Source organism: Lytechinus variegatus, chromosome 8, assembly GCF_018143015.1.
Source record: "Lytechinus variegatus isolate NC3 chromosome 8, Lvar_3.0, whole genome shotgun sequence".
In the NCBI taxonomy this organism is placed as follows: Eukaryota; Metazoa; Echinodermata; class Echinoidea; order Temnopleuroida; family Toxopneustidae; genus Lytechinus; species Lytechinus variegatus.
The window spans coordinates 3133675-3200065 of NC_054747.1; the positions used below are offsets into that span (position 1 = coordinate 3133675).

The 66391-nt window shown below is 36.7% G+C and overlaps 1 protein-coding gene across 1 annotated transcript; it reads right to left on the bottom strand.

The window, feature by feature from the left end:
• Positions 1-625: 625 nt before the first annotated feature.
• Positions 626-28209, bottom strand: LOC121419825 (EF-hand calcium-binding domain-containing protein 4B-like). Its single transcript, XM_041614291.1, has 16 exons — positions 27316-28209; positions 25632-25779; positions 24387-24533; positions 21518-21608; positions 20350-20445; positions 19072-19143; positions 18394-18509; positions 13754-13825; positions 11904-11955; positions 11306-11394; positions 5847-6221; positions 5378-5483; positions 4977-5109; positions 2716-2912; positions 2140-2241; positions 626-1680 (listed from the first exon to the last, which is right to left on the bottom strand). Exons 1-16 carry the CDS (start codon positions 27572-27574, stop codon positions 1510-1512), a joined length of 2226 nt encoding a protein of 741 aa, XP_041470225.1. The 5' UTR covers positions 27575-28209; the 3' UTR covers positions 626-1509.
• Between the last annotated feature and the right edge of the window lie 38182 nt (positions 28210-66391).

Below are 66391 nucleotides of genomic sequence, written 5' to 3' on the forward strand. Positions count from 1 at the left end.
ATATATAATACTCATATGTGTGAACAAGTTATAAATAAGAATATCAAAATCATCATTATTATTTCTCATACATATATATATATATACATCATTCTAAAACCATCATTCTATGTTCGCTTCACAAAGGTATCATCATAGAAATCTGGGGCCAATTTCATAAATTTGCAATAACAGTTAAAAGCTACTGAAATCCATCAATCTTGTGCGTTCACTATTTTAACAATTCTTATATGAAACGGAACCCTCATTACACTTTGGAGAAGCAAGGATGATGGTGCTTCTTATTGGGGAGTGTGAACATCTAGTCATACGCATGTTCCTAATACATAAAAAAAAAATCTTCTCTGAATCGATAAGATTCTAAGACAGCTCAAGGCATTAATCTGTCTACCGTCTCCATTGTCTGTAATTTAATTCTAAAGCTTCAAGCAAGATGAGGAGCCAAGATCAACATCTTAAAGGACAAGTCCAACCCAGCAAATAATTGATTTGAAAAAAATTGGAGAAAAAAAACAACAAGCAAAACACTGAAAATTCCATTGAAACTGGATGAAAAATAAGAAACTTAGGATATTTTAAATTTCTTAAAACTTTATTATTTTACATGCGATTCTGATGAAAATTGCAGCGTTTTGCTTGTTTGATTTTTGTCTATTGATTCAAATCAACATTTTCCTGGGGAGAACTTGTCCTTTAAAGAAAGATCTAGGATGTCTTACCGGCATCTCTTGCTACTGTCTCAATAGTATGTGATGTTTTCAGAGTAAATTCTGAAAGCCTTGAACATGAGGGAGCCTGGTTATAGCGCTAACATCATAGAAGGATGATCATGCAATCCCACAGCGTTGCTTGAAACTGTCTTTATTGTCTGTGGCGTTTTAGTAAATTCTGAATCTTGGACCACAATGAAGCCTGATTTGGCCCTCACATCACAGACATCACCTCAAAGAAGGATGACCTCAAAGATGTCTTACTTGTCTGTGCTGTTTGCGTGAATTGTAAAGCTTCGACCAAGTTGGAGCCTGCTCTGACCCTTACACAACAGACATCCTCTCAAAGAAGGACAATCTTGAAGGTGTTTCACATTATCGCTTGTATCTGTCTCCATTGTCTGTGACGTTTGAGTGAATTTTGGAAGCCTTCACCACGAAGGACCCCAATTAAGTGCTACTGTATTCTCAAAGAAAGCATCCCAAAGAAAGATGATATCTAAGAAGTGTCACTGCTTCTCTTTCAACTGTCTTCATCATCTGTAATGCTTGAGGGGATTCTGAAAACTTTTGACCACTTGGAGTCTGATTGAGTACTAACATCATAGACATCACCTCAAAGAAAAATGATATATATGATGTCTCACAGCTTCACTTGCATGTACATCTGCCACCATTGTCTTTGACCATTAATGAATTCTGAAGCATATCGCTCATGGCAGGGACTGATTTGGCCCAACCACTGTGGAGCATGACTTAAAATTAACATCAGAAACATTATCTCAAAGTAAGATGATATCTAAGATGTATCACAGCATCTCTTGCTACTTTCTCCAGTATCAGAGAGGTTGAGGGAATTCTGAATCTCTTCGTCTTCTTTGAGCAAGAGGAGCTTTGACATAGCAGTGAAAGCCTCGACCACGTTGGAGCCCGATTTAGCACTGACCTCATAGAAATCACAGTTATATGACTGGGGAGAGAAGGATATGCAGGGGGAAAAAGAGAGATTAAGTTTTGAAATATGTCATAAACAAATTTACCCAAATATCTGTAAAAATATTATAAAGGAAGTGATTTCATGGGAAAGCCTGTAAAATCTAGGTCAGTTGTGATAATATAGATCTAGACCTGGTTTATATAAATTTTGTGAAATCATGAAATTAAAGCTGAATAGGACCCCACTGGAGATCACAAACACAGATAAGTACATGTGGGGCAGTATATTATTATTGTATGGAACTCCCCCTTGACATTTTGATGGAATACCAGGCTTGTTTAGCAGTGACACATTTTCTATCAGAATCATATATTTTCGATTCATAAATATGTATAAATATAGTCAAATATTTGAGTGGTTTCTGCTTGAACTTGTTTTAGATTGTTTACACAAGTGGAATATTATTAAGTACTCTGAAATATCTGCTCTTACTTCCGAGAGTTTATGACCCACTTCTTCTTTGATCTGTCTATCCTCATTACAGTCACTCTTGTTGCCTAGCAACATCTTGACAACATGATCATCTGTCGTCTCCTGCAGAAACAAGATAAATCAAGGTTAATTTCTTTCTTATACCAATCTCAGTAGGCCTATACACTCCTTGGATCTCATGAATGAAAATCATAAATTTCACAAATGACCAAGTATCAGTTTGAAAAAAAAAAAAATTTGCATTTAGGACTTGATTTTGGAGAGGTTTTGAGATACAACTCTTTGGTTTCTTTCAATATCTCAACTAAGAGCTGTCAATTAGCAGGATTTTTAAGGGAAAGGTGACACTTAATACATTTTCCCCCTAGAAATAGGATTTTTATAAACTTGTAAGAATGATGATTTGGTATGTTTTTCATTTTTTTTTATAGAAAAATAGGATTTTAGGCTTGAAAGTACGATAAAGAGAAATAAAGAATAGGATTTATTTTCATAATTGCAGCTCTATAAACCATTTTTTTGTCAAAGCCCCATTACTTATTTAACCAAAATCTCCAATCGAGAGTCCCAATTTACCTCGACACTGGTCATCCAGTTTCTGACGTTGATGAAGGACGTTTCCGATGTGACATCATAGATGACAACGATGCCGTCAGCCTTCCTGAAGTAATGCCTTGTGATGGATCGGAATCTCTCCTGACCGGCCGTATCCCATAGCTGCATTGCTACGATGTTACCACAGACGGTCAGAGATTTTACTTGGAAGTCGACACCTGTCATGGTGAAGGGGTGAGGCAGAGAGATATATAAATCACGGGAAAAAGACGACTTTGGCAATGATGATGCTGGTGGTGACAATGGCAGTAGTGCTGCTGCTGATGGTGATGATAATAATTGTCGTGATGATGATGATGTTGTTAAGGATGGGGATGAAAACGATGATGATGTTGATGATGATGGCGATGACGATGATAATGACAGTGATTGGATGTCATCCAATATCACTTTAGAAACATACTGCACTAATGCACAGATTCCTACAAGCATTTCCATTAGCCCAAATTAACGATGTTCCTAAGTTTGAAGAATATAAACAGAATATTTGGAATATATATTTGAATTTCAAGCAAGGTTTTTGTTTGCCCTCCCCACTCCCATGCTTCATAAGCATTCTCATTTATGGTTGCACTGAATGAGTCTGTGGAGGAATCTGTACTGAACATATGAATGATGCTAGTATATCCCCCTCCCTGGTGGTCTGAAATACAGAGACAAGGCAAAAACGATTTTGTGTCTCCCCCACTTATGAAAATAACCAGAAATATCGTGATTTGCGAGGGCACGCAACAGAATTGTATCGAAACTTCATTGTGAAATGACTGGGATGGAATAACACTTGTCATAAGAGCCTTGCACGTAAACTTTAACGTTGACCTGAAAATAACCTTTGACCTTACCATGTGACCTCCGACTGCAGCATAACATGCAGGTCCCCCAAGTCCATCTACCATCCAAGTTTGGTTGAAAAGTGACTTACGGTTGCAGAGTTAGATGTCATAAGAGAGTCTTGCATGTAAACTTTAACGTTGACCTGAAAATGACCTTTGACTTTACCATGTGACCTCCAACTGCAGCATAACATGCAGGTCCCCCAAGTCCATCTACCATCCAAGTTTGGTTGAAAGGCGACTTACGGTTGCGGAGTTAGGTGTCATAAGAGAGTCTTGCATGTAAACTTTAACGTTGACCTGAAAATTACCTTTGACCTTACCATGTAACCTCTGACTGCAGCATAAATGCAGGTCCCCCAAGTCTATCTACCATCCAAGTTTGGTTGAAAAGTGAATAATGGTTGCAGAGTTAGGTGTCGTAAGAGAGTCTTGCATGTAAACTTTAACGTTGACCTGAAAATGACCTTTGACCATATCATGTGACCTTCGACTGCAGCATAACATGCAGGTCCCCCAAGTCCATCTACCATCCAAGTTTGGTTGAAAAGCGACTTACAGTTGCGGAGTTAGGTGTCAAAACAGAGTCTTGCATGTAAACTTTAATTTTAACCTGCATGTAAACTCTAATGTCGACCTGAAAATGACCTTTGACATTACCATGTGACCTCCCACTGCAGCATAACATGCAAGTCCCCCAAGTCCATCTACCATCCAAGTTTGGTTGAAAAGCGAGTTACGGTTGTGGAGTTATGTGTCATTAGGTTTGTGACGGACGGACGACAGATGACGGACAACATTTGGATCCCTAAGTCTCGCCTTCACCTCTGGTGGGCGAGACAAAAATAGAAGAGGTCCCAATATCAAACCATGATAAACACCATAATCATAAGCCCACCTATGGTTGCACTGAATGATTCTGTGAAGGAATCTGTACAGAATCTATGATAGATACTGCTCTTTCCTACTCCTTAGTGATCTCAAATGTAAAGTAAGAATGGTCCTAAAATTTAACCCTGAGAAATACCCTTAAAAAGTTTTCAAAGACCATGTGCTCACCTATGGTTGCACTAAGTGAGTCTGTAAAGGAATTTGTACAGAATCTATGAATGATGCTTGTCTCTCCTAACTTCTTAGCGATCTCAAATATAAAGTAAGAAGGAATGGTCCCAAAATAGAACCCTGAGGAACACCCTTTAAAAGCTTTCAAGGAGCATAAACTCACCATGGTCGCACTGAATGAAACTGTAAAGGGATCTGTACAGAATCTATGAATGATACTGGTCTTTCCTACCCCTTAGAGATCTCAAAGGTAAAGTAAGTTGTAATGGTCCTAAATTTGAACCCTGAGGAACACCCTTAAAAAGCTTCCGAAGAGCATAAACTCACCTATGGTTGCACTGAATGAGTCTGTAAAGGAATCTGTACAGAATCTATGAATGATGCTGGTCTTCCCTACTCCCGAATCTCCAACAAACACCACCTTGAAGAGTCTCTCCGGGGTTCGGTTAGCTGCAACAAGCTGTAGCTTACAATAAAAAATAAATTTGATAATAGTCATACTTTATCTGTTTTCTTTTAGTGTGTCTCTCTACCTATACATCTCCTTTGAGTTTTGTTCCCCATAAACCAACTGGCTAGTAAGGGTATAGCACACATTTCTATAGACCCAAACATACATGCTGGCTCACACTCCACCACTACATCTATATCAGATAAATTTCTTCTTCCAAAATTTGATGATTGGTAGAGAATTGATGGTTAAATTGCAGGAGTATCCAGGGACCTACCTTCTTTGCCTCTGCTGAGGCCTGATCAATGGGTGTATGGGCCCCTACAGGATCTGCCCTCTGTCCCTCGGGACTCATGCTAGGGGTAGAGCCGTTCTCTACAACACTGAAAGAAAACATATGACACATTACAGGAATGTTATTGTAGGGGTGTTGTAGCTAAAAGTCTGACTCTGAACCACAAGTTCCGGGATCAAATCCCACAATTACTATAGTATAAAACAAATAATGCACACAACTATTTTCTGTCTTTAACATAATACATTGTATTACACATACACTTGTTACCTTTGAGGGACTCCAGCACTTAGAAATCTTACAGAGTTGCATACACAGATAGTGTAATTTTCATTATTATCTGTACAATAACACGTTGGGCTTCAAGGAACTATTACACAAGAAGCCTTTATTACGACCAATTTGAATACAAAATATTGAAGACAAAGTAAACGATTGATACAGTACTTACGGTGCAGTCTTAGTTTCCCCAACTACTTGTCTATTATTAAAAGCCTTTCTCTTGTCACTCGCCGATGTCTTATCAACAGCTCTTGTCCTGACATCGCTGCTTTCAACGAGTTCATCCTCCTCCACCTCATCGTAGACAACCCTCTCCGGGTGCGACGTCAGACTCGTTGACAGTAACCCACTACTCTGCAGGAAGTCATCATCCACTTCGCACTCCCCATCGTCCATGAAGCTCTGGCTGAGCTGTAAGTGGTGGGCTAAGTCTCTTGAGAATGTCCTACCGTGAATACTTGATCGCTGTATGCTGTGACGGCTACTCCTACGACTAGATCTACCTCCGTCTAACGATGAACTACCTACATGCTCTCCGTCCCCCCTATCGTTGGGTAAGAACATGGGAAAAGAGAGTGACGAAACAGAATAAAAATTCAGCCATACATGATGATATAACATCTGTACTTGTCTCCCCCCGACAATATATAAGCACCCTTCATTTCCTTCTATATGTATGTACATATTCCCCAACTTCATATAACAAATCGTTTCTTCATATTTCTTTCTTTTCTTCCTAAAGATCAGGAAAGAATACTGCAGATGCTGAGAGCTTTTTATTTTTTTTTCTTCAATAGGACCATAGATGTTACTTTGCTAACTAAAACCACAACAACCATTCGTTTGTTAGTAAACCATAAAATTCCCAAAGCATTAAGTACTTTAAATTCAAATAACACAGCTAAGTGGTGAATTCTTATTTGCTGCGGTTTGCTGCGGTGGACTGCAAATCTAGTTACTCTATCAAATTTTGTGCGTATCTTTTCTTCAGATGAATATTCATTTCAAAATCTGTCATATGACTATAGAATCTACTTATCATCTACAAAACTATGCACTATCATAGAACTCTATAAAAGCTGTATCTATACAAGTTCATTGCACTAGCCGACTTTCAATTTAAAAACAAGCCTAATAAATCAAGCTACAGGGCTAAAATTACATACAACTCTGGGGAGTGTTTCATCAACATTTTCATCCGACAAGTAGTCAGATCTGACATCTTTCTCTGATGTTGATTGGCTGAAAGGTACTGTTACTATGGTAACTGTCGGATAAAATGGGACTTGTCGGATAAAACGTCCGACAAGTCCTTCCATGAAACGCTCCCCAGGACTAAACTATACAAATGGAAATAAAAAGACAAGAATCCCTTTACCAACTACTAATACTATTTGACTACGAGCACTACTACGTCTTCTATTAAAGTGGTTCTTAACCTACATGTGTATGTTGAGAGGGGAGGGGGGAGAGGGTATAAATGGATATACGGTAAATAGATGAAAGGTGTGTTCATGAGTGCACTGATGCTATATTCTGGAGAATTATATGTTTCTATGGTAAAAAGTACATTTTATTTAGCATTTGTAGAGAAAATGTTCCAACTGTGTTAGGTAACAGACATAAATTTATTTAAAAAAAATGCAATGTGTATAAAAATCTGTATATCAAATGTACTGTATAAACTGGACAAAATCTGCTGTAAATTTTCAATTGTGATCAGTCAAAATTATCTGTAGTCTGTTACATCACTGATCAATAACCAACAATGCATGATCTATGAAGGTTTAAATGGTGCTACAGTTAACACGGATAAGGCTTATTATACAATTCCCAAGAATGTTCTGTAATCTGACTGGTCAAAATTGGATCGCATGATATTCAGCAATATACAAATAATGCACGTAAGCGTGTGCATGCAGGGCCAAATAATGAACAAATGCGCGAGAACAGCCAATGGATATACCGCACCGAGGTCCGCAGGCCCGACTGCGGTATATCCATTTGAGAAGTCGAGCATAGAGTTCATTATTTAGGTCCTCTATGTGCACAAGAATCTGTGCATTGTTTGTTTTATACAACCTCCCCACCCCCAAGGTTACCGAGTTGCCCCAAATGCTATATTTGATCTAAATTCTAGATAATTCCAGACTTTGCACTATCCTGCACTCTGACGTCAGATCGCACGAGAATATTTACAGCAGTTTTTGTCAAGTTTGGGGTATTTACAGAGATCCTTCCCTAGTGATATAGTCCAGACTTTTCGCATTTACTACGGGGAAACTCTCAAAAGTTGGTGGACCAAAACAGCATTGGAATCTCTTGACTCTGGACAACGACATATTTGCAAAATTGCTCGTCCGGTGCAAATCTTCGAATGATCTGCTGTCCCAGTCCACCAACTTTCAACAAACGCCTCTCAGCTCTCCATTGTGATTTCAATTGCACTTTCAAAGAAATTGATACGTTGTAGTGTTACCCTGTCGTAAATGCGACAAGTCACTATAATTGGTTTGGGGGTGGCAGGTCGCGTGTGAGAGTGAGATGAGGTCAAAGGTTAAGAACCACTGCTGTACTACATGATAGTCACCTGAAATGTTTGATGGGCCGATGCAGGAAGGAGCATGGGTGGAGGGAAGGGAGGAATTATGATCCGATGGTGGATCCCTGGGATAGTAAGAAAGAAGATAGAGAGATAGAAGAGAAGGAAGGGAGCAAGAGAAAAGGAAATGGAGGAGAGGGAGAGATGATATACAGCAAGTGCAGTGATTGCACATGAGGAGGGTGCACAAGAGAAATGAAAGAAAGAAAGAAAGAGTGGGAGTAAGAACAAGAAAGAGATAGAGTGAAGAAAGATAGATGAACAAGAGAGATAAAGCAAGAGGGAAGGAAGAAACAAAATGGAAAAAAGGAAGGAACAAAGAATAAAGAGAGGAAAGAGGGATAGAATGATAGATAGATGAGCAGAAAGCCAGATTAAAAAAGATGAAGAAAAATCAAAGAACCAGGAAGAGAAAGAATAAGAAAAAGATTTTGTAGATGACAGACAAAAGAAACAAACATAAAGAGACAGGGTTTAAACCATCAAAATCCCACTACGACAGGTATTACATGCAACACTTCTGCTCAGAGAAAACAATTATAACCTACAATAGAAAAAAGGATATAATAGACTAATGAAGCACAAAGAAATTACTGCAATTATATATAAATAAGCCAATAATACCACAAAGTTTTGCTCTAAATGGTTGAAGGACATTGTAATCACTATTTCTACCAATGACAAAAAAGGGTCATAATTTTGTTATAATATATATGAAATTGGAATAGAAAGAACCAAGCCTAAGAAGAAATCGAAGGGATTTTTTTTTAGTATGTTATCTGATCCCAAAACAATCCATACACACTACAGACTTTTTTTTAGACTTTCAAGTCCCATGAAAACCCAAGCACAAAAGAAAGTCTATTCGTTTCTTCAGTCATTTCACACTATTCAAACTTCGCATGATGGCAAAGATTGTGCCCAAAAGAGGACAGAGTTAGTAGTTCCCTTGACAGAGCATGTAATATAAATTTTCAAGGAATAAGTGTTTCAAGTGTGAAATGCTCAAAATTCAGATTTGCTCTTTGAATTTCAAATGACTCAGCAGGTCTGATTTTCAGTATTGAATTCATATTTTTTCCAATATCATAGTTTGAGTATTGGATGCCTACAGCGTAGGGATAAAATCACACAAACATATGTGAAATGATCACAACACAATATAGATACATTATAAAGGGTTTGTGCAAGGAAACAAATATATGGAGAAATGAACTGGGGCCCGTTTCATAAAGGACTTGCAACTGTTGTAACTTTGCCATTATGGCAACTATCATGGTAACCTTGATTATGATTGGCTGCTGAGCCCTGTTACCATGGTAGTTGCCATAATGGCAAAGTTACAACAGTTGCAAATCCTTTATGAAACGGGCCCCAGAATGGATTCACACTTTAACATATATCATATGAGTATCACGAGGTCATATTTAGAGTGATTCCATACGTGTCGTACGGGACATTTTGACAACAATTTCTAGTCTCCTAGCTGATCGCTTGAGCAATAGAAAATTATGTTCTGTCAATAATGAAGTTATATTAGGCAATCATCTGAAAAACTGACTACCAACAAAAAATGTTGGATTATGGGTGAATTAAAGGTGGAAATGTTGTGCGTTGTACGTGACTCAGAAATGTCCTGTACGACACACAACATTTTTACCTTTAATTCACTCATGGACAACATATTTTTGTCGGTTGTCATTTTTTTCATATGGATTTCCAGTAGTACTTTATTGTAACCACAAAACTGAAGTTCTTCGTTTGTTTGGACACTAGGTTTAAAAATGTTACGAAAATGGCTGATTTTTCTAGCATGGAATCGCCATTTATTATCAAACTCTTGTCTTTCTGCATATTTTGAACCAAGGTTTCCCCAACTTAACTGTAAAATCACCATCCACGATCTAGGATGAACCTTTATTTTGAATATAGGCTAATATGCCCTTTGGCACATTGTCATAAACAGGTGGGTGTTTCATAAATCTGTTCATAAAGTGAAGAACGACTTTACGCATGACTGGAACATGTTCTTAGGTCATAACTCAATTACATAGGGATATCACCAAGCGCAAGAAGGGATCACCAGTCATGCGTAAAGTCATTCGTATGTTACGAGCAGCTTAATGAAACACCCACCCGATGCAATCAATATTAATTAATTGTAAGCTTTTGTAACGGGATTTGCCAAAGACTATAGTTATGACTAATTTTAAATTTGAATGTATGTTGCATGGGTCTACAACACTTGGAGATTTTTTTGTTTTAAATTTTCTACTATATCTACAACTGAAATACAACAAGATTCTGGTGCATATAATTTCCTGCTAAACTTTGCCATCTACCAAGGTCTTAAAAATAATTCTTTATTCTGAGCTTTTGAGCATCATTACCACAGTAGTTAATGTACCATTGGATGGCAAAGTAACAGTATACAAATAGTGAATAGGCATGAGTGCGATGGTGCGAGATTTTGCATGAGGTGAAAGAAAGATGCTCTATTCAACAAGGCGTTAGCCAAGTTGAATAGAGGGTTTCTTTCTTTCACCGAATGCGAAATCTCGCACCATTGCACGGATAAGAATATTTGCTATTTGTGTTGTACAATGCCTCGGAATCTAGCGAAAATATGAAAAAACAAGAGTTTTTCCCTCCAGTAATCTATGAAAAGGGAGCAAAAATATTGAAAGAGAAAATCAAAATCCCACAAGCGCACAAGACCTTGGACAGCATTGCGCATTTAGCCAGCGCAGCGGGCTGTACGCGCATTGTCAGCTGATTTAATCAATGAAATCGCATTGTGACGTCACCTCCTAAAGCCATGCAATGGTACATTTTGGATGGTACGTCTTGTGTGCAACAGTACGAATATGTAACATTCAGCCTCCCATTTGATCGCGTACAACAAGCTAAGAAGGCGTTGTACAATAAATTTTATTCACCAGGCCCAAGTAATATTTATCTCAGTGATCTATGATGATGACAGACATATGAGTGCAATGTTGCTGGTAGTATTTACTAACACTTACCCGATGACGCCTTCTTCAAAATAATTTGACATGACGGAGCCTTGCTTGACAAGGGTTTTCTTCTTTTCGTCTTCCGAGGGATCTGATAACTGATCAAATGAACGAATGAAAATTGAAAGAAGGAAAGATGAATGGAGGGATGAGAAAGAATGAATGAAAGAAGGAAGAAACAAAGGATAGAAAGATGAGAGGAAGGAAGGGGAGAAAAAATATGAAGAGAAGAAGAAATGAGGGAAAGAAGGAAAGAAAGGAAGACAGGAATGTGAGAGAAATGAAAAAGAGAAGGGGATAAACATAAAGAAAAGGAGAATGAAGAATGATATGAAGGAAAGGAGGGAGGAAGGAAGTACAGAAGAAGGTAAGAAAGAAGGAATATAGGAAGATTTGGACACAGGATGTACAGAGAAACACATTAAGGAAAATACAAAAGAAGATAGGAAGGGCATTTTCATTGTCGGTCAGCTGGCTAGATTACGTACATTACATCATGAATGCAAAACAATAATTATTCAATTAAAGCTGTATATCAATCAAATTAAAAGTATTCCCTAAAAGAGGGTGATATTCAAAATAATACTAGTCAAAATGAGGAACTTACTGATCTGCTCATCCTCATATCTCTGTCATCCTGAAGCTGTTGATTCATAGCCCTGGGTAGAGAGAAGAAAAAAGAAATAAAGGCCGATGAGGATATTATCACAAAGGGAACTGCAATTATACATCCAATATATTGCCAAATTGCCCATGAGTAACTCCCAACTGGGGCCGGTCTTACAAAGAGTTACGATCAATCCGATCAATTGCAACTATGGAAAGCCAGCAAATTCAACATAAAAAAAACGCATGCTTGTTCAAAAAAAGTCTAGATATGATTGCATATCCATGAATTAATTTCTTGACAATTGGGTGTGTTCTCCTTTGTTTACAAAGGACACTTTGCAAACTTCCTGTAGAAAAAATTATGACACTGATGGATTTCCATAAAGTTACAATTGATTGGATCAATTGTAACTCCTTGTAAGACGGGCCTGATCTATTGCTATTAGAGTTTTATGTTATATACCCCTCATTCACGTTTAATGCTATCAAATAAATCATTATTCACAAGTTCAATGTCATTAGCACGGTAGAGAGAAGAAAAAAAAATAAAGCCAGAAATCAATTAAAAAAAATTAACCATTACTTCCAGTTGCGTAACTAATCTAATCTAAAATCTATAATGAATTTGAACAAAATATAATTAAATGATCAAAATGTTCATATGCATGACTATAAAAAAAACAATATAAGAGATAATTCTGGGAGAAAATGTGTAACTGCTGAGAAATCAACAAGCATAGCATTCCTGGAGATCCCAATTTCAAAGTAATTTACTGGAGGGAAATTTTTTTCAATCTGCATTTTTTCACCCCAGAATCAGTCAATTTTCACGAGGTCTCCCTTACAATCAGGGAAATTTGGCAGCCCTGCATTCTAACTTGATGCCGTTTTTTCAGCAATAATTATACACTGTCCCACATGCTTATCTCTGTTAGCAATCTTCAGTGTGATCATTTTCAGCTTAGATGTCAATATTTCACAGAGTTAGGTTTATGTAAGAAAATCATATGTAGATCTACCATAATATAGTAAAATTTTACCTTGATTTTTCTCATGAAATTCTCTTGCGACATCTACATTCCTTTAGCTTTATTAAAGCATGTCTTAAACCTTTTAAAAGTAATGACATTTATCAAATTTAATACAATATATGACTTAAAGCTTGTGTATAGTTTTGGTAAATCCACCAAAATGCACCTATCACTATTCCAATTCATTGCTAGCTAATATGAATGGATATGCCCTATAACAGTTATGATGTGGAGGATATGAAATGAAAATGTGTTTTACAGGATAAATTTTGCGATTTTACATGGAAATTTAACTTGATCGGGTCACCCGATCAAATTAAAATATCTGTGTGTTTTTGTCTTTCAATTAAATCCTATTCCAGATCATGGAATGGGCTGAAACTTTCAAGATATGTTCTTTGTCTGTAACTTTTGGATATCTAATCACTAAATTTATAAGATAAGTGCTTGAATGCCCATTTTGTTAATTTAAAACAAGCATCGCCGAGAGAGGGCGCTATATATCCAAGATTTTAATATTTGAAATTTTCTCAGAGAAGTGCAGTTGGAAAAATATCTAACGGTCTCTACGCTTCAGTAAGACTGTCATATTAGATGGTATTCGATTATCAATCACATTATTGACCCTTTACCAAAGCTATACACAGGCTTTAATTTCAATTTTCAATTATTAATTTATTTTATATTCATTCATTAACTTAAAAAAAATGGGGAAAATGTATTATGTACTACACATATATGTTGGGTTCTAATTTCTATCCATTGTATATCAGTTTCTGCTCCTGTGGTAGTAATATTAGTTTCTACATGTACTTACTTTAATTTTTCCAACTGTACGAACAAGCTTTCTCTTTCTTGCATGATTCCTTGTGCAATCTTCACATTACTCCTGTTATAACATGAAAACAAAGAAAGACACAGATAGACAGATAGATAGATAGACAGACAAACAGACAGATAGATAGATAGAGAGAGAGAGAGAGAGAGGGAGAGAAAGAATATTATAAAACAATCGCATCCCATCCGTCGGTCTTGCCTGGATTGTGTTGTGCAATATAGCAGCAGTGCTGACTTTGTAATAAACAAAGATGGAATAATTTTACACAAACAAACCAAATCGTTTGATAATAAAATACCAAGTTTATTGACCTGCAATGACCTTTGACATTCCTCTAGTGACCTTAAACTGTATTCATCTAATTGCCAATACTTGATAATGGTTATACATGTATGTAAGTTTTATGTGATAAGAACTTTCTTGAAAATTCAAAATCATAACCATGGTTTATATTTCAATGATGATACCCCAAGGTCAAAGATCATGACCTTAGATGAACTTTGACCTTGGTCATGTGACCTGAAACTCGCACAAGATGGTCAGAGATACTTGATGCCCCTTATCATGAAATAGATCAATGTAATTTTGAAGGTAGGATGATATGTCAAAAAATTTCTTATTTAAAGTTAAGAGCAACTTTTAAGAATGACTGGTTAACCTTTTTATGCGCTAAATAATCACCAATAAACTTTTAACGGTGAATATCATTTATCACAAGATCACCAGTCGATCTTAAAGTCACTCTGAACTCATAAACAGCTTTACTGTTTGCATTACGAAACACGCAGTCCGCACTCTCAGGGGAGTTGAGTGATCACAAAAATAACAGCTGAAAAAGCTAATGAGTGCTGATGAAAAAGATGAAATTGAAAGAGCTCCCATACTTTTGTACAAATCAAAGCTAAAATAAGTTGAAATTAAGCTGCAAAGCTGAATATCAACGCCCCGCCCCTCAAAAAAAATAAGCTGAACTCCCACACCCCTGCCGTGTGCTTGACCTACATGTACATATCTGCAAAGTTCATTTCTAATCTGCATCATTAACTACACCATAGGTGTGACAGCGTCCTTGAATAGTTGCTCACATATGCAGGCTGAACCGAGCTCAGTAATCAATATAAATCATGCATCATCATCCCAGGAGCATTTCACGAAACACATAGGATTTGATTTTCATTGACAATTGTTATAAGCTACTGAAATCCTTGAATATGATTGGCTGAGAACAAATTAGGCAGTGGAAATCGCTGACAAGATGATTCATGAAACTTTCCCATGGATGATATCACTATGCAATACATGATAATGTGTGGGTTACAGCAGTGAAATTTTCTAGAAGAATAAGTTCTTTGTGTTAATAAATGTATATATCTATTTGTATGTAATAGAGACAAAGAGGTAATGCATTGCAGTTCTAGCAAAGTTTATTTCTAGGTATTCCCAAAATTTTCAATGCAAACCTTACGACTTCATCAGGGATACAAATATATACATGTATATATATATATCGGGAATGCGAAACAAATTCACGAGTAATGCAGTTTTTGCAATGCCAACAATTAAGTTCTTTTATTCACACTCCAAATTTTCGGTAAACCTCTACTCGTGAATTTGTTTCGCATTCCTGATGTCTTAATATTGCCAATACGTGGAAAACCAAGATGCTCATACAAGGACTCAATGCAGCTAATCTCCACGCCTATCGTGTTTGTGAGCGATTGTATACCAAACTTGCACACGTGAGATCGGACATATTCTTTCTTTCGGCAGCGAAGAAACATGATGTGGTCCCCAAAGGATTCCGAATAAAAAATCCGATGAAATCTACTTTCAACTCTGACAAAGCTCGCCTTTTATGCCTGAGAACTTCAGAACGCCTCCGCAATATGTGCCTAAGAGAAGCATACCACCAACAGAGGAACATTACTGGTGCCCTTCGACAGAGAAAACAAGAGCTTGTCAATACAATTTAATCGGACGAAGCCGTTGAACAACAAGCTGTTTTCCAACATCTCGAAAGACAATTCACTGCTACGTCGAACCACTGCATGCAACTACAAAAAACGCAAGCTAAGTGGCCTATTGAAAGATTCCACCCATCGCCTGGTAGATGATACACCGTCGTGTAGTAACATTACGAGTACTACCACGAAAAGAAACGTAGTCAACCTATCCAGCAATCACCTATCCCCGTCAGAGGAAAAGACCCTCAACTTCGGCCTGTCTTTCTGCCCTCCACAACGGCTCGATAAGTTACGTCTTTGCCAGGACACCGTGGCATTCAACAGACGTGTGAAGCTCCGGGAATACTTTGCTGACAAAGATGAACCTGGTGATGCCCCTCCTCCTCAGGCTGCTAAGACCAAGCCACCGTCGCTGACGAGACCAAAATGGGCCCCGCCAGCGGGAAGGAACTTACACATTGACAACTTCACCTCAGCGGTCGAGGGAAACCTTGACAACTTTCTCAGGGACGTCAAATAGAATCCACCTAGTCATGCAGAGAAGGTACAGAAGAAAGCCATCAAATCACTGAGGGACAACACCAACATCGTCATCAAGCCGGCAGACAAAGGTGGGGCGGTGGTGATCCAGGACGCCGATGATTACATCTCCGAGGCCCAACGGCAGATCACTGACGAGGCATTCTATTCTCCGTTGATAGAAGACCCCACAGAGGATTACCAACAACAAGCCCTACAATGTGTGGAAAACCTCAAAACTGTTAGTGACTTAAGTAGTACGCTGGTGCCCAATAACCCTAGGGTGAGTAAATTTTATCTGCTACCCAAAATTCACAAATTACCTCAGTTGGTTAAGAGCATCTGTGGAAGCGACGAGTCTGATGTATAAAAATATATATACACACATGTATATCTATATATAATAATAATAATAATAGCTGTATTTATAAAGCGCTTTTTGCCAGAGGATACAAAGCACTGCTATTATTACCCCGGCTTAAGCTCGAGCTACCATCACCGGCGGTCAGTTCATGCAAGGAATTACTCCTGCCGGGTACCCATTCACCTCACCTGGGTCGAGTGCAGCACAGTGTGGATAAATTTCTTGCTGAAGGAAAATACGCCATGGCTACGATTCGAACACATGACCCTCTGTTTCAAAGGCGAGAGTCAGAACCAGTAGACCACGACGCACCCACAATATACATGGTGTACCATGAAATTGTTTACACTGATTCATTCTTCACCATGGAAACCTTCAGCAAATTCCTGATAGGCAAAAACTGATGAGGTCATGATCACAAAAGGAACTTTATAATCCAATATATCGCCAATATTGCCCATGAGGTAACTCTGAGCTGGTCTATTGCTAAGCTTTATGTTATATACCGCTCATTCACTATAATGCTATCAAATTCACTATTATTCATAAGTTCAATGTCATTAGCTACAATACCTGCACTATTAATCTGCAACGATACGCATGAAAGCATTTATTACTTAAATCCAATGATGAGAACAAGGACGATATATATTAATTTGCTTTTGCATATTCAGTGTGATTTTCTCAATAAAGTGTAAGGTATTTTTTGCTATTGCACATTGAGTGTGATTTTCTTATGAGTGTCATATTGTAGCACTATACTAAAATGAGTGTAATTCATTTAAATTTCAATATTAATATGTTTAGAGGGTTTTTTGTTATAAGGGATTCAATATTTTTTTTCATTATTTCAATATTCTAATATGAATGCATTCTATCAATACCACATGATTAATTTCAGACAATCCATTCTGTTATTATGACTATATTAACTTCTCCTTAGATTTTTGTATAGTAATATTTCAACTCTGGAAAATCATTTCAATTGTAATTAAATTATTCGTAACATCTGAAATTTTAATTTCTAATGATGATCTATTTTTCTATTTTTAATTTATTTTGTATTGCTGTTTTCAAGCTTTTAATTTGGTCTTTGCCCACCTTTAATATCATGAGCTTTTATAAACATTTTTGTCATTTTAATGTCATTTTATCAATTCTATTTGCTGTATTGTGTAATGATATACATGTACATCATTTTTACTTTGTAAATATGATATAATGAGTCTTCAGACTTTTGTCATGTAACCAGTCACAATAAAACCAGAATTAAAATCAGAATTGAAATAGAGAGTGTGATTTCACTCAAAGTAGTGAAATATTATTTGTCACTGCACACCAAGGCTGGTTAATTAAAGGTATTGTTTAACTTTGTGAGCAGCTGATTTAAAAAATTCTCAAACCATGATGAAACATGTGTACAAGTGCATGTATTAGAACTAATAAACCATGAAAACAACCATTATTGAGAATGAAAAGCTAAAACTACAAGGCAAACCCAAATTTTGTAAATAGGCATCTTATAGACACCTAAATAGTACACATGAGTGTATGGGATGAAATTAAGATGGTGTTTCCGGTCACTTTATATTTCAATTTTTGAAGCACTAAATAATTATTTTCGAACGCAATTTTTTCTGGGCTTCATTTTTGTAACATATCACAGACACAGGTGACAAGTGTGACCTTCTAGCTAATATCTTTTAAAAGTCAAACCAATGTTAACCAATCACTTTAATATTAAAGTTACTATGGTCTGCTTTGTTACTTACTTGACCCTTTCTCTCTTGTCTTTCAGGTGTTTCTCTGTCATTTCTTTGAGGTAGGTCTTAGATTCAACGAGCTCAGTTTGAGACGAATCAAGCTTCTGAGATAAATGCTCATTTTGCTGAAAAAACATGAAAAACAAAGGTTTGTACATGATGTGTGACTAATTTGTAAAAAAAAAATTCAACAAAGTTACAAATAATAATCACATTACAATCATGTGAGTTTCTAATTTTCAACAATTTTCCACATATATATGAAGATCATCTTTAATGTATATACTTTGTGATATCATGGATATGGAAATAAATGAAATGAAATGTATACTTGACAGAGCAAATTTGGTAATATCATCATAGAACAGAGAGAATATGAAAAAAATTTAAAAAGATATATATATTTATGATTGAAAAAATTTAGCAGAATGTAAGACACTAAAAAAAGCAAAAAAAAAATTAGCAAAACCAAAAGCAAAACAACAAACTGCATAGACCTACATGTACCTTAACATGAATCTATTTTGTCTAACAAGATATTCTTAATGGCTGGAATCAGAACTGATAATGTACAATTATGGATAACAAAGAAAACAGCTTTGCTGATTCGATTGTTTCTTCTATCATGTGTACATGTAAATATGTTTAAAAAATAAATAAACAAATAAACAAAGAATAAATACTTACCGCTTGAAGAGATTCATTTTCTTCTTTGATCTCTGTCTCAGTCAGACTCAGTTCATAAAGCTTCTGCTCCAACTATATTCAACAAAGAAATACAAATTATGTAACTGAAATCAGTAAATTACACACAAGAGTGAATATGCTTCAAAATATTGGCTTTACCATTTTGAGGACTGAATTACTTCAGTGTTTGGCTAAATCGGCAAATGTAACCCCCATCCTCAAATTGGCAAGAATCTCACCTTGGATATCAATAAAGTATACAGCAGAGTATAAACCCTATCAAATAGGACAATCAGTTCGATTTTCAATTGCCTGTGATTAAGTTGTCTATTAAAGGCATATCAAAGTTCTATGCCACACTGTTATAACTGCACAGGTTCAAATTCCACTATTGACTGCTAATATCAATAATACTTATTTCATGATTTTACATGTCATTGATAACAAACAAGCGTTTTTATTCCATTGAAATTAGACAAGAAAATAATTATTTTGACAATAAAAAAAAGGAACTTGACAAAATATCCATTTGGTCTAGTAGATTTAATGGGGAAGTTCACCCTGTTGTTAAACTAGCAGAAAAAAAAATATTGCCGAAGGTTTGAGAAAAAAATCATCAAAGAATTAAAAAGTTACTAGAATTTTAATTATTTGATTTAAGAAGTCATATGCGAGCAGCATTCCTACATAGCGAATGGTAAAAAATAAATGAATTTTAATTTTCTCAGAAAATTAGAAAAGGTTTTTACTGTACCTTTCGTATATCAATAGACAAATCATTTTACACCCAATCATGAATAGAAAACAAAATTAAGTCATCAGGAACCATACAAAATTTGAAATTCACGCATTTTATATTACATAACATAATGGGGCATCTGCTCGTTTATGACATCACAAATACAAAACTTTGAATTCTAATAAGTTTCTTAATCTTTAACAGATTTTCCTCAAACCTTCAGCAATAATTTTAATTATTTTTTCTGCTATTTTTACAACAAACTTTTCTTCAGGGTGAACTTCCCCTGTAATGGCTGCTGAGCATATCATCAAATCTGGTGGGTGTTTCGTAAGTTAAGAGCAACTGGTGATCCTTTCTTGTGGTAAATGGTATACACCAAAATGTTCATTGGCAATGGATATAGCGCGTTAGAAAGGTTCACCCGTCACTCTTAACCTACAACACCTTTTTGAAACACCCCTGGCCTAGTTTTTGAACCAATCACCAGTTCAGATTATTTTTGAATGGATATAGTAATTGAGGACTGTATAATTTACCTCAGCTTGTTTGTTGAGTAATGCGTTCAGTTGATCATCTTTGTTTTTCATATCATGTTCCAGCTGCTCTCGAATCCTCTTTTCCTTCTCCTTTTCCTATTAGATGGATGGATAGATGGGTAGATAGAGAGATGGATGAACAGAGATAGGATTGGTGGATTAATACATGTACATGTAGATGAAGGGATGGATGAATAAAAAGATGGAAGGAGAGACAAATGAACAGATAGAGGAAAGAGTTCCATACGCACCCCCACCTCAAATAACAAAAGATTGTTGAGACTTCCGCAGAGATGCCAAGTTCAAAGACCAGATATGCGTGAGGCTTTCTGTAAATCTGAGTGAGATCACAGACATTGTGTACAATGTATATGGGGATAGGCTGTGATAGTTGCGTGAGAAAGAGATTTGAGGGGATGAACAAGAGTCCAAAATGCTTGGTAGCTCTGCTTCCGGTTCATTCACTTTCACTTCAGATTTTTCTATCATTTTTTTTACTGTTGCTTTATGTAGTCGAACTCACCTCATTTTATCTTCAGTCAAGACCTTTCCCGCTATGCTAGCGAGAAGTGCTGATACCGGAAGGGGTATGTTAACGATTATCAGCCAATATTTCAACTAGTCTTGACTCACAGACCCTTTACTGACTAAATAAACAGAGGTCTATGGACAATTACACGCACTAGATCCTGCTTGAAATTTGATGGAATAAAGCCATATTTTGGTACGTATTTACACTCCCCCATCATATATGTTCTATATTAGGGCTAGATATATTATTCTAAACCTTCTCCTTGTTTTTATTTTCAATTTTAGTGGGGGTGCATATGGAACTCTTACCAAGATAGATTGCTGGATCAATTAATATACACATACAGACACATAAATTGATTGATGGATGAATAAACAAAAAAATAGATAGCACGGGCACTCTGATCAGGGGCTCAAGGATTCAAGGAATTCCTTCCTACTGGATACCCATTACAACACCTGGATGGGGAGTTGCAAATGTAGATAAATACCTTGCCAAAGGACGCGGGTGCTGTGGTGGGATTTGAACCCTGGACCTTGTGATTCCATGTCAGGAAATTTATCCACTGAGCCCAAATACCTCTTCAATACAGATCTTTCAATGTGGCGTGTATTATAAATAGATTTTAAAAAATACCTCTGAAATGATCTTTTCCTTTTCCATTCTAATCTGTCTCTCCATCTCCTCATATAGATGCTTGATGTCCTGCTGATGTATGGTGTCTCGGCTGTCAAAATAAAAAGGAAAAACAAGGTGAATTTGACTTCCAGAGCACTTGTGGTGGCCATGTATACATGTACCTGGGGCCTTCCAAAGAAGAACTGAAATACTTCGACTAGTGTATGCAACAAGGCAGGATTGTCACTATGTCGGTGCATGAATTAGTTAGGTCCCTCAGAGAGACCTTAAGCCGTCGGTCCTCTGGTTGCTTGCTTACAAGCATTTATGCTTTATTAGCAATCAGGTAAAACATCACTACCATTTTACCAATTATCTTTTGTAGGGCATATACAGTATGAAGCCTCCAAGTTCTAGACTATACCCCAACATTCAAACTTAATTGATCTAATATCATAGAATACCACTGAGGATGCTTACATGTACATTGGAGAAACAAGCATAACTCTAACAAAGAAGTAATGAACACTTGACATGCAAATGAAAATTGCCCTCTTCAGACTACATGTATATGATACAAAATAAGCACTTTGGTGTAAAGTAAAGTGTAACAGTCAAGCCTTCAAGGGAACAAAAGAGAGCACTCAGATTAAAGCAACCCATCCAATTCACTACTTGAATGTGTCCTCAACATTATAGGGTTATTTCCCTTATTGTTGACTCTGAAAGCAATTTTGGTCACAGAGAGGGTTTCCTTTTTTCAAAGTCTATGAAAGAGGATTAATTCAATACTGAACAAGGAGTACGGAAATCCAATGCTATCTAAACTACTCGTACGGTCCAATGGTCTAGATGTATCCTAAAATGGTCTTTTGTGTACAACTTGTCGTTCTCTTGGAATTAGTTGGGTATCAATTTTCTTTGTCATCATGGATCATAATAATAATAACATATCATTATTGTCATCATCATCATCATCATCATCATTACCATCATCATTACCATTACCACCACAACCATCGTCATCACCATCATCATCATCATCATTTACATCATCATCATCACCATCATCATCATCATCACCATCATTACCTTTACCACCACAACCATCGTCATCACCACCATCATCATCATCATCACCATCATCATCATCATCACCATCATTATCATCCACACCATCATCATCATCCTCATCATCATCCTCATTATCATCACCATCATCGTCATCATCATCGTCGTCGTTGTCATCATCATCATCACCACCACCACCATCATAATCACCCTCAACATTATAGGGTTATTTCCCTTATTGATGACTCTGAAAGCAATTTTGGTCAGAGAGGATTTCCTTTTTTCAAAGTCTATAAAAGAGGATTAATTCAATACTGAGCAAAGAGTATGGAAACCCAATGCCATCTAAACTACATGTACTTGTACGGTCCAATGGTCTAGATGTGTCCTAAAATGGTCTTTTGTGTACAACTTTTCGTTCTCTTGGAATTAGTTGGGTATTAATTTTCTTTCTCATCATGGATCATAATAATAATAACATACATGTACCATTAGTGTCATCATCACCATACTCATCATCATTACCATTACCACCACAACCATCGTCATCACCATCATCATCATCATCATCATTATCCTCATCATTATCATCATCATCATCATCATCATCATCATCATCATCATCATCATCATCCACACCACCATCCACCCCAATCGGCTGACAAAAAAAAAAACAGGGAAAAGGAGAAAAAGAGGGAGAAAGGAAGAGAAGCGTAGTGGGAAAGAAGACATAATTGTATATTATAATGTTATATTATATCATAATTATGTTATGTTATATTACATAAGAAACACTTTTTTTTCATAACTTTTATGAAAAATAATTTGCATAGGGCCTATGTCTTCATTGTTCCTGGTGCTCGCATTGTCTGTTTATCGAGATATATATTTCGTTTTATACTAAAACCCCGGCTAAAACCTCCCGTTTTCAAGTCAATATACACCAAACTGCCAAATATATTTCCTCGCACTTCGAGTTATTATTGTTTTATGTACAATAGTATGCTTCTTTTTCATGACTACTTAAAGTGATTGTCCCATTTTAAGGTCTTATATAAAACATTTCCTGTCCGTGCTGACGCTTGCTGTAGTGGATTGGTGAAATATGTCTGCTCTCCTAGAATCAGTCCTAAAATGTCCCTTTTTTGATCTCAATATCAAAAATTTCATTTGGTTAGTGAACTTTGTATGGTCTCCGTGAATTCCTACAAACAGCAAGCCTTAACATGCCCCTCTTCAGGTCTGAATTTCCTGAATTTTCAGCTCGCGCTTTGCGCTCGCAAGATTTGACTAGTGTGATGGGTATGTTAATCATGATTACAAGTGCTTTATGTGCATGTTTAGATGTAATTCTAACAAAATCAGCAAGCGCTTATTGACACTCGCATTAGATGACTATGGTGAGATGTGTATACTCTAAATGGATTCCTTAAATATAGTCCTTAAAATCTTCCTGTTTGGAGGGTCAATATTTACAAAAATTTCAGCTCGCGCTTCGTGCTCGCAATATTTAGCGAGACAGGTATGTATCATGATTACAAAAGATTGATCATAATGTCCCTTTTTAGGTCTGAATATCAAAAATTTTAAGCTCGCGCTTCGTGCTCATATTATTTGACCAGTGAGATAATATCCGTTTTATGGCACTGTCCTTAAAATGTCTCTATTAGGTCAGTATACCTGGCAACTGGGCGCGCTTCGCGCGCTCACTTAGGTGACTCAATATTTTTGCTGGTGCCCCCCCCCCCAATGCCGTGACCCACGGTACGCCACTGATCATCATCATCATCACCACCATCATCTTCATCATCCATACCTTTTTAATGCATTCTCCAGCTCTCCAGTATTGAGTTGTGCAGTCCTCATATCCATGCACACATGTTGTATGAAGTCCTCAAAGTTTGTCAGAAGACTTGGTTCATCCTGATGAAGTTTCTTCCAAAGATCCTTGACCGCCTCATGTCTGGAAGAAAATAAAAGCATTCCCAAAGGCAGATATGTTGGGGGACAAACAATGAATATTCAGTGCATCAAACCATCATAAATCATTGTTTATATAGTCTCGAGTCTAATGCACTGGCCTCCCATTGTTACTGTCACATTATTTGAGACCATTTAAAGCAATTATATGTAACTAATAAAAATGTCCAGCTAATGGACTGCAATTAGATTTTATGAAAAAAAATGTGATACACAGACTGCAGAGATTATCTAAGGGAGGGAGGGGGGATGGGAGCTGACTATCCCCCCCATCACAATTAGACGGTAATTTCTATGTTTACTAGGATTCGGTAATTGAAACACTCTGAATTCTGGTGATCAGGGCTTGGCGTTTGCATCCCTGCTCTCAGAAATGATCTGTCCTCGAATTTACTGAATTAGGTCAAGCACTCAATTGCTATTTTTGCTAATTACAGAGAACCGTCCCTGGTGACCAATTCTTTGATTCTTGGTGGCGAGTCACTATCAAGTAGTTAAAGGAAAATGAAACCTTTGGAATAAGACAGCTTTTGCGAAAACAGAAAAAAATAAAGAAACAGATCAACGAAAGTGTGATAAAAATTGAAGAAATAATAAGAAATTTGCAAGCATTTGAAGTTTAGGTCATTATTGCAATGTAGATCCTCCCATTGGCAATGCGACACATATGATGTCACTTGTGAACAACTTTGCCATTACTTTTATATTTCACTTAAATTGCCCTCTTTATCACATCTATCAGTAGATCATGTATTATTTCTATATGAGGGCATGTCATACAGATTTTCAAATACAAAATGGAAAATAGTTTGTATCACCATAAGAGTAAAAAGAGAATTTTGGGTGTATTTTTTAGTCCATCAGAGAGTTGTTCACATGTGACATCACACATCTTTGTTGCATTGCCAATTGGAGGATTTCCATAGCATTAGTGATCACAATATTCAAATGCTCATATTTTTCTCACTATTTGTCTGATTTTTCTCAAACTTTCATTGATCTTATTCTTTGATTTTTCTGTTTCCACACAAGCCCACTTGTTCCAAAGGTTTTATTCCCCTTTTAACGGGTTAACACTTACTCAGCAATGACCCCCGAAGCACCAATACTTTCCATCGCGTGTTTGAAATCTCTCTCAAGCTCATCATGATCACGATCCTCAGTGTATAACACTCCATCATCCCTCTCATTATGATCAGCTGGGGCCGGGTTTAGACCAAGAAATCCACCTAGAAGACGAAGATGAAGGATGATATCATTAATAGGGAGCTATTCATCATTCAATATGGTTCTCATCATTGTCAGTAATTTAGTGGGTATGTGCCACGGAGGGGATCCCCATTTTTACACTCAAATTTCCGTTCCAAGGCATAGTATTTTTGTCTCATTGAGAAAAAGAACAAACCAACCGACCATCGCATCTGCGCTAGCGTACCCGGCGCCCGTGCCGCCAGGCTAGCTGCATGTACATGTACATGTACATATGCCTGTTCAATAGGTATGAATACGCAATCACACGCAGGCGACCCATTCCAAGGACCCCCGTTTTCACAAACATTTGTCGTTCCGAAGCCGTTCAAAAGACCCTCCGTTTTACAATAAGCCTGCTCCAAGGCCCCCGTTTTTGTCTCGCCCGCAGCACATACCCACTACTTTTTTTATTGAGTGCCCCCCCCTATCTAACAATTTCATTAACATACTCATGTATTTCATCATTATCACCATAGTACAATTTCTTCATCATGATTCAAACAAAATACCAGAGCTTTAATGATCATTGATATAACATGTATTCACTTACCAATATCATCGCTTTTATTATCTTCATCATCATCGCTAGTACCATCAGGATCATCATCTTCAACATCATTGTCACGATCATCAACATCGTCCTCACCACCTATTATCATCTATACATGTATCTTAATCATCACCATCACAATCACCACAGGGTGCTACATAACCATTTGGGCAAGTACATTTTTAAAAAGTTGGAATATACTTGCCCAAAAATCTATTTCACTTGCCCAAAAAAATTCTTGAAAAAAAAAGTTTAACCTCTTCAAAAGAAACTTGAAATTTTATATAAAACCGTTGATCTTTTTCTCTCTTTTGACATGAACTGATCTACCTTGTTATTGAATTTCTTTTTCCAAAGCGATTTTATCTTGCCTGCCATGACCAAAATTAGGGTCAACATCAAATCGACCCTAATTTTGGTAATTCTACTGTGAGAATTTTGCTTTATACTGTGTGAATTTTGCTTGCCCAATTCTGGCAAGTGGTTTTGGTTTTTACTTGGGCGCGTCGTGATCTAGTGGTTCTGACTGTCGCCTTTCAAGCAGAGGGTCGTGGGTTCGAATCCTAGCCATGGCGTGTTTTCCTTCAGCAAGAAATTTATCCACACTGTACTGCACTCGACCCAGGTGAGGTAAATAAGTACCCGGCAGGATCAATTCCTTGAATGCACCAAGCGCCTTTAGCAGCTGAAGCTACATGTACAGCTGGGGTATTTATAGTGCGCCACTGAATAGGCAACTAGATACATCGGCGCCTCATATTATTATTACTTCAAAACACTTGCCTGACTCTAATTTTTACTTGCCCCGGTCAATCGGGCAAGTGCTTATGTAGCACCCTGTCACCATGACACCATCTATTATCATCTCTACCTTCATCATCACATTCACCATTGTCTTCATCACCACCACCATCTTAATCATCATCGTCATTACCACCATCATCATCTTCATCCTACCACTCACCAAATCCTTCCGTAAACTCCTCCAGTGTCAAGTATCCATTCTTATCGTCATCCAGCGAATCAAAGACCTCCTCTAGCTGGTCCGGCAGAAGAGGGAGCTCATCAACGAGACGCTGCATATCACGTTTACTCACGAATCCCTTCTCCTCCACATCGCACACCATGAAGAGCTCCCTCGCTTTCTGTTCTACAATGGTTTTGATGTCATCGTGAGAGGGGAACGACTCCCCGCTAGCCAGGTCTTCATCGTAGTCTCCCATCTTTCTGGAATACAGAGTCTGTTTGTTCAAATATTTGTTTCAGTGTCATGCATACAGCACACGTACAGCAACATGTGTCAGCCGACTTTTCGATGGAGTTTTTGAAGCTCAACGTAATCCCATCACAGATGTACATGTATGATTCTTTTAGTGTTGAATTCCTTTTTACAAATCATGCATTTTCAAACTGTTAAATGATAAAATCGCGATGTAAATTGTAGCAAACTTATGTCGAAGGATATAGATGTTTCCGTAAATATTATCACATTTAATTCATAATTACATTATTTGATATGGAAGATGATGATTTCTATTATTGTATTGCACAAATTTGTTATTCTAATATATTCTCTGTATGGTTCATATAACTTTTCTTTCCTGAAAAAGGCACTTGTATCCACAATAGATTGATGGAAGATTGATTGTACACATATGCATCCAAATGTTGGCAAGAGGAATAACTTTATTTCTTGAAGAACTGGATATGGAATGGCGTTTCCCGTTCTTGAAAAACAGTCTGATATGAAAGACTAGTGTCACTATATCCGCTGGCAGTACACATCGGTTGGGTTCACGGAATAGGTCCACAGATGTTAATCAAAGATGGCATAAAATATATATCAATCAAACATGTTCATCTCCATCGTCACTTTAAACCGGGCAAGATCGCAAAATGATGATGTATTAAAACAAAGTAGAATGTCACAACCGATGTCAGGGACTCGCTTTTTTCAGAGAAGGGGAATCCCAAATGCAGTGGTCCAACTGCTTACCTGCTATTAGACTGTACCTGTAAGGGGAGTCCTGGTGGCACTTTCATACGATGATACAGTTTGCATTCCACTTCTAAGGCACTAGTCATAATTATGAATAATACATCAATTTCTGACTATTGAAAGCTGTATGATGGAAGGATCACAATAACCGCTGATAATCTGTTGCTTTCTCCAAAAATTCCAAAAGTGATAAATCTTTGAGAAATGATATTGACAAAAAACAGTTTGAAGACCATCACTGACTTGGACTTAAAATTGAATTCCGAATATTCAATAAACAGTATTTACTGGAGTGTAAGTGGAATGTATCGGAATCCGAACTTGATGCTAAGCTTTCAAGCTGCAGTCCTCTTCAAAACATGTCAAAGAGTTGTACGTGTACTAAAAATCCACCTGATACACTTGGGTAAATCCTCTTTTACACTAGCATGTGCTTCCCATCAATGACAAGACTGTTCTGCCGGATCTCTCTACACGTCATTGTTCAAGCAATGTTTGCACACATGTAAATGATCAATTCCAGCACTAAATGCACTCCAATTTCCTACAGATTTTGAAACCAAATTCAAGCTCAGAATTTTTGCTGGTACTTCACACATTATGGGATGAGCTGAACTGTAGAAGAGTGAGCAGTTTCGAGTTTTCGCATGAGATACTTGATAAACCTACGTTGCACTCTGAATGACTGGTGATGGTGAAGTCCCAAGGTTACATTCTATACCCTATTTCATTCAGAGATTTCATTCCAATGCGTTCATGTACATGTACTTTTAATGAGAACAATACCACAAGGTCCTCACAGAACAGAGTATTGATTGGTGTGATTCATATGTTGGTAAAACTCACAGATGCTAAGGTTAGAGAGAGAGAGAGAGAGTGGGAGAGATACGAGAGGGGAAATCCAGAAGGGGACTGAAGATTGGAATACGCAGCAAAAAAGGAAAAGCAAGAGAAAAATAGAGAAAGGGTGAAAAAAATACCATGTAGAGAGACAAGGATGTAGATGGTGGGAGAGAAAGAGGGAGAGGAGAATAAAACCTTCTTCAATCGTGTTGCTCCTAACAAAAATAGAAACAATCTGTTCCCATCTTCCTTGAACTTCCCAACAAATGCAGGTACATGTACAAGATTAGTTCCGTCCGTCTCATTTACATGGCATGATCACATCAATTACACACTGTGCATTGTTCACATATTAGAGCTATCCAATTGACAAAATGAATCAAGGGATCCATACCAAGTGTCCATCATACATGAAGCAATGCAGAGCAGAGGTTGAATTTACTGGTAGATAATAATGGCTATTTCCTGCTCTGGTGAAGGTCGGCGATTTCTCCCAAGTCATTTATTAACTCAATGATGTATTGTATAAACATGAAGTTCCTATTAATGGCATGCAAGCACCATGTCTTTTTGATTATCTCCAATGATGACTGCAATCTCCTGGTTGAATGAATCGTGCTGGAACCAACAGGTTATGCTACACAATTTTCATGCTGGAGTTTTGATATCCAGTCAATAGTTTTTAATATAAACTTGAAGTAAACACCCACCAGGTTGTGTTCTGGACAGCTACTACATGTATACATGTAGGTTTCTTTAATGGTAGGTTATCACTGCGAGATCCAGTCAATAATTATTAATATAAACCTGAACCGAACATCCAACAGGTTGTGTTCTCCATATATGTATGAAGGTTGAGAGATCCAGTCAATAATTATTAATATAAACCTGAACCGAACATCCGACAGGTTGTGTTCTCCATATATGTATGAAGGTTGTGAGATCCAGTCAATGGCATTAATATGAACCCGAATCATACACCCAACAGCTTGTGTCCTCTACACACCTGTTATGGTAGAACTATGAGATCCAGTCAATAGTTTTAATATTTCCCATCCATAGGTGTTATACTGTCAATGGTCTGTGTGCAATGAAAACCAGATTTACACTTTACCAAGTCTGGAGAGCATTCCATGCAGTGTACACACAAAATAATCAATCAGTTAGGCGTGTCTCTGTTTGGATTCTGAGTTTTTCCCAGTCCCATTTTCAAAGGTCAGAGGTCACTGGGTTTCCCTGCCTGATCTATTCTCCTTCAGTGTTGCCTTCAAAGATGCAAGGATATAGTTGATAAGACACACTTAGCGATGCCTTGAAGCCTTCATGTACTGTACATGCCTGCTATTCACCTGATGAAATGAAGAAAAAGAAAGATGAATAAAATTTAACACTAATATAATACACAAATACACATGAACATAGTTACCCCATTATCATGTGAGGGGTTATGGCGTAATGTTTTGAACAGGACCTTGAGAACTAAGGCCGTGTTTATGCTTCCACTTTTCAGGCCAGAATCAGCGTTTCCAAACGTGGTTAGTCCAAAATACGGTTGCGTCCATGCTTACTTTCATTTAAACGCTGTATCAAAATGCCGATCGTAAACTCACAAAAAGATGCGTTTGTAAACGTCGTTTGACCAGAATCAGGCTTTCTGGGGAAGTATAAACAGAACCACGATCGTAAACGTGTTTAAATGACGTCATTTGGTACATGCTTCCAGTGAGATGAAAATCCGCGGACTGGACTAATGAAGGATGACACGAAGCTCTGACTGCCCTGCACATAAACATGTGTAAACCAATTCACTTTACTTCTATTAATCCTTCCCAACTGACAGTGTTCAGCTCTTTGGAAAATTTCTTTCACTGTATGTGCAATAATCGGATATTTCTCCTCCCAAGATATTTAGTTGTGACTAGCAACTGTTCCCCTGATAGATGCATGTAAAATAAAGACAGAGTGAACTCCTAATATTGACAATAGTATGCCACATTCAAACTACATGCAAATCTTTCACACATGACAAGCAGCCTAATCTGGTATCCAAGGTTAAAAAGATTTGATCGCTATCATCCCTGGCAGATACTTTTCGGTTATTAAAGGCAACATTAATCATTTGTCTGCTCAACTGAAAAAAGTGAGGTATGGGGAAATGCTGATTTACATTCAAATTGAAATCTTCATGCATGATTGATTTGTCATGCAGGGTTAAATCAATTGTGAGAGTGTTATGGCTAAACAGAATGATATAATAAAAAACAAACAAACATAATAAATATGCATAATTTCAGGTACAGTAGTTCTGAAAGGTACAATGTTGTGGGGATGAAATGTTGTTTATTGGTAACCAAGCCTTGTTAATTACAATATCTGAATTTTTTTTTTTGCTTGGCAAATTTTTCCTCAGGAAAATGTGCCCCCCCCCCCCTGTTTGAAAAATCCTGGATCCGCCCCTGCCTAAAACTACAATTAAACTGGTGATAATGGTGTTGAGGTTGTTGATGATATTGTGGATGAAAACTTTTATAATGATAATGGTGACTATATAACAACTGTGAGAAACATGATACAATATAACAAGTCATGGAGATATTATGAATAAAAAAAAATGAAAATAATAATGTAATAATAGCACCAACATTAATCATATTGATACAAATTTTCATATTAAAATAATAAATCCCAATTCTCATCACATACTGGCTCTACTACTCCGAGAAGGAATACAAATAGCAAACTGTGGAACCATGCGTCAACAAATGGATCATTATCACCATGGTAACATATGCACCCATAGTATTAACAGTGAAACATGTAGAGACAGTGATTTTCTGTTTAAAAAATCTGCCTTTTCCATTTCTGAAAATCCGTAATTCCGTTTCAACATGATCTAAAAGTGGAAATTCCATTCTGTCACTGAAAATATACACAGCAAAGACCTGAATTCCGTTTTGCAAAGGTGAATTCCATGTTTTTTTTGTTTACATGTACATGATAAGAACCAATCATGATTTCTGTTTTATTTACCAATTAAAACTGAAAATCACTGTCCCTAAACATGTACATGTGTAAACGTATGCTTGGTTTTAAATAAATTCACTAATTAAAATTCATTCAAAATGAAGATATCATAAATTTAAGCAAAATATTAAACAAAATTTTCAAACTAACATTGACAAAGCGTTGGAGTTTATTTGAAAGATTAAAATGTAATTCAGAGCTGCAAAATTTCAGTTTCACAACGACAAAAAAGAATTCACTAAAAAAAATCATGGAAATCCCCGAGTCTTACTCAGTTCAAAATTATGCAACCCTGTGGATGCAATACCAAAGAGATGCTGCAGGGTTTAAAGCTTGTGTATAGTTTTGGTAAATCCACCAAAATGCACCTATCACTATTCCAATTCATTGCTAGCTAATATGAATGGATATGCCCTATAACAGTTATGATGTGGAGGATATGAAATGAAAATGTGTTTTACAGGATAAATTTTGCGATTTTACATGGAAATCTAACTTGATCGGGTCACCCGATCAAATTGAAATATCTGTTTGCTTTTGTCTTTCAATTAAATCCTATTCCAAATCATGGAATGGGCTGAAACTTTCAAGATATGTTCTTTGTCTGTAACTTTTGGATATCTAATCACTAAATTTATAAGATAAGTGCTTGAATGCCCATTTTTTAACTTTAAACAAGCATCGCCGAGAGAGGGCGCTATATATCCAAGATTTGAATATTTGAAATTTTCTCAGAGAAGTGCAGTTGGAAAAATATCTAACGGTCTCTACGCTTCAGTTATATTAGATGTTATTCGATTATCAATCACATTATTGACCCTTTACCAAAGCTATACACAGGCTTTAAAACATATTAAAACATGATCAGTCATTACATTTCTAGGGAGTCTCACTTGTAATCAAGAAACTGTGCAGCTTTGCAGATTTCATTACATTCAGAATTTATATAATGCAGTTAATATTCACCCCAAAATTATGAAATAATCATTAAAATACACTTACCTTTCATCCTACTATTTCTGATCATGTTGAGAATGTGTTGAAAGAGATGGATATAAAGGTCTTGCTTCGTTAGCAGAATCTGGACAGCCTTTATCATTCCTGTATCATGACACCCTGTAATATCAACAGCTGTGCTGAGGGAAAAACAGACGGTGTTTTATTACGTTTGATCAAGCGGAAAACTATTAAGGGGAGCGTTTTATAAATGTTTGCATTTGAAATAAGGGTAATTTATTCTAGCGTGTAACAACTATGCGATAGGACGAAGTACATGTTTCACACTGTAAATGTTTGATTATTAAAGATAAATTCCAGTTTTGGTAGCGATCTCAAAATGACTTTTTACAGAATCTAATGTAATGACCACCCAAGTGTCTGTTTGTATGAATAAAAAATATGTGCCAAAGGATTCTGGAAGAAATTGTGTAATTGCTGAGAAATCAGCAAAATAAGCGCGGATTCAGTCACTTTCGTCGGGTCTTTATTCCAGCAATAATAATACACTGTCCCACGTGTGCCTATTTGTGTTGGTTATGTTCAGTGTGAACATTTTTCAGCGTAGATTTCAAGATTTCACAAAGTTCAGTTTATGTAACTGTACCAGATCTAGATCCTTGATGATGTACTGACAATTAAGCTTGGTTTTACAGACATTCTCATGAAATCAGTGTTTACTGCAACTACTGGCATTTCTCTTTAATAGTGTGCATTGAAAATGATCCATATTTACAGGGTTCATGTATGCAAATCTTATCAAAATTTCAATTTACTAGTTTAAATTTGTATCAGTTGTCCTGGTTTTTTTTCTTAACTCTTGCAAAATAGATAAACATGTCATAATCACTTAAATTAAGGAATTTATCCTGCCGGTACCCATTCACCTCACCTGGGTTGAGTGCAGCACAATGTGGATAAATTTCTTGCTGAAGGAAATTATGTCATGGCTGGGATTCGAACCCAGGACCCTCTGTTTCAAAGTCAGAAGACTTATCCACTGGGCCACAACGCTCCACAACTATCAAATTTTTATTGATCGATTCACAACAATTATACATTATCAAATTTAAAGGTCAAACTTGTCCATCCCAGAAAATATTGATTGAAATTTTGAATCAATAGAGAGAAATAGAAAACAAGTGTCACACTGAAAATCACTTAAATTTGAATGAATTATCAATTTTTTTCATCAATTCTAAAAAAATGACAATATTAATTATTTGTTTATTTCCATTAGGCAGAATTCTAAGAACTAAATCAACATTTCTATGTAATTCCAACCTGAATCCATGGTCAGTTGCATTACAATTTTCCATGTCTTTTCAAATTCTTGTTGCTGTCAGTTTTATAAGGGTGAGACTTTCTGTCAATTTTATACTCTCAATTTATCTTGACAAACAAGGCTGTATGCAGAGATTACACGCTGTACTAGTATATTATGCACACCATGATGTCAAAAAATAGGTCAGTCGCATCTATACACAAAATGCAAATGGAAAAAAAGGGTTACACTTCGTAATTCCAAAGGTTCTTTAATCCCAAGTTTCGTAATTCCGAAACACGTAAATTTCCTGTACTTTGATGTTCGTTATTCCGAAGGTTCGATAATCCGAAAACGAAATAAGGTTTGATGTTCCGAAGGTTCGTTAGTCCGAAAACGAAATAAGGTTCGTTAATCCGAAAACGAAATAAGGTTTGTTGTTCCGAAGGTTCATTAGTCCGAAAATGAAATAAGGTTCGTTAATTGTTCGTTTTCGGACTAACGAACCATCGGAATTACGAACCTCACTTTGTTTTCGGATTAACGAACCTTCGGAATTACGAACCTCACTTTGTTTTCGGACTAATGAACCTTCGGAATTGCGAAACTCATTTCGTTTTCGGACCTTCGGAATAACGAAGCTTCGGAAATACGAATGTATGCGGAAAAAATGTGGCTGATTACTTTTTTATAGTTCTTTTAAACAGCTTTACCAATTTAATACCTGCAAAGCATTGCTACATGGCATAAATGTACTATCTAGAAGTATCAAATAAGACATTTGAATTTGGGAAGCACCTTTGAGATTCTTTTGTGGATACAAAATCTCTGGTAAGTCGCATTACGATCAGTTGTAATAATACACTTTGTACGGCACCAGAAATATAACATTTTTTAACCCTTCCTGCAACTTACATGTATACTGTTTTAAGCTTTTATTTTCGTGGGGGTTTTACTTTCGCTGATTTCGCGAATTGCTGATTGGCCGCAAATTTAACAACACGCGAAAATATTGACACATTTATTAGTCAGTGCCAATATCCCAATCAGCAAAGCTTTGCTATTGGAAACATCCTGTAAAGTGGAAACTAGCACATCAATGATGTGGAGCTCATCCGGCATCTCGCAACAAAATTTAACAATTTTTTTGTGTGTGTGTGCAAAGTAACCCCCTATCAAGTTTTTTCGCGAGTTTCATTTACACATTTTCCCCCTTAATAAGAATATGACCCCTAAACAAGTTTTGTCTACTTGCTAACAATAACACTATCTACTTTTTCGAAATATTTGTATTAGCTTGTGAAATAGAAGTCTCTTTTATTGCACTGTTTGTCTGGTTTTCCTTCCCCTTTCCTTCTGAGGCCTTTATCAATTTCAAGCTCTAAGCTTAAGATGGAGGTCTACATATTTCAAAATGTATTATGTCGATGTACATGTATGTGTATATATATACATTTTTCTGTTATTTGTTTTAATAATTTATAAAAAATAAATCTATTAGGTATAAATATATTTCAAGTATATTGTTAGAATGTATGCATGCATAATCATTCATTATGTCATTTACTTTAATATGTTATGCATAGAAAAATGATTACACTTGTATATACTTTTGTTATTGGAATGTGGAAATAAATTAATCAAATCAAATAGACAATCAATAGACAAAACTGTATTCATACATATTGCATGCCCCCCCCCCCCCGATGCAAATAGGATTAAAATACCACAAATGAATAAAATGTTAACCCTGAAATAAGTGTCATCCATAATTCATCAGGTAATAATTTAAAAGCCCTGGGGATACCCTAAACACGTTTGGCTCGTCTTAACACAAAGCTTTGGAATAAAAATATACCCTAAATTCGTTTGACCATTGACCAGTCTTTCAAAACCAACCCTTTAAAAAAAAAAAATCGGTGGAAAATGAGCATTTTCCACCGAAGGCTCTCATCTGAATTATCCTGAACCAAAATGTATCAACCTGATGAAAAATCAGTATCTGGCAGATGAGCACAATGAACAAGGCAAAAGCAATTTTGTGTCTCGCCCACTTATGAAAATAACCAGAAATATCGTGATTTGCGAGGGCACGCAAGAGAATTATATCAAAATTTCATTGTGAAATGACTGGGATGGAATAATACTTGTCATAAGAACCTTGCACGCAAACTTTAATGTTGACCTGAAAATGACCTTTGACCTTACCGTGTGACCTCCAAATGCAGCATAACATGCAGGTCGCCTTAGTATATCTACCATCCAAGATTTGTTTAAAAGTAACTTACTTTTGCGGAGTTAGATGTCGTAATAGAGTCTTGCATGTAATTGTAAACGTTAACTCAAAATGACCTTTGAATTAACCATGTGACCTCCGACTGCAGCATAACATGCAGGTCCCCCAAGTCCATCTACCATCCAAGTTTGGTTGAAAAGTGACTTACTGTTGCGGAGTTAGGTGTCATAAGAGAGTCTGGAATGTAAACTTTAACGTTGACCTGAAAATGACCTTTGACCTTTTACCATGTGACCTCCGACTGCAGCATATGAGCAGGTCCCCTACATGTAGGTCCATCTACCATCCAAGCTTGGTTGAAAAACGACTTACAGTTGTGGAGTTATGTGTCATTACAGGTTTGTGACGGACGGACGACATTTGGATCCCTAAATCTCGCCTTCACCTCTGGTGGGCGAGACAAAACTTTAGGCACATTCAACTCAGGGCCCTGCACGATTCGTTGATAGGGGTTCTGATGCAGATTTGTCAAACAAAAAAAGTTTCTGTACAAAATATTTTTTGCTACATTCTTCATTTTTCACACCTTCCAGAATTTCAGGGGGTGCGTCACCTATGTGGAAAATAGGAGTGGTATCCATATCCGCCTCTATGCCACTGACCGATTCTTTCTGCTGCTACATGTCCCGTGGCTGAGTGGTGTAAGGCGCCCGACTACACCATAAAGTCCGGGGTTCGATTCCCGGCACGGCCCTCGACCAACGAAGGCATGTTTATATACATTAATGCTCTTTATTTTGCATCATAAATGAAAATGCTTTATGCATTATATTGACACCAACGTGTGCGCCCGTGTAGTAAAAAAATAAGGGTGCCCCCAAGTCCCCCTGTGATCAGTGATGCATATACTAGAGCTAGCTAGAAAGAGTGGTCAGCGGAGAGAGCAGACTGGAGACAAAAAAGTCGGGCCGGGAATTGTGCTGCTCTGATTGGTCAAATATTTCACCAAGCCCAGCCAATAGCACATGTACAAGAAGCTCTCGCAATTTGCGAATCTCATGCATGGTGTCGCAAGAAAGAATTTTGCACACAAAACACAGATCTCAAGCCCGTATTGTAGAACAGTTTTCTACGATTGATTCCATTGAATGTAATGTACAATCAATCCTGAACATCGAGTGAACGATTGATCATTCACAGTTTGTGCTACTGGACCCGAATGCCGCGTCCCCGACTGGTTTGTGAAAAGTGGCAATTGACTCAGACTGGCGCGTATAATCTACAGAGATTTAAGAGCATCATCAAGTGCAATTATACTTTTGCCGCAGACACTACTTCTACTACTACACTCTTGCTGGGAAACATCCTGTCCACACAACAATTGGTTAAAAACTTATCCAACTCTGGGTAGTTTTCAACTAATCCTGTGTAGTTTTCACAAAACACACATTGGTCAAAAACTACCCAGAATTGTAAAAAAAAAAAGTTTGAACCAATTAAAAGTATACAACCACTAACCATGGACCTGGCCACAAAGGATTATAAATTGTTACCATGTTTACTGGGGTGCTGTGACAATGTTCAGCATCCCTAGTAACAGTAGAATAATCCTCCGTGGACAGGTCCTTGCTGCTGGCTCCTAACCTACCTATCAAATATTAGGCATGCACTGCATCAGTGTACGCATCTAGTGAGCTTCCTTCTATAATACTTTTTAGCAATCCTGCAAAAAAGGTGTTTACACCCTTTGCATTCGTTGGACTGTTGGAGTAGGACAAATACAAAAATAACCTTGTTTGAAATTGGCAGTAAGATTTTATGTTTAGTTATCATGCCTAAAGAAAAATTTATATTCTTTCCTTACCATAATTACATCGCTCTTAAGAATGTAAAAAATTGACATCTTAAATAACAATTTGCCCTTGAATAGGCCAAACCGTGTGCTATAAAAAGGAATGCTGTTATCTTCTATTGTTTTATTATTTACGAGCCTCTTGTTTATTGCTCTATTACACTCCCTGAAATAATTTCATTTATTTGAAGAAGTAAAAAACTTCATTCAGGACATGCGTGCCAAAGATGGGAGTTGTGTTAAAGGAATAGCTTTACGCATAATTTTACCGCTTTACGCATCATTTTACCATCAATAAATAATTGCAGTCCTCTCTCTGACTATTCTGACCTTTGCTTGATGTTGAGGTTACAATAAAAATAAGGAACAATGAAGTATACACAAGTATGCCATTACTGTAGTTCTACCCATAATCCCCAGCATGCCCAGAGCATTGAGATTTTGACTTTATTCAGAAATCGCCTTGGTGTGAATGTCAAAAGAAATTTATTTAATTCAGCTTTCATCATGGTAGGAGCTGGACTTTTTTGGCTTTTGTCTTGCATACTAGGTAAGGAATTGATCAAATTCTTTCTTCATTTCTCAAAATGCTTGCCACTTAAAGGGATGGTCCGGGGTGAAAGTATGAATAACTTAATAAATAGAGTAGAATTCACTGAGCAAAATGCCGAAAATTTCATCAAAATCGGATAACAAATAACAAAGTTATTGAATTTTAAAGTTTAGCAATATTTTGTGAAAACAGTCGTCATGGATATTCATTAGGTGGACTGATGATGTCACATCTCAACTTGTTCTTTTGTATTTTATTATATGAAATTAGGTTTATTCATATTTTTTCCTCCAAAAACTAGAAAAATTGGATTGACAACTTATGTAGTGCATTAGATATTTATTGCTGCAACTTATTTCATTATAAGGGAGACATATTATTCACACAAATATGAAATAATGAAAAAAATATGATTATATGTACATGTAATAACATAAGAAAACCAAAAGTGGAGATGTGACATCAAACATCATCAGCCCACCTAATGAATATTCATGACGACTGTTTTCACAAAATATTGCTAAACTTTAAACTTCAATTACTTTATCATTTGTTATCCGATTTTGATATTTTCGGCATTTTGCTCAGTGAATTCTACTCTATGTATTAAGATATAAATATTTTCAGCCCGGACCATCCCTTTAATGTGTTTTCACTCTGTCTCATATGGTAGAAACCAAATAAATTACGCTGATTATGACTTTAAAAAGACAAAATCTTACCTAATACATTCAAGTTAACAATGCCCATAATGTAATGATATTTCACCAATATGTATCAGCATAAGCAGACCAAATTCTTTTTTTGGGTCGTTTTTCTTGTTATTACTGTATTCTCAAATGAAATGAAGGCATATCAAATAGTTTGTAAACTCGTAGAAAACAATGCAATTTTCTACCTTCAAATGCAACACTATATAGTGCGTCTTTTCTCCCTGTTGCAACATTAAAAGAGGTACTTCAGGCTAAAAGTTGTGTAGCCTAAGGAGCATAATCACTAAAACTGTGAAAAATTTCATCGCCTTGACAAAGGATAAAAATGTTGTAAAATTCATAAAACTTTTCGCTCTGTAGGTGATACAGTCACATGAGCGAGCTAAAGATCCCAACGCAATTCTTCTGCAAATATTTTTTATCCACAAATGTAAACGCTGGATGAGTATTGATTTATAATGCAAGAAAATCATTGATGAAACTTGTTTTGCTATACAAGGGAGGCATTTTTATATCAATGTATGCAAGAAAAAATTGTTATTTTCATTAAATAAATATTAATGAGGGCATGTAATGATGTCTTTTAAAGAAATTAATCAAATTGCAAGTTGAAACTTACTATACTATTGAAGATATTATTTTTGGACTGGAGCATTCTATAATAAAGGGCAGGTTAACCCCAACATAGTTGCTTCGCAGGTGAACAAAAAAGAGAAATTAAATAAACACAACGCTTGAAAAAGAAATAATCGAAATCATCGACTCTGGATATAAACTAAGAAAATTATGACATTTGTAAGTTTCTTCCGCTTACTTTTTCACAAGAAAATCATATTCACAATACTTGGAAATGAAAATGAGAAAGGCGATGATATCTCATTCAAATATATTTTTTATTTCATCTTGTTGTTTAAATCAGGGCCCTGGGAACCGTTTTATTATTTATTTTTTACTACGGTTGCTGATGTAATTTTTTTTTTCACTTCAAAATGGGTGCAATTTTGGGGTTCTGATAAATTTGCGCCCCTCCCCCCAAAAAAAATTAAGTATAGAAAAAAAATAAAAAAGGTTACACTACAAAAAACAATGTTATTTGGGGTATATTTATCAATTTTCTTCAAACCTTCCAGAATGCCTGGGGGTGCTGCCTATCGAAAAAAAAATCACGCAGCACCCACGCTTCCCAGGGCCATGGTTTGAATTAAGATATTTTGATTTTAACAGATATGAAAATGCGGAGAATTTTAATATATTGCAATATTGGATATTTAGCGAGTAATCAAGATTTTTTTCACATTATAGTGGACAGAAAATAAAAAAATTTCCTCTTACAAAATCGAAAATAAATAGTGAGGGACTTCATTTTTTACCTGTCTATTCATGTCTGTCTTGTCGTTAGGGTTAACGTGCCCTTTAAGGGTGCGATTTAGATTTACTTTCCACTCTGTGATAATTGTATCCTATTGAAGGTGAAAATTTGCACTATTTAGTGGATTTCACATCCTATGTACCATGTAAGGAACAAAGGCAACTTACCAGAGCCCCCTTAGTTACACTTTTAGCAATCTACCCAAGTAAAAAACACCTACATGTATATATAGATACATGTAATTATGATCCTTACGATTTTTTTGAAAGGCATTCAAGGACTGTCGACTTCTCCCCGGATAATATGTGGGAATGAGAGAGGAGATGAATGGCATCCAAGGCTGACGTATAAATTAGAAGAGCTCTTTAAGTCCCAAATATCAAACACATCTATTGCTGTGCCCTACATATCGTCTGCATCGATAATGGCAGCCTGTACACCAGGTAAGAGGGCTTCAAGGCCGGTTTCGTGACTACATTTTGCCGGCCACGGTTTCAGCCTTAATCCCATTATATATTGTTCTACAGAATAAATTGAAGATAAGTGGACTCCTGACTTTTTGAACCCCCACTACCCCTTCGTACCCAACCTTAAAGAGAAATGCCAGTAGTTGCAGTAAACACTGATTTCATGAGAAAGTCTGTAAAACCAGGCTTAATTGTCAGTATATCATTGAGGATCTAGATCTGGTACAGTCACATATACTGAACTTTGTGAAATCTTGAAATCCACGCTGAAAAATATTCACACTGAAGATCACCAACACAGATCTATCTATAAGCGCACGTGGGACAGTGTTTTATTACTGCGTTGAATGTCGTGCCCGACGCTTGACCAGAATCCTGTGCTTATTTGCTAATTTCTAAGCAATTACACAATTTCTTCCAGAATCCTTTGGCACTTAATGTTTTATTTATACAGACACTTTGGTGGTCATTTCACTGGATTCTGTACGAACTCATTTTGATATTGTTACCAAAACTGGCATTTACCTTTAATGCACTCTTCTTCACACATGAGAAGTAAATGAGTATGCAGGGTGGGGAAGAATTAATGAATCATGCTCGAGCGTCTGATCAAGGAAGTTGTTCTAAAGATGGAAAAATATAGAATGCATCGCTTAAAAAATTGCATGAAGCGCTCTAAATCTGCATACAAAATAATATTATCTTTATAATAGCAATATTTTTCTAATGGTTATGAAGAAATTCACGTATCAAGATCCTTATCTCATGTATGTAAAAATTCCGGAGTATTTTTTATCCTCGAAACAAAGAATTATCCGAACAACTCTTGGTTTTAGCGCATACATTTGTAATTCCGAAGCTTCGTTATTCTGAAGGTTCAGATATTCTGAAGGTTCGTGAGTCCGAAAACGAAATGAGGTTCGTAATTCAGACAATTCGTTAGTCCGAAAACGAAATGAGATCCGTAATGCCGAAGGTTCGTTGGTCCGAAAACGTAATGATTAACGAACTTTATTTCGTTTTCGGACTAACGAACCTTCGGAACAACGAACTTTATTTCGTTTTCGTACTAACGAACCTTCGGAACATTGAACCTTATTCCCTTTTCGGATTATCGAACCTTCGGAATAACGCCACAAATGTTCGGATTAACGAACCCTTTTACGTTTTCGGATTAACGAACATCGAGGTATAGGCAATTTACATGTTTCGGAATTACGAACCTTCGGAATTAAGAACCTTCGGAGTTACGAACCTTCAGAATTACGAAGTGTAACCGGTTTTAGTATAGTAATTACTGCAGTAATCCAAACTATGCACAAATTTTTATTAAAAATAACCACCTACTGAAAATAAATAGTGTTCATGGCAATATGCGTATCTGGAAGTAAACAGAAACGGTGTATTTTATTCTTATTTCGTAAAAAAAGGAAATGGTAAATCTTTCACATCATCAGCTCCATAATGCAAGGACTGTTGCATTCATATAGAGGTGATGTGGACCATTCTATGGATTTCAAACCACAAGCTCCGGGTCCGAATCCAACCATGGCAATTGCGTCCTTTGGCAAGGCATTTATTTTTATTTGCCTCTCTCCATCCAGGTGTAGTAAATGCGTACCCGGGAAGGAATTCATTGAATGCTGGTGCACCTGACCGGGGTATCTGGATGCAGCACTTAGAAACATTGTATTAAGCGCTATGTAAATGTTGCATATTATTAGCATTATTATTAGTGTTATTATCATCACTAATAATAATATTATTAATCATTATTATTCCTTCCAACCACCAAAAGAAATTTTGATATAACTTTGCCTTTTCATGAAATTGAATACGAAACACAATAGCAGAGTACTTTTCATAGGACTTTTCACATCTTTCCTAATGTTTTTCAATGGAAAATTACAAAAAGAAAAAAGAGTGATAAGTTTTTCCACCCTTTCTAAGGACAGTGATATTTCGATATCTAATTCCAAAAGGAGTAAAATCAAACATACTCATAAAAAGAGCAAAATTCTGTTATTTTCATCATAATTTGCACTGATGGTGTGAACTTGCATCCACAACATGTACCTAAAAAATGAATGCATAACCTCACGTAAAGTAGCACAATTAACCAATTTTTAATAGCCATATGCTGAATTTAGCTCCTTATGGTATAAAAGTGTTTTGGATTTAGCACCTTTTGTAATTAAACTCAAATTCACAATCAATTTTACCAACCTTCCCAATTTTTCTTTTCAAATGTAATATGGTGAATTTGACTTCCGCGTCTAAGATGCACATATTTTAAATTTGTACATTAAAAACAAATCAATTTCGGTCAAAAGTGGAGTCCCTTTTGGAATCAAGCTCTTCATATTATGATTGTGAGCAATGTTAATAATAATTATACTTGCTTATATAGTGCTTAATACTTACTTTGTCAGAAGTCTCTAAGCGCTCTACAGTATGCAGCATAATTACCCTGGCATTAACAGTGCAGCTGTTACGCGCGCTGCGTTTCAAGTAATAAATTCCTGCCAGGTACCCATTTACCTCACCTCGGTTGAGTGCAGCACATTGTGGATCAATTTCTCGCTGAAGGAAATTACGCCATGGTTGGGATTCGAACCCACGACCCTCTGTTTTAGAGTCCGGAGACTAATCCACTGGGCCACAATGCTCCACATTATTATTTAACTACATGTAAGCATAAATCTACGGCAAACCACGTACATGCACAAAGATATTACCATGAAATTAAATATTAAGCATATTTCTTATGTTCTTATGTTATGAACGGCTTTATAAAACGTCAGTCAAAACTGGCCAATCAGATTCAGTATTATTTGGACTTATCTTTGACAATTAGGTGCGCTTTATATTCCGCTGAAGAGCCCTTCAACGTGGAAGCGTCGTGGTGTAGCGGTTTGGACACTCGCCTTGTAATCAGAGGGTCGTGTATTCGAATACCACCATGGCCTAGCGTCCTTTGGCAAGGCGTTAATCCACTTTGCCACTCTCCATCCAGGTGTTTAATGGGTACCCGGTACTAGGATGTGAAAGCCTACATGTATGTAGTATGCCTAGCAATTGAGTCTTGGAACTCTTGGTGGAATGCTCCCCAGGGAGTGGAGAAGGTGCATACACTGTATGCGGGCATGCAAGGATCCGATGACCGGGGTAATATGTCTGTAAAGCGCTTAGAGACGTCGTTCCAATGTATTAAGCGCGGTATCAATGCTGAATATTATTATCATTATTCAACCATGTCTCCTCGAGATACCTTGCACTAATAAGCCAGTTAGTACTTCCACTCTGCGCATGATCAGAGGAAGGTCATTGGTACTAAAGTGATATCATGGATATGGTGGTTCAAGCACCAACTTTGATGTCTTGATCAATATATTCTTTTGCATTATGTGTTACATTTATATCCACAAATATCAACAATGTGTCCACGAACGACTGGTATTTCGCAGTTTGCCAAGTACAATATTTTACAAAATGCTATAAAATGCATTCAAACGAGAAATGTAATACATTTCATATAGTGACAATTGGTGTGCTATTCTAGTCACCTGGTCTATTCATTTTCTTCATCCTGCTATGTAAGGCAAGCTTACGTTATATCTGGCTTTGAAATCCACCTATCATAATGAAAGAAATGAAAGGTCATTTGAGCAAAATTGTCCATGAAGTAACTACGAACTGGAATATTCACGTCGCCGATGTTCCATGAAGCGGAAAAGCCTCAGGCGGCCAAGGTACTTTTTAAAGTGTACCCCCAATGTTCGTGATCACAATGGCTAAAAACGTCCCCCACCTGTTAACGGAGCCCAAATAGTTATATCATGGATCCTCCTAGAACATCCATGGATATATGCAGCAAACAAATCAAAGAGAACGACCTTCTTTGCCATTTATTTGTCCAATGAATGTACATAAATCCTTGATGATTCGAGTCATTACATTTCTGAAGACATATTTTTCTTAATCATTATTTGGACATTAATAACGGTTCTAAGGCAGAAACTGGAGAATGATAACACTCCTGTGCGGGCAAGGTCCACAGTCCTTTCCAGCATTTCTTTAGAGTTGCATTAGAATTACATCACCCTATTCTCTGTCTATTATCGTTTTTTCTTTCTCCATTCAGACCCCTGCTTGAACGGAGGGGTGCGTGTCGTAGAGGGCGGTGTTTATCGATGCAGGTGTCGCGGGAATCACGTCGGACATTACTGTCAATGTGAGAAAATAAACACCTGCATTATTCAAATATTATAGCCAATATCATATTATTATTATGGAGGAAGTGAGTGATAGATTTAATGTAATTTTTTAATATAAAAACACCAATTTTCTGAGGTTAAGGAAAAATGTACAGTGAGAAAAGCAGAGTACACACTCATATATTCCGTGGAATCATTCGAATATGTACCGGAGACAATTGGTAGTTTATAATTACCACATCTAAAACTACTAAGAACAATTCGTTTACGTTAAGGAAGCTCAATGAAGTATTTCTCAAAGTGGAGAATTTTGTCTGAATATTCAATAAGTTGTAGAGTGTGAGTTTTCAAATATCTCAGACAATAATTTCTGTGGATAAATACCATTGAGACGTCGCAACGGTCTACCGCACCTTTCACCCACTTGCAACTAGTGTTCTCACAAGTATTCCATAAAAATCCTCATTCCGAGTTTTTCCAATATCGCCTCAACTTTCTTTTACTACGGAGAAGTACAAATTGTGCTCTGATAACAATTTTGTCATGGTAAATACTTTACACAGAGTATGGTCATTGTGCGCATAAACCATACAGTCTAGCGTGCCAGGTGGCGTATCACTTCTTCAACTGCGCCATCCAAATTACAAACATCATCATGACCTGGCTCTGTCTGCCGACTAATTATCTTTTTACATCGATCGCAAAATATATCATAGGGTAACCTGGGTGGTGTTTCATAAAGCTGTTCGTAAGGTTACGCACAACTTTACGCATGACTGGAACCTGTTCTTAGGTGCGATATCAGTTACATAGGGATATCATTTAGCACAAGGGTCACCAGACGTGCGTAAAGTCATTCGTAACTTACGAACAGCTTTATGAAACTGGACCCTGATATGTTTGCACCATGGGCTTATTAGTTTGGTTAAAACCATGTTTCTGATAGCTGTGAATGTAAATTGTCAAAAGGGAACGGGTGTGATAATTGTGATTAAAATTCCCCAGTTTTTTTTTCTTCCATGTAGAGTACCTGGCATGCAGGTACCAGGGGAAAAACGTCCAGAAGTATAAGATAATAGGTTATAATAAACCCCTCAAAAAAAGTTTTGCAACTCAGTTTTGGGGGATGATATCTTTTTGGTTAATGAAGTATAAAAGGTGAAACTGGTATCATTGGAAAGCTGAATTATTCCTCTTTACAATGACATGCCATTTGCTGTGATTATGTAATCATGGAATATGCAGTCACCCTGAACATTGAGAAAAGTCAGAAGTGAAATGTTGCAAAATGCATTGATTTCTAACAAGAGTCTCCATTTCTATAGAATTTCTACCATGCAGGTGACAGTGAATGCACTCGGTCCATCCTCAAAACAATTGGAAATTCGCTATTGGAAACGATGCATTTTGCAACATTTCATTTCTAACATTGCTGTTTATTATCATGTCTGTGTATTTCATGATAACACTAGCATTACAAATGACACATGATTGTAAAGAAGAATAATCATGCTTTCTAAAGATATCACTTTTACACATGATGATGGCACATTAAGAAATTTATTAGCACTCAAACTTGCAGTTTGAGTTGCAGAACTCAAACATGACATGGCAACAAATTTTGCAACATTTCATTTTTTACATTGCTGCATATTTACATGTATCATGTCTGTGTATTTCATGATAACACTACTCACTAGCATTACAAATGACACATGATCGTAAAGAGGAATAATCATACTTTCCAATGATACCACTTTTACATATATGATGATGGCACACTAAGAAATTTATTAGCACTCAAAATTGAGTTGCAGAACTTTTTTTAAGGGTTTATTTTATTTCTCTCCCTCCACATTCCAACCTCTCTCTCACTTTTCCCATTCTTATCTCCTGTCAGCTTGCAGAATAGTTATCGAGAAGGATCGCATATATTCTGTGTTATCACACAAGACCGCCGATCTTTCTGGTATAACCAAATTGTCGTTCAAAATACGAGGAAGTTACCGTTTCAGGTGTCTTTTAGTTATCTGGTCCACAAGCAAGATGTATGTCTTAGAAGTTAAGTTATGAAAAGTATGAAGTGTGATGGTCAGAATATGGAAACCTCTCTAGAAAAAATATCAGAACAAAAATCGAAAGACTCGGAGAAATATGTACAAGGACTGATTCAGTCAGATCTTTCCCCATCGGCACTTTGTATGAACACGGATCTATTATAAAGTAGTAAGTCCATGACTCCGGTCCATGTCAGTGCATGTTGCTCAAAATACACAATAATGACTAAACGCATCCACTTCATAACGCTTTAATACCTTTTATCAAAAGGGAAGAGCTGACAAGGATGACCGTCACTTCTGATTACCTGACGCATTTCTATTCATCTTGTGAGCACTGATCAACTATGTGATTATTATCTTAATATGGTATTACCCCCAATACAATATAATTCTGTAAAAGCAAATGCACAGAGAAAATGTTTCTATATACAAGTGGAATGCCTCTGGCCGTCTCACCTGCATCACACGGTTCAATATAGCAGCAGTGCTGACTTTGAATACTACTCTAACTCGCACAAGATGTTCAGTGATACATGGTTACTCTTATGTCCACTTTTTATGAACTAGACCAATAAACTTACAGAGATATGATGGTTATTCAACAAAAAACCCCAACATGGCCAAAGTTCATTGACCTTACATGACCTTTGACCTTGATCATGTGACCTGAAACTCGAACAGGATGTTCAGTGATACGTGATTACTCTTATGTACAAGTTTCATGAATCAGATCCATAAACTTTTAAAGTTATGATGGTAATTCAACAGATACACCCAATTCGGCCAAAGTTCATTGACCTTTGACCTTGGTCATGTGACCTGAAACGCGCACAGGATGTTCAGTGATACTTGATTACTCTAATGTTCAAGTTTAATGAACTAGACCAATAAACTTTCAAAGTTATGATGGTAATTCAACAGATACCCCCGATTCGGCCAAAGTTCATTGACCCTAAATGACCTTTGACCTTAATCATGAGACCTGAAACTTGCACAAAATTTTCAGTGATGCTTGATTACTATTATGTCCAAGTTTCATGAATCAGATCCATAAACTTTCAAAGTTAAGATGGGAATTCAACAGATATCCCCAATTCGGCCAAAGTTCATTGACCCTAAATGACCTTTGACCTTGGTCATGTGACGTGAAACTCATGCAGGATGTTCAGTGATACTTGATTTACCTTATGTCCAAGTTTCATGAACTAGGTCCATATATTTTCTAAGTTATGACATCATTTAAAAAACTTAACCTCAGGTTAAGATTTGATGTTGACGCCGCCGTCGCCGTCGGAAAAGCGGCGCCTATAGTCTCACTTTGCTTCGCAGGTGAGACAAAAACTCCTCAAAGAAAGTTTGGAAATCTGAATTCGATCGATAATCCCTCCTCGTTTATAGTAAATATCAATGTGTAATTGATACAAATAGATCATTTAATTCTCTTTAAAATGATACCCTACATGATATCACATGGAGGTGCAGTGCCTTGAAATATGGGGCGAGGTCAAAATTCAAAAGTTGCAAAATGACACAATATTGAAAGTCACTGTTCTTTTTTCCATGGTGATGAGTGAGTTTCTCACCGGTTTCGTTTGATTTTGATTGCTAATTCCTCAACAGTTTTGAGTAAACATCAATGTTTAATTAATATCAATAAATATATCATTTAATTTTCTTTCAAATGATACCCTACATGATATGATTAAGGTTCACATGGAGGTGCCATTCCTTGAAATGTAGGGCAAGGTGAAATTTCAAAAGTTGCAAAATGGCACAATATTGAAAGTCACTGTTCTTTTTCAGTGGTGATGAGAGAGTTGAGTTTCTTAGCATTTTCTTTTGTTTTCATGCACCTTAACATTAACATTTACATGGAATCTACATGTAACACACCTCTGCACAAGCAAACACATAAAAAACAAACAAACATGCATGGGTATTTCAAACCACGACTCAAACCATGTTATCTCACAGAATCATCACTACAGAAGAAGGGGCTTGATTTGAATGAATTTTTATCTCTATTGACACAGACAAAAGAATCATGTTCTGTATTGACCCTTCATGACAATTTCTGCTCGTTTTGCAGCTTTTCAATTCAGACCTCATCCAAAACTTTTGAATCCTGCTCCTTTCGTGATGGCATGATCATGACAAGCATGGTATCATTTTAAAGAAAATTAAATGACCTTTTGAATAATATCAAATATGCTTTGTGTAGAATTGGGAGTTGGGAGAAATTAATTGCCAAATACAGATTTCTAAACTTTATTGAGGAGTTTATTTATATAAAGACACATAAATTAAAATGGAATTGAACTTGATTTGAATTAAATTCTAAATCAGGAGACTCGGAAAGAGTTGCACTTATGACATCATGAACAGGGCAGATCCAGGATTGTCCAAAAGGGGGGGGGGGCAAATTTTTCAGAGGAAATTAAGGGCATTTCTTCCCCGAAAAAAATTGCAAACAAGTTCAAAAGAAGGAGCACCTCTGTTTTCATGGCATTTTTACATTACTAATTATAAATTTTGCTTTCAAAAATGGGGGCAAGTGCCCCCTATAGCCCCCCCCCCCTGGATCCGTGCCCGATCATGAAGATGTAACATTTTAATGAAACAGAAAGTATGCTGGTAAGGGTTTGTCACGGTTGTTTCGAGGTTTGCCTGCAATACCATACCACTCTGGATATATTTGATGCTAACTCGATCTGTTACATGTATGTATTTTGTTCCGAAGTGAGCTCATTTGGTCATTTTCAAACAAAAGTGGACATGGGGTGTGAAAATTAAAACTTGCTTGAAATCATTAGGCATCAATGTTTTTTGGAACTAGACATCTTAAAGTATATTTTTCCATTTCATTTACATAAAAGTATTAATTATGTCTTGAGATACAGTGAATTTTATGCAAGGGAAATTAAATGTTACAAAATGTTGATTTTTGCATCAAAATTCACATATTGCCTATCACAATATAAAATTTGTAATAGAAGCACATTTGTTGGCAAGATACAAGCTGTGTATTGTATCTAACTCCTAAATAGCAAAAAAAAATTCTGTGAAGTGTTTTTCTGAAAAAAATTGGGTTTCAAAGTTTTCAAAACTGGTTGTCGTGTCACTCACGTTTTAAATGCAAAAAGTTTTCTAGAGCTGTGTATTCTGAAAATTAATTTATCCCAGTACTGGAGCAAATACAGTTTATCTGTACCTTATTGTATATAAAGTAACTTGGTCCAATGTGTTAAGGTAAAGCTAAAATTAACTGGTAAAGTTGTGTCGTGTCACTCACAATGTCGTGTCACTCACGAAATGTTGTGTCACTCACGGTATTATATTGTGTATAAAAAAGGACATCCAGTAATTTTTTAAGCGTTTTATCAGGGATACAGTCAAAATGTTGTTCCTGACATCATTTAGGCCTATTTTAGGCTAATAATTTCCTCCATCTTCCTAATTTTACTCCTTTTTATGGAAATATTGAATTTGACATTGAGTTCATCTATTTTCTCTCCTCTCCGTGGTTGCCTTGGTTTAAAAAATCCTGACAATTTTCCATTGGTGTGAAGACTCGGATCCTAATTCATATTTTGGTGAATGTACTGTGATTAAGAATATAACAACATAATCAATCAACTTAAAATTATGAATGTATCAAGAGAAAAACCACTATACTTTAGCAATGGACATATTTACAATGCATAAAGGGTTGGTGATGGTGATGTTTCAAGTCATACCTAGGTATTATTCGAACATTCTCTGTCTCCATTTACAGAAATGAGCAGAAAGTTCACCTTTCTTTTGAGCAATGTTATTTCTTTGTTATACTCATAGAGCTTTAGAAAAGTCAGGGATCCTTTTTTGAAATTTGCAGAAATTTAGTGGTAAAGTAGTGTACATGAGATATAAGAGATCACCATGAACACCAAACATTTTTTCAAATTCGGAAAAGAAAATATTTTTCTTTTCCTTCTGATTGATTAAATCAACCTTTTCATTTGCCATAAAGCTTGTATTCCAGGACATGAAATAAACAAATTTGCAAGAAAACAAACATTTCAGGTGAGAATGTACTGAGATTTGATAGAACATTTTGGATATTGCTTGAAGCAGCTACATGCCAAGTTCAAAATCATTATTTGTTCGGCCACCATTCATACCGCTAGTGATTAACTACATGTAGGGTCTGAACAGCAAACTACCGTAAGCGGGCTGATGTGTGTTCAGAGCAGATTTGCAGTTAAACATATTCATTACAACAAAATGATGCATGTTCATGTAGGTCCCAACAAGTCCCAACCGAGACCGCATTTTGATTTGAGCAACTTTGGATGGGTTGCCATGTACCAGTAGATCAATTTTTTTTTTGGGGGGGAGGGGGTACCCTGATAAGAACAGAGCTGGACCTCGAGGCGAAAAAGCTATTGAGGTATAAAGGGAGCCTGGTTGGGATGCTGAATTGGATTTTAGTGTGACATCCAAGGGCTTAGAAAAGGAAAGGCTAATGACTTGTAGTTGTTATGTAATAGTAGCAGACTGCAAGAATCAGGTACTGACTGCGTCTTTCACCTTGTGGCTTTCCCTGGATTCCCGTGGTATGGTATATGATCAAATAATTAGCAATGAAAAGGTGCTTACAAGATTCCAGCTAAAAGCATAGCTCTGAATTTTGGTACAGTGCCTACATGTACTGCCTTGGGAGGGTCCACATACAAGCAGTGTTCAGGAGAAAACCTATGCTTGTTGAGATGAATTCCCAAGTTTCTCAAGGATTTGCTGATAGTCCATCTGAAGTGTGCAGCAATGTGATTGTGGTTTGGTACCAAAAAAGACATTGAAACTGCCATGTCCTATTTGGACAATGCCTAAAATATTAAAGGAGGATAATATTGTAATCCAATATTTCAAGAAAAAGAAGTCATACATGACATCATTGGCTACCAGACCATGCCAGATGATGTTAGTGACTATTGAGAATACCTTTCTTACAAGGAAAAATTATTCCATCCGTTGTGGATGCTGAATTGTAGGAACCTGTAAACTTTCATATACAGATAGGGAGAAAGAGTTAAAGTTTTGAATGATATCAGGCCACAAAAAGAATGTTGAGTTGATGTCAATGCCAAGACCTCATAACACCTTCAAGTGCCCCCTCCTCCTCTAAAGAGGAGAGTGGGAGAAGCCCTAGTGTGACAATGTGGTATGGTATAGGGAATGTGAGTTGATGGGCAAATATGACCATAAACCAAGAATAAAACATCAGGATGACATATTATGAACTTTAAAGAAAGCAGCTATTATGTAATTAAGCTTGTTTTTTGGTTAATGGTATTTTACTCTTAGATCATGCAAAAAATACTTTCAATGTTGAGATAAATGTTGTATTTTTGCACTTGTCGTGTCACTCACGTTTTGGATGTCGTGTCACTCACGGTATATAGGAGGGTACCATTTTCCATAGAGAAGGTTTGATTGATTTTGACTATATGTGTTAGATAGGTACACTATTTATGTCCATTTACTGGTACTCACAGTACTCCATGACAACTACTTGGGCACGAATCCAACCATATGTGTTAGTGGTCAGAAACCCATGTCCAAAATTTGTCGTGTCACTCACGCACCGTTTTTTAATCATATCTACTAAATGAATTGTTGAATTCAAATCAAACTCGCAGTGGCCCATGCCAGTCCTACATTGTATATAATATAGTAGTCATGATTGATTCATAACCTTTAAGTTTGAAGATATGAGCCCTTAAACCTCTCCGATTGTCGTGTCACTCACGTTTGAAAATGACCATTTGACCCTTTTTTATCTACTAGTCAACAGTTTCTCAGATAGAGCTTTTCAAAATAAAAAATTACAATAAGAACGGAAAGAACCGCCAGGAAATTGAACTTTCTAACCGCTTTTAGTTTTAGTCTAGCAATCTGTTGACCTTTGAACCTTTCCGCGCATAACTTTTTAATGGGAGGTCAAGGGTATATAGTGCTGTATATATTTTTTTGGTACAAGACGACAAACAAGTTGACGTGTCACTCAACACAATCAGAGTATTAAAAAAATTACTCCCATGGACCTCATTTGACCCCAAACAAGGTCAAGATGACCATTATAAAAGTGACACCAAGTTGAAATTTGTTTCTTTGGATGTCCACAATCACATCAGAAATGAATAACCAGACTTTGATAATTTGTCGGAGTAGCCATGCTGCGTGACTATTTGGAGAATTTCATAAAAAAAAAAAAGATGAGGCTCCCGATAAAAGCATACCATTATGGTATCTTTGCCATGCAGAGGGAACTTGCATGGATTGGATTGGAATCCTTGATTCTGATTGGCTGTTGAACACCTTTACCATGGTAGTTATTATTGGATGACAAAGTTGGCATGATAGTAACCCTTATGCAACGGGTCCCTTCAACAGATTTTTCCGGGTTTGTCTCTGTTGCAGGGTTCTGCGTTAATCCTTTGAAACGTGTTACCATATCAGTGTATAATTTGGCGGGCCTACATGGCGGTTCTGTTCCTGAATCTACAACACAATTTTCTGGTCACATCGATCTTCACCGTGATCATTCAGAGTTTGATTCGTTTTGGATCGAACAAACCGACAGCCATTTCCAGCTCGGACTTGACGGGGAATCTACTCCATTTTTGAAGACCCAATGGAACAGGAAAGGGAGCTGGTCTCAGTTGGGCGTGGGCGGACCTCGCGGTACAGAATGGATCATAGATCATCCTTGCCACCGATAATTCAGATTATCAGAAATTCACTCAGAAATGAGCATACATGTACATGTGTAACATTATCAGCATCATTATCATCGTCATCATCAACATTACCGTCATCATCAAACTAATGATGATGATGATAATAATGTTAATGATGATATTAATGACAATAATAATTACAACAATAATAATAATAATATTAATAATAATGATAATAATAATGACAACCATAGTCATCATCATCATTAGAAGAACAGTGTCGAACTCGTGTAAACATGTTACACATTTTAATGTATGCATTTTTACGACTCATAATGTCAGTGGCATTGGGTAGAGAGAATATGTATATTTTACTATTAAAATTATCATGCACAAATCATTTTTTTGGGAAGGAGCTTTTCCGAACACATTCTTATTTTATCTGTCATATTCAGTGTACTCACTTTTGGCATGCTACTCCTATTGTTAAAATTGTATGAAAGGGTATTTGTAAAAGACTGGCGGGATAAAGGCATTCTTTTCATTAACAATTTATTAGATGATCATGGACACATTTTGAGTAGAGAAGAATGTAAGATATTCTTAAGGCTTCTCAATATGATATTTTAAAGGATCTGGTAAAATTCAAAATAATTCTAAAAACAGATTGTTTATTCTGTGGAAGAGAAGTTGGGAATATTGTGCATTTCTCTATGATTTTGAATCGTCTAAGTGATTGGTAAAAGAAAGAAAATTGTGGTAGTATCGAGTACTTTGTAATACATGTTTTATTTGGTTTTATTAAAGAAAAAATAAACGATGATTTGAATCGTGTAATTATTTGGGCTAGACAACGATATATCTTTTTGGAATACAGATCTATTCCTTCCTTTTCTATTCCTTTTTTTTCGAGGTAGTTGAGAAACATATTAGGAAAAATAACTTCAATGAAATTGAAATAAAGCTGATAAATTTGATGAAATGGCTAAATTTGGGGAGAGTACTGGTAGTTTACATGTAGTATACGGATAATAAATGATGAAAATGATGATAATAGTAGTAGTAATAATAATGATACTGCTACTACTACTACTAACTATAATAATAATAATAATGATATGCATCAATCAATGTTTATTGTATGACAATGTATTATACTCGGGGGGGGGGGGGGGGCCACTTCCATTTACGAGTGGATACCATGCGCGACCAAGGGGTCTAGAAAAGCACCCAAAACACATATTTTTCATATTCTGAAAATGCACCCCTTAACTATATTGGCGTGTGAAACCCTACCCTAAACAAGTATTGGGAACAAAACGATACTCTTGGCGAGTATTTCCTGAAATGAACCCCTATTAAACAACTACAGGAATATATTTATTGTTTTGTCATGGGTTTACTACGACCACACCTCATGCAAATCGGACCCTAAACACATAATGTTGAGGCAAAAAGGACATCTGTTATCAAACATTTTAATTTGATTTTATCAACCCAGTAAATTTGACCCTCAACACATAACTTTCCTCTCAAAATAGATACCCTTTTTTCATTATTTTTGTGTTTTTGACACCCTTATCACGTTACGTACGTAACGTGCCTTATCATGAAAAAGAAATCCTTTTTACATGTTTTTTTGGTCGCGCATGGTATCCACTCGTCAATGTAAGTGGCCCCCCGATTATAGTAATATATGAAAAGAATGCCTTGCTATTTAAGTTGTGCATAACGCATTCAGCTTATCCAGTAACCTTCATGACCTTGCACTAAGCCCGAGTCGAATCGATTTTAAAATTGGTGTTCGATCGATGTCATCGTGCGCCGGTGCAGATTTTGAAAAAATTGCATCTAAAAAAAAAATATGTCAGCCGGATGATTCGTTTGGTTCACACAATCAAGCATCAAAATAAACAGTAATGTCCAACTTGACTACTACTTACTTGAATTATATTCCCCCAAAATAAAACCTATTGTGTAATTATGATGCCTATTCACCATTAATTTGAAGTTTATTTCAATCATAGTTCGAATATAACTCGTCTGCTCGTGCCGAGATAATTTATGCACGATGAATTCATGAATGGAAGTCGATCGTGCATGCTCAGTACTGTGCTTTAATCAACGTAGAATAAACCTTGCTTTCATGAAAAATATTAATATCATGACCATAGAACATTATTTAATTGTAATATCTAACAATAATTTGCATATGATAATCATTAATATGAATTTAGAGCTTGATGTAAAATGTTTGTATTTCGCTTTAAAATATCACTTTTCTGACCAAAATTACTAATTTCCATACAGTTGCAATTTATTTTTCATTAGTAAGTTGAGAAAATTTTTTGTATTCACCAGAGCACTCAATTCGTGGAAAGTAATATGGCAAGAAAATTTTCACTTTTCCATAGATGCCAAGTTCAAAGACCAGCTATGCGTGAGATTTTCTGTGAATCTGAGTGAGATCACAGACATTGTGTACAATGTATAGGCCTATGGGGATAGGCTGTGATAGTTGCGTGAGACAGAGATTTGAGGGGATGAACAAGAGTCCAAAATGCTTGAGTCTAGCATAATGCGTGAGACTTGGTAGCTCTGCTTTTCAATCTCTATTTTTAATTAAGAAAAAATAATTTAAAAATCAAATTTACATAACTACACTCTACAGCCAAGTTATATGATGAATAGCTGTATTGGAAACTGACAGTGTAAGAAAATCAAGCATTTGTCCCTTAGAAAAAGAGAAAATAAGCCAAAATTGCCACCCTCATTTTGCCACACATGGAGATGTAACTGAGAACAATGTTATATCATAACCTTGTTTATTGAATGAGTGTGGCATTGTATAGGCCAGGCTAGAGTATAGGTCTACCACTTGTTCAATGCTACCATGTTGTTGTTGTTGTTATTCGTTGTGGGTCGTTTCCACACCCAAATGATCTCCTCAGTATTCTCTCAGTGTTTGTCACATGGTTGATGAGCTGCTAGGTACTATTTGCTACAGGTGCTAGAAGTTGGCATTGCCAGGGTGCTTTTGATGAAGCGAGCCAAAGAAGATGCTATTATTGATTGCATTTGGGGTGACAATTTGGGGTTAGCCCCCAGGAGGGAAAAGAGGGATATATCTCGAAGATATGAAGGGGTGCTTGTCCTTTGATCATGTTGATATCCAACGTCAATGGATTGCAATGCTACCATCCTGCCTGTGGAGAATCTACAGGTAGGACTCACTCACACAACATGCGAGGTTAGTAATACTAACGGGTAGGACTATGGTATGCCAACTTCTACTTCTACGACGATACTCAGCAGGATCCATAAGTCAGGATGTAGTGCTAAATCAAATGCCAATGCTGTATTGGCATAAAAAATCATTAAAATATCACTTCTGTGACCAAAATTACAAATTTCCATACAGTTGCAATTTATTTTTAGTAGTAACTTGGGAATAATTTTTGTATTCACCAGAGCGCTCAAAAACTTGAATTTTGGGCATATTTTGTGTACGCCCTCTATTGGTGGAAAGTAATGGCAAGAAATTTTTCATTTTTCAATCTCTATTTTTAATTCAGAAAAAATAATATAAAGAATCAAATTTACATAAGAGCCAAGTTATATGATGAACAGCTGTATTGGAAACTGACAGTGTAAGAAAATTAATCATTAGTCCCATAGGAAAAGAGAAAAATAAGCCAAATTTGCCACCCTTATTTTGCCACACATGGAGATGTAACTTACTGAGAACTCAATGAGTGAGGTCTACCAGTACCAACATCAAAACAATCATGTGGGGCACAATAAATGGCTCAATGCGTTTACAATTTCGCTAAAACAACCATAAAACATGATTTCTATTTTATAAAAATCGGATTATACCTCATCTAGACAGACGACATCAAACTGGACTGGGATCAAGGGGAATCCGGGAAATCTAGAAATCTCCAAATGCCTTGTTGTTCCAGTCTTTCAATTCAGGCACTAGCAGCATTTGGCTAAACCTACGTCACGTATGTGCAAAGCGCCAACTTAATGTGTTCCGCCATCTTGCTTGTTGGTTGCCGATAAAATGCGCATTTTCAGATTTTTTTACGCTCAGTCATTATCCATGACTGAAACATTGACCAATCAAAAACTAAGATTCTATAAGAAATATGAATATTCAAATACGAAAGTATAAACATAGATAATTCAGTTTTATGTGAAACTTAAACACAATTCTTCAAAATTGGGTTAGTTTTATGTCTGTAAAATGACCCTTAAAACCAAAGTTTTTTTTCGAAAAAATAAGGGTTTTCCCAAGTTGTCATGGTAACATGGTCGGAATTAAAAAAGCTTAGCAAGCACTTTATTTCAGTGATCGAGGATGTCTTTGTTTACGGTATACGTCTACAAAAGCTGTAACATTTTTTTCCAGACCATGGATGAACTTTCAAAAAGAGATATTTTAGGCAAGTTTTTATGATTTCTGGCAATTTTCTGACACAGGCATTTTGAAGACGTAATTTTTACAGAATTAGAAGAAGACATCATGGATTTTCCTAATTATCACGACGGAAATGCAACTTACTTGTAAATAAATCAAACAAAGTCTATGATTCATTTTCGATAATGCAAAAAGAGACATTCAAGTCTCTGATTGAGAGCCGCAGATTGAACATTCGCACGGCGCAATGGTAACGTTTTCGCCGAATTCGTCGGGGCGAAAACACCAAGCGAGCCGTCCCACTCACCAGTCCCGAACGCTGCGCTCTATGTTTGATGATATATTTGGTGCCATTTCGTGCTTATAAATTTGTTTTTTCTACAATGCCACTATCTCATTAAAATTATTTGTCATGATAACATTGGAAATATTATCGTTTAATGGCTCAAAGGATCGACTGTAATAAAATACTCTTTGAAATATTGTCAGAGAGTGATTAGTTAGGTGATGTTTATGGTCAGAATTTAGTCATGGCTTCGGGTGAACTTACGCGAACGCGGTCACTTGCTCACGGGGCGAGTCGGCCTGGCCCTTAGGTGGAAGGCCGTTACGTGCAGTGCAGCAAGAGCAGAGTTGGGGAGTTAAGTAAAAGTACTTTGAAATAAGTAATCTGGAACTATCTTTTGTCTTATTCTTATCCCTTTACATTAATTAGATAAGAGATTAAAATTCTTAAAGTTTAAATCCAATTTTAGACAGTGGCATAACAAAGAGTGGTGCTTTATAATTATGGGGGGGGGGGGTCTTGCATGCCCTGGCCCACTTAAAAAAAAAAGAGAAAAAGGAAAGAGAATCTTGCGAAATTGTTCAATTGGATTTTTGTAACAAAAACATCAAAATTATGCTCATGTCGGTTGCAACTTACTAAATACTTTTTAAATTTTGCCTGATCGATACGCCATATCGTGTATAATTAACCCTCAATTTTTTTCGCTCGTTACGCCACTGATATAAGAGCTAGTTTATGCCAACATTATTTGGTTGCGGGATCAAAGCATCAGCTATAGCTAAACATTTATACTTTATGCCTGTTCAACTTCAAATACAGGTTTAGGCCTGTATTTACGAGATGTTTTTAAGATCTATGGGTGCCTTTATTATTTTCATTTTCAATTAAAACAATTATTAAATATGTATTAATTTAGTATTAACCTCCATGATACATCATGCCATTTCTGTTATATTACGCCCTTGTAAAAACATGCTCAGTAGCAGATCCCCCCCATATATAAACACAATAGAAATGTATATAAAATGAATTGACCCCCCGCTTCCCTATCGAGGACAAAATGAAAAAAAAATCAAAATAATTGACCGCTTCCCTTTGACGAGGCAGCTGTCGGTGATGTCTTTTACTTTTTTGCGTATAAAAATAATACTGAAGAAATATAGGGGCACTCTAAGTGCCCCCTACGGATCTGGATCTGCAAGTGCATGGGGCTGCGCCTTCTCCAACGTCATAGCTACACCATGGCTCCGTAACACAAAGATTAGCGATCAATCGCTAAATGAATTGGCCAATCAAGATCAATGTTACACATGCATTTGTCGCAAAATACTGACTAAGAACCAATCAGAAGCGTTCTTTCATATTTGTTATTCATCGCAAACCTTTGTGTTACGGAGTCCATATCTTTACGTTCTAGCTCTCATATTTTTCAGCTCCCTGATTTATTGGAAAAAAAACAAGGCGAAAGAAAAGAGTGAAATAAATCCAATACAATTAATCACAATTTGAGTTGTTTGATATACTTATCTATCATATATACTTATCAGATAAACTGAATTAAATTCTAAAACCAGAATATTAAACAGCAATCTTGATAAATTCTGTTTTTTTTTCAATATCAGAACCAATTAACCCTTTTCTGATTTTTCTGTCACTTTCCACATTTTGAAGAAGTTCATCGACGCCCTGTACTGCATGATGAAACTGTATCCCCACTGGGTCCTCTTAACTCCCCCCCCCCCCCCCCCTCTCTCCCCCCCCCCCATAAAGCGCCTTGCTCATTTCTCTTATCTCACCTTGACCTTAATTAGTTAATCTTAACGATTTGGCGGTACTGTCAAACGTGACTGGTCGCCATCATAGCTTCATCAAACAAACACGGAACAATCACAACCATATTCTGTTGTTCGACCCAACATCATTCCGTTCAATACGCGTAAGGCCATACGTGGGCATGCACAAACAACGTGGGTTATCAAAAAATGACCCGCGTTTGGACTGAAATTGTGATTAAAATAAAAATGTTACAAATATCACAAAAATATGGGTGTAATAACGGATATTTGATTAACGGAAAAACATCAATCGCTTATTCATAGCAACTCTGGAAAAGATTTGAACGAGGTTTTTATCAATGGTAATCAAGAGGAATTAGTGTATAGATGAATGGCGCTCAACGTTCGCCGGGTGAGGGCGCGGGCCAAATCTGTCCAGAATCTGGCAATATGGCGTCGCCCTTTAAGCTGACGTTGTGTCTATGGCTCGTGCACGTACGTGGCGTACGGGGATCGTATCTAGCTCTGTGTGTGGTGTGCTGAAAGCGGCGCCGCCTACGTCACTTTAATCCATGCTTTTTGCCTTTAGCCTTTATATAGTTTAGAAATAAAAATCTTAACTTGACGAACAAAACCACTTCCAAAAATTATTTTTTTCTAGATCTACCCACTTAATATGAGACTGCGAAGTTGGAAGTTAGATATTCATGAAAAGTTGACTTTTTTCTCGCTCGCGCTCGCTCGGGACTTATATCAAGCAATTTTTTTTTTGGATGTGAGCGCCATGCTGCATATGTGCCCCCTCTTTTATCACGCATATTGAGCTTCGCGCTAATAAAATCCTGTTCATACCATATAATGATCGAGACATTTTTTACTCCCCCCCCCCCCCAAGCCACCGATCCCTCCCAGGACCAAAATCCAGTTAAAACCAAGTAGAGCAAAACCAATTGAAACTGCAGGCCAATTCCCGGGGCCAATTACTGGTTAGGGAAATTGGAACAACTGGTTCCATGGAAAACCAGTTGCCAAGGAACCAATTGGGCAACTGGAACCAGTTGGCAATTGGTTCGTTCCAGTTGTTCCAATTTCCCTATTGAAACCAATTGAAGGCAACTGGTTTCAATTGGTTCCAGTTGAAACCAATTGGAGGCAACTGGTTTCAACTGGAACCAGTTAATTGAAACCAATTGGTTTCCAACTGGATCCAATTAGAACTTCCATTTGGAATGAACTTAATTAGTTACAAAGTAATTAGCATTTGCACTAACTATTGCTCATGCCAACACAGAAGCAGTGTTATTTGTCTATTAATACCATATCATAGATTGTAGGGGAGATCTTCAAATATATTTTTATTTGATGTAATTCGGTAACAGTTAGTGGTGTACTAATTATCTTTGAATCTGTTTTAATTATAATCTCTAATTTTTATGAACATGGCTTTCACTAGCTGCTATAAGTACTAGTATTCTAAACACTTATCTGAAAAAAGTGTGGTACTTCATATTGAAAAAAAATAAATAGATACATTGTAAATTATGATGAATCTCATAAAACAGTAATCTGTGCACACTGGCAGAAATATGCAAATTAACTTTCAATTGGATCCAGTTGGGTAACTGGAAAATTTAAGTGGAAACCAATTGGAAAACTTTATAGTTACCCAACTATAGATCCAGTTACCGGTCCAACTAGTTGAATTATAATTCAATTCCAGTTACCCATCTTTCCAGTTAGAAGTCATCTCCAGTTACCCAAGAGCCGGTTCCATCTAGGATTTCCCAGGCGCGGATCCAGGAGGGGGCCGAGCCAGCCCCGGCCCCCCTATTTTTTGACAACCTGCAGAAAAAAAGTGTACTCTTTATCTTGATAGAAACTACAAAAAGCAGGATGAAAAGTAAGAAATAGCTATTATACCCATGATGTGTAATTTACAGCCTCGTAACAGCCGGCCCGACCCCGAAAGGAAACAAGAAAAAGATGAGGGGAAGAATTGGAAAATAGACTTTATATTAAAGTCGATTAAAGGGATAGAGCCTCGTCGATCTGGCGCTGCACAGTGGCTGCCGGGCCCACGATCAATTGGGCAAAGCAAATTTTCGGAGTATTTCATTTCATGTCTATTTCGAACAATAAATTATGGATTTCATTTTCATTTCATTTCATTTTCATTTATATAAAAAATTTCGCTCGCGCATCGCGCTCGCATTGCCTGTGTAATGAATACCATTCAAGAGGATTAAATGGCACTTTATATTTCCAGTTCTGAAATCAATTTGCACACAATATTTTAGCTCAAATATCAAGCTTTCATTATTTTGTTTGATTTACACAAATTGTTATATCAAAATTTTCAGCTCGCGCTGCGCGCTCGCATTGTTTTATTTGTGAGATACCTATCCTCTTTGGAAATTCTTTCCAAAATTTGTCAAAATGCTCCTGTATCATGTCAGTATATAAAAAAATTAAGCTTGTGCTTCGCGCTTGCATTTAATTAACACATTTAAAAAAAATGCGCTTAGCCTTCAGGTCGAAATATCACTCTCATTATTTAATTGGTGATACTTGTATCCTCTTCATTAATCACTAAAAACAGTCCTAATTGAGTCCCTTAATTTTCACGTTACAAAATTTCGGCTCGCGCTTCGCGCTCGCATTGTTTAGTTGGATACTTATCTTTGTTCATGATTATAAAAACTGCTCAGAATCTTCAGTTCTAAGGACATAAAATATCAAAGAATTTTTTGCTCGCGCTTCGCGCTCGCATTATATATTAAGACCACATGAGATACCTTATCTTGTTTATAACTATACTTAAAACTTCAGTCTTTAATTAGGACTACCCCCTGAAAAACCAATGAAAAATAGAATTATGGCGGCCAATTGAGGAAAAATGTTGCTGAAAATATTTTTCGGCCCCCCCTATTGGCGAAAGCTGGATCCGCCCCTGTTTCCAGTTACCCAACTGGTTCCAGTTAGGATTTCCAGTTACCCAACTGGTTCCAGTTAGAAATCATTTTCGGATGGAAGTCATTTCCAGTTGCCCAACTGGTTCCAGTTAGGATTTCCAGTTACCCAACTGGTTCCAGTTAGGATTTCCAGTTGCCCAACTGGTTTCAATTGGTTGTGATAAAACCAATTGAAACCAGTTGGAAATCCAACAGGTTTCAATTGGATTTTGGCCCTCATCATAAACTTGATATTTTGACCTCATTGGCGGATCGGGGGGGGGGGGGGGTTAACCCAGGTCGAAGGTCATGAGCGGCCGGGGCCCCCTATATTGACGGTGCAAAAAAAGAAGGGGAGAAGGGGAGGAGGAGCAGGAGCGCCGGAACACTTTCATTTTTTTTTTTTTTTGGGGGGGGGCAAAATCCCAAAGGGGGCACAATATTTTTGAAAGTGTGAGATACCGAAGCGATCGAGCGGGAGAGGCTGTGGGACCCCCCGGTAAGGATTTTGTGTAAAAATGGAGTATAAAAGTTGCGTTTCTAAGAGTATTCAAAAATACGAATTTCTTGAGAATTAAACAGTCTTGGAGTTCTTTTTGCTCCTTCTGTTTCCTCCCTTCTGACCCAGACTGGTGTTTCTCAGGGTCAGTTCCAGCAAATTCAGATACGCAGATTGTTCTCTATTTAAATCATTATCCAGTTTCAGATCACAATATCAAAAAGTGTCTGCTCGCGCTTTGCGCTCGGATGATTAATGTATGAAAATTGATAATAACTTATCCTTTTCATGATTTACAAAACATGATTAGAGTGTCCAGAATTTTTCCGCTCGCGCTTCGCGCTCGCATCAATAATGTTTAGTTTATATACATAGAGTCCTTCCAAGATTACAAAAAGTGCTTAGAATTTCCATTATTCAGGTAAAAAAAGGTCAAAAATGTTCAGCTCGCGCTCGCAATATTTGAATGTTAAAATATGTAACGTCTTCATGGCTAATTGCAAGCAAGTATTTAACAGTACCTTTTCCATCACTTCATTTCTGCTCACTCTTTACGTTCGTATAAACTTGCATACACATCTTTTTTTTCAGGAAAACAAACATTTCCGAGAATGTTCAAAATTTTATGAAAAAGTACATAAGAGTTTCCAGAAAATTTAGCTCGCGCTTCGCGCTCGCACTACCACGCGCTTTATATAATAAGGGTTATGGTATTACATATTTATGTTTCATAAGAATAAAGCTAATAAAAGTGACCATTAGGAATACCCTTTCAAAGAATCAAAAAATCCCGGCAAAAATCATATTCGAGCGGCCGATCGGGGAAAATATGGCTGAAAAAACCGGCCCCCCCCCCCTATTGGCGAAGGCTGGATCCGCCCCTGCTGTATTAACTCAATTTATATTTAGTTGAAAATGATATAATTGAAACAAGTTTCTCGAGATGTTATGGTTTCTGGGCTTGACAGCTATGACATAGATTCCATATGTTGCTAGAGTAACTAGACTGTTAACGCGCGTTAGTGATATCGGGTCCGGTCTGAGCGTTTCTTATAGACGACACAGCTAGCATCATAGAGGTATAAACCTAATCATTGGTGGACCACTATCAATTTGCCATTCGCTTTTAGTCTGATATGTATTCATTAAAAGGTTAAACATTATCACACTGTAATAAGATGGAAAAGGGGCTTATCAAAGGTATGTTTCACAGAGGAACTGTTCGTCGAAAGACGCGAGGCTTACTATGATAATGTATTTGCCCCGTCAGGGGCAATTTTTTTTCATTTTTGACAATTGACATGACAATTTTCAGGCAGAAAATTGCCTTCGTTTGCTTTTGTCCTTAAATAACTTATAATTTTTCTACTTTCAGGGGGGCACGTTGGGGGGGGGGGCAAAATCTTGTTTTGCCCCCCAAAATTTTATTTGGGGGGGGGCAAGTGCCCCCCCCCCCCGCTTCCGGCGCCCTTGAGGGGGAGATCATGAAGAGGAGAAAGGCGCGTGAATAAAATAAAACGAGGGGAATAATTTTAGACTTGAAAAATGATAACAATAAACAAATAAAAAATGTCAATTGAAATATTTGCTCGTTTTTCGCGTTCGGCCTGCCTGTAGGATGAACGCGCAATAGACTGAAATTGAGCTTAAGATATTTTGAAGTCAATCGATACAAAACATATTTCAACTCAAACATCGATCTTTCATTATTTTGCTTGATTTACAAATCGATTTAAAAAAAGTGATCTGGATAATATCCCGATCGTTTTAAGGTTTGAATATCCACAC

Bases quoted from the DNA above. Each gene is read 5' to 3' on its own strand.
- LOC121419825 (XM_041614291.1), bottom strand. From the start codon at position 27,574: ATGGGAGACTACGATGAAGACCTGGCTAGCGGGGAGTCGTTCCCCTCT. The intron at 11,956-13,753 runs GTAAGTACATGT...CTCTCTACCCAG, and splicing joins GTACAGTTGGAAAAATTAAA to GGCTATGAATCAACAGCTTC. The intron at 2,913-4,976 runs GTGAGTTTATGC...TCACCATGACAG, and splicing joins CTCATTCAGTGCAACCATAG to GTGTCGACTTCCAAGTAAAA.